Source organism: Arvicola amphibius, chromosome 11, assembly GCF_903992535.2.
Source record: "Arvicola amphibius chromosome 11, mArvAmp1.2, whole genome shotgun sequence".
Classification (NCBI taxonomy): Eukaryota; Metazoa; Chordata; class Mammalia; order Rodentia; family Cricetidae; genus Arvicola; species Arvicola amphibius.
The window spans coordinates 114,492,845-114,564,638 of NC_052057.2; the positions used below are offsets into that span (position 1 = coordinate 114,492,845).

At 41.9% G+C, this 71,794-nt stretch overlaps 2 protein-coding genes across 3 annotated transcripts; one reads left to right on the plus strand and one right to left on the minus strand.

Annotated features, from left to right (window-relative positions):
- Positions 1-2,853: 2,853 nt before the first annotated feature.
- Positions 2,854-31,616, plus strand: Ubxn2b (UBX domain protein 2B). The gene is made up of 8 exons (XM_038347397.2): positions 2,854-2,979; positions 5,846-5,949; positions 11,992-12,142; positions 13,634-13,717; positions 14,606-14,715; positions 22,704-22,841; positions 26,489-26,650; positions 27,865-31,616. Exons 1-8 carry the CDS (start codon positions 2,896-2,898, stop codon positions 28,025-28,027), a joined length of 996 nt encoding a protein of 331 aa, XP_038203325.1. The 5' UTR covers positions 2,854-2,895; the 3' UTR covers positions 28,028-31,616.
- Positions 31,617-61,779: 30,163 nt separating this feature from the next.
- Positions 61,780-71,384, minus strand: LOC119826425 (cholesterol 7-alpha-monooxygenase). 2 transcript variants are annotated; one of them, XM_038347743.1, is made up of 6 exons: positions 71,228-71,384; positions 69,443-69,683; positions 68,103-68,689; positions 67,035-67,165; positions 65,090-65,265; positions 61,780-64,177 (listed from the first exon to the last, which is right to left on the minus strand). In XM_038347743.1, exons 1-6 carry the CDS (start codon positions 71,299-71,301, stop codon positions 63,878-63,880), a joined length of 1,509 nt encoding a protein of 502 aa, XP_038203671.1. In that variant the 5' UTR covers positions 71,302-71,384; the 3' UTR covers positions 61,780-63,877. The 2 variants fall into 2 exon arrangements, with proteins under 2 accessions (XP_038203671.1, XP_038203672.1); XM_038347744.1 differs by having other exon boundaries at positions 69,443-69,705; positions 71,228-71,363.
- Positions 71,385-71,794: the final 410 nt, after the last annotated feature.

Consider the following 71,794-nt stretch of genomic DNA (forward strand, 5'->3'; position numbering starts at 1 on the left):
CATAAAATCTATTCGTACCATGATAATAACATAATTCTGACTTTTGCACAAAGTCATAAGAGCTTAGATCCACTTTAAATTTTCTGATTTGTAACCTGCCTTTCCTGGTTTATTCGCATCAGTATAGAATGCAGGGGCTCCAATTATTGGTGTTTCCTTTACAATGTGAGAAAGGATTCAGTTAGTTCTCTTTATAAGTTAAATTCTCTTATTTTTAGGATATTTATTGCTAATCTCTCCCCAAAATTACTGTAAGCTCTTTGCTAGATTTCACTTTCTGCCCATAATTTGTCAATTTCATCACTATTAAAAGATACTATAATTTCTGCCAGGTCTATTTCTGTTAACTGATGAAATTTTTCCTTTTAGAATTAACTCTTTCCCACGTAAGTTTTTAATTTTTACTCAGTTTATGTGGTAAAAGGGTCCGTTTTAAGATAATATCTTCCCTTTGCATTAAAATTCCTGTAGGGGAATGCTTAGAGAGTGTTATGGTAAAAATAAAACGGTGCTTTTCCCCAAGTGGCCCAGGGGCCACAAGAGGCAACAGGTCCCAGGCAGGGAGCCCCGTGGCAGGTGAAAGACCAGGATGGATAGGCACGCCATGCAGAGTGAGGTTGGATATTTAGTGGGTTATGGACAGGAAGGGGATAGGGGAGAAGGGGAGAAAAGGGAAGAGCAGAGAGGGAGAAAGGGGGAGGAAGGGGGGGGCGGAGAGGAGAGGAGCCACTGCAGCAGCTACCTCTTTGGGACAGAGACAGACAGCAGGGAGGTCAGCCTGGAAGAGGAAGGAAGATCTGCCTGCCTTGGCAGTGGGGAGGAGTGTGGGGGGGTTGTCTCTTAAAGAGACAGGATAGACTATTACAGGTACAGGGAGAAATATGACCAGAAAGCAGTTAAGCTTTGGATCCACAGGATACACATGTGCAATCTGTAATTTCTCTTCTACCAAAGCCAATTCTCTGTCAGCTGCAGCTGATAATTTCCTGGGCCTATTTAAGTTCTTGTCATCATCTAAAGTTTTAATTTTAAATTAATCGGTTCATCATGCTTTATTCCAATAGTGAGTTGTAGGTAGGAAATGTCTCCTAGCAATCTTTTAAAGCCATTAAGGGTCTGCAATCGATCTCTCCTAATTTGTAACTTTTGGGATCTAATTTTTGTATACCTATTTTATAGCCTAAATAATTAATAGAATCTCCTTTTTTTCAGGAACAATTTGCAATTCCCAACAAGACAAAATTTTCCTTACTTCTTCAAACATTCTTTCTAAAGTATCTACATTTGAATCATATAGGAAAATGTCAAAGGCTTGGGGGAAAAAAAAAGAAAAGAAAGTCTATCCGGGAGGTGCAGGAGCCCCCTCTTGCAGCTCCTGCTTATACCTTTGCTTGTGGCGTTTTTTGTGAATTCCAGCCTTTGAGTTGGGCACCAATATGTAGCAGGAATTCTAATAGGCCTTAACAATAAAAGTCCAGAGTCAGATACAGGGTAAAATGCTGAGAGACAGAGAGACAAAGAAGTGAAACCGCTGTCGCCTACTCAATTTCCTCCTGCTTCATCACTTCCTCTCTCTGCCCAGCCATATCACTTTCTGCCTGTCTGTACAGACCTCCAGACCTCTATGGTTAGCTAGTAGCTAGCTCCACCCTCTGATCGTCAGGTAAGCTTTATTGGTACAAACAAGATACCACCATACTTTGGTCCCCCATTCAAGCTACACGTAGTCACACTTCTCTACACAAGTACTATACATTCTTAAGATCTCATCTTCTGACTGATGCCTGTTGGTCTCCTTCATGCTGCCTGGATACTTTGCATGGAAAGCTGTCAACTCTACACCTTCTCCTTGTTCAGCACACTGCTGAGAACACCGCCTGGAGCTCCAGTTCAGGTGGGAAAAACACTGAAACATCTGCTGTTAACCACAACGACTACTTCAAGACCCCTTCTTCTAGGCTTAACTGCTGCAGCCTACACCAGCACTGGGAAATTCAACCTCACCCATGAATAGCCTCAGTGACCTCCAGATGACTAATATCCAATATAAGTTAAAGGATACCGTAAGGAACAGAACAAAAAAGCAGCAGCTGGAGGAGAAAGAAGTGGGTTTGGGGTTGAGGCAGCACACTGTATAGACCTCTCAGTTTCACCTTTTTTAGCTGGTCAAATTTGCTGTTTTTTAAAGACCACATCAAGGCAGCGTACTGTAGGCTGGCACCCAGCCTGGTGCACACAGTAGGTACCAATGGAGTAGTCTCAATTCACATACAGGCCTCGCTTAATACTCTTTGCAACGCTTATTACAAATTTATTCTGTTATCTGTTTTCGTCTTTCTTTCCCTCATTAGCTTTCGGGTTACATAAAGGTCTGGACTTCTTTTTCTACCTTGGCAATCCTTGGGAGGTGTAAGCGCCTTGGATAAGACAGGAAAGGGTTAAATCAATACTGGCAGGGGTGGTTTAAGAATATCCATTTTCACTGCCAAAAGCTTTACTGCCTTTCTCTTCCTCAAAACGGATGCGGAGGGACGGATGTACCATACGATCCTTGACAAGGGAAAACGAACGATTGGACCAAGACTTAAAAGGTGAAGTTGCAACGTTCATCTGTTGAGTTGCGTGGACCTGCAAGTCAAGGCTGCGCTCTGGGACAACCTGCAGTATCTCCCAGCGAGTGGCCCAGTGATTGCACACAGAGGTGCAGAAGGTAAAAGCCTGGAGAGTCTTGAGGACCGGTGGGGAAAAGGAGCGAGGACCAACCTACCGCGACTGAGCTCCGCCCACTCCCGAGGGGGTGGTCGCCGAGTGGCTCCGCCCCCTCCCGCGGTCGCTAAGCAACCAGCCCCGGAAGTCGCGAGTCAGGAGCAGGCGGGCGCCGGGAGCTGGTGGAAGATGGCGGAGGGAGGACGCGCGGAGCCGGAGGAGCCGGAGAGGGGGTCCTCGAGGCCCCGGCCCCCGAGTGCGCGGGACCTACAGGTGCGGAGGCCCGGGGCGCGGCGGCGGGCGGGAGGCACGGGGCAGAGCCACTGGGTACCGCGCCTGAGCCTTGCCCGGACCCTGTCGGAGGAGGAGAATGATGGCTGGGGTCTCCAGGAGGCGCGCGGCGGGGTGGTGGGCGTGGAACCCAGGGCGCGCGGCGCACCGGGCAGCTGTGGGAAATGTCATTTTGCGGGGCGGTCTGGGTGGCTCCCGACTGATGTTGTCTGCCTGCTGGAGAGTTCCTATGGCCATCGCTTAAAAAGTAATTTAAAAATAACGCGTGCTGATCTTGGATGCTGTTTCGGATTTAAAGACTTACACATTAAAGGCAGTTTTTCTTCTTTTTCTTTCCTTATCAATAAGCTTGGCGTTTTTACAGGAGAGAGCTTAAAACAGTTCAGGCTGTGTTTGCAGCCCACTTGTAACAGTGTAACAGTAATAAAACTCGATAATGTTACAACGTCGACATTAGTCAACTGAACACTTGTCCATTAAATGCTACCTTATCAGATGCTAACACTAGCTCATTTTAGGCATTTTTCTGTGTTCTCATGAGATCATCGATAAAACTCGGCAATTAAACATGTGTAAGGGGTTATGGTTAAGAATAAATGAACCTGAATTTTCCAACCTTGGCAGAGCATTTTTAGTAGCCGGTCTTCATCTTTAACCAAACATACTGACTACTTGCTGTTACAACTTTGGGGAATTTGGAGATAAATAGGCTATCAAATCCATAAGTAGTACAGGATACTGTTGTATTATGGTATTAAGTATTTTGAAAGACCACGGACTTGAAACAGGCTTGTAAACTAGCCTTAATAGACCAAACCGATGTAAAGTTACATCGGTTAAAGTATTGATTGAGCATTGGTTCGCTACAGGTGACCCTGAAGCCACTTAACTAATTGTCTTAGTCAGGATCGCTACCACAGAGATGAAACACCACAACGTGGGGGGGAAACGGTTAACTTAGGTTCCCACATCACTGTTCATCCTCAAAAGGCAGTCAGGCTAGGAACTCAAGCAGGGCAGGGACTTGGAGACAAGCCTTAGAGTGTGCTGCTTACCTGCTTGCTCACTGTGGCTTGCCCAGCCTGCTTTCTTAGAGAACCCAGCCCAGGGATGGCACTACCCACAATGCACTGGGCCCTCCCCCATCAATCATTAAGGCCCCCCTCCTCCCTAATGACTCTAATTTTGTTAAGTAGGGGTAGTAACGGTGACAGAGAGATGCAGAGGAGTCTGCTGGGGGAGAGTGAAGACAGGGACAGTTTAAAACTTAAGACCTTGCCCTGATAGGCATCCGTGCCTGTGTTTTGCATGCACTAATCTTTCAACTGATCTTGACAGAAATTTCGTTAGGCATTTAAAGACATAAAAACTAAACTCAACGATGTTCAGTGATCCATCAGACATACACAGTAAGTGCCTAAGTTAAGGTTTGGATCCAGCTGAGAGAGAAAGAGGGGGTGTGTGAACATGGGAAGTAGAAGGAAGGGACAGATGATGGAATTATATTTTAATGTCAAAAGAATTATGATCTATGTAAGAACTTTTAATTCAGTTCTTAAGAGGTCAGAGCCATTCATTAGCATTTCTAGGGAAATTGCCTTTTCAGAAATCCACAAGTTGCTGCATCATCTGTGAGAGACTGGAAGAAGGAGGGATAAAAACAGTTAGGAAATGGGGTGAAAGCCTCTAGGTGCCCTGAGTGTGTATTTTAAATGTGTTTAGCCAAAGGTGTATGGAACCTATAGGCCCGGGGATGTACTATAGTGTTAGGGTGCTTGTTTTGTATGGATGAGGCTCAGCCTGGCTTCAGTTCCCAGCCTGAAAAAAAAAAATCAGGACTGGATGATTTGGCCTCAGTTATTTATTCTTCTTTTCCTTCTGAGGAAAAAATACACAGAGATAGTTACCTGGTGGGGGAAAAGGCTTGTTTGATTGTAGAGTGAGTGGGGGCCCAAAGATTATAATCACACCGATTGAATACCCACTAGGAGCATTAAGGAAATTTCTTTTGTTTTGCCTGTTTTTTTGAGACAGGGACTCTCTCCACAGCCCTGACTATCCTGAAACTCACAGTGGACACCAGGCTGGCCTCGAACTCACGGACATGTTCCTGCTTCTGCCTTCCAAGTGCTAGGATTAGAGGGGTTTGACACGATGCCTGAATGAAAAAAAAAATTGTTACTCAAAACAGCAGAAGTAGAGGGAGGAGAAAACTGTAATAATTACATTAACATTTTAAATTCTATTTCAAAGACAAATATATTTTTACTTTATTTCGAAAGTAAGCAGCTATGTATCTGCAGTGTGTGATTTTGCAGTATTGCTTTATAAGTGGTCGAAACCTATATTTAATTCATTGTCTTATTTTTCAGCTCTTTCCCCTGAACTTGATGATATTTATGTCTGATAGACTTTTAGGCAATACTTTTGAACTTGTTTCATGTTCCTGGATTTTGAAAACTACTAAGCAAAATTATATTGTGAGATTGATTTAGAGAAATTGACTATAGCATGAACTGTCTTCAGAAAGCCTTGGGAGCCTGGAGGAGAGTTACACAGGCCCAGAGGGGAAAACAGTGTCTTGCCAAACTCAGTTTTTAAAACTGTTGAATAGTTAATTAAAAGAATTATTGTAACAAATTTTCTCTGGCATAGGCAGTTTAATTAATTGAATACTATGAAACCTCACAAGTTAGTTTCTTTTGGAAAGGCAACATCTTTTGAGGCAACAGCCTTCATTTTTTAGTAGGAAATTGTTAATGCCCACTTCCAAACTAATGCATGTTCCTCAGCTGTCTACAAGTGTATTTCCGTCGCTAGCGGGTAACAAGCCTGTTGCTGTGTGTAGTTGGCCTTGGCAGGACTGTACGAAGAGGAAGTGAAATGCAAGTCTTCCAGGCCTGCCAGATCTGCAGCTCCCGTCTTTAAGAGCCCACGGACGCTGCCGCAACGGTGAGTGTTGCTTCCCGACAGCTACCTGCAGTAGCTTAGCGCACTGAGCCAATTTTAAGTCACTTTGAGGATTTCCTAAGTTAATTTTTTAAAAATAAATATGGAGGTACTATTCTAAAATTTTTATAGTCAATGAAAAAAAAACTTTTGAAGAAATCCCGTGGTGCCTGCTATTATCCTAAGCACCACATGAATTCTGTCTTGAATCCTGGAGCTTTAATATTTTTGTCCTTGCGCTCATTGAGCTCGATGGCATGTCCAGGCTCTCCTCTCAGCAGCACTCGGGTGCAGTCTTGTCCGCTGAGGGCCAGCAGGGTTCTCACCATCACCACGGGGGCTCTGCAAGTCCCTGGTCCCCACTGAAGAATCTGTCAGTTCTGAAGTCTCTGTGTGTGCTTTTGTACTGCCATGCCTGGTCTGACATGATTTCCTGGGATCTGTTTGTTGTCATTAAAATCTCTGGATGACAAAAAGAACAGACTAGAGGTTTAGAAGATAAGAATCACATTTATTATAGTATGAATATTTTTATTGTTTTTTTTTAGTATTACATTAGAGAGCAAGCTTGAATTTTATTACCTCTCATTCTCAAAAAGTATAATTTCATCAGAAGTAGAAAAATTCACTGGACACTATTTTTTTCACTTCACATATTTTTTTTGAAGGGGAGACAAAAATGATACATCTTCCTGTGCTTGAATGATAAAAAAAGTCCTTATAGTTTCTCCCCTGTGTTTTCCTTTACAAATGTCAAAGCCCGTAGGAAGTGTGACGGTTAGTCAGGTAAATACAGACTGAGCCTCTCCCTTCCTTCACCTGGGGTTAATGTGTCCTCATGGAGTCCTGCCTCACTCACGCATGCGCTCACTTCCTTCCACTCAGCTATCTGAAAGCAAATGACACCCGCTTCTAGACGTCATTGTGTACCCCTAAGAAGAATGTATAGAACCCAAATAACAAAGTATAGCTTACAAATTAACAGTGGCACCATGATGTCTTCTAGCCACTTTGGGGATTTGGGGACCCAGCTAGAGACTACTCATTTGACTTTTCCTGTGTTGAGTTTTGAATGTAGAAACTCTCTCTCTCTCTCTCTCTCTCTCTCTCTCTCTCTCTCTCTCTCTCTCTTTCTCTCTCTCTCTCTCGCTCTCCCTGTATTTAGCTCACCTCCATATTCTAAAATTTATTACATTCATTGTTTTAAAAAGTATACACCAGATGTCTCAAAATATCCTACATTCTAAATCACTGTTTCCTCATAATTAGATTCTTGTTAAACATTTTTGTCAAGATTACTAGATAAGTGATACTGTCTGCTTTTTATTATATCACATCAGGAGCCATATAATTCCAAGTTTTCCCACTCTTGGTGATATGCTCACTTGGTTAAGGTGCTGACCACCACATCACTCCATTGTCAGGTACAGTCTGTCCTTGTAATCAGCAGGTTGGTATCTCAGCATGATTTGAATATACTATCCTTTGACTTAGCGCTTACTTCTTAGATATATGAGTATATGTAGCTGTGTGTAATGTTTTAATTACCTCCTTAATGTATCCCCCCATTTTTAAAGTACTTAATGTGATTGTACCTGGGTTTTCCGCACTCAGTAGTTCATTGTTCAGCCTTTGACTCCCTAGCCTGAGCGCAGGAGAAGAACTTAACTTTGCTCTTAGTGCAGTAAACCTGATTTGGATTTTTGCAAGATTGACAAGTAGATATTTTCCTTGCGTTTCATGGGTTAATTCTGTGATCATGAGTTAAGGTTGTCCTAGGCTGCCAAGAGGTGCAAGCCATTTTGAGCACCCTGAAAATACTAAGATCTGTGGATGTGACTCAGTGGTGGAGTTTTGCCTAGCATGTGCAAGACCTTGGGTTCAATCCCTAGAACTCTTTCTTCCCCCCATTGGATGCATTTACTTATGCAATCCGAAAAGAATTTGTTGTTAGTAGTTTGATTTGGTAGTGCTCTTTTGTTTGTTCATTTGGGGGTGTCATGGACTAAACTCAGTATTGCACACACATTAACCATGTAGTCCTACCGCTGAGCTGTACCCCTCCAACCAGTAATGCTGACCTCAAGAATCATTTACCACTCAAAAGGATAAATTTCTGTAAAAGATTCGGAGGCTGTTTAATCACTTCAGGTACAGTGCGCACAGAGATCATCAGCAGTCTTTTCTGCACGTGACACCCATAGTTTTCACGTCATGCAGCTCCCTGCTTCACCTTCAGTGAGAACGTTTGCCCTGCTCACTGTCCCCATGTTTTGTTTCTGTAGGCCGCTGCTCTCTGTCTGTCCTCCTAGGGCAGTGTTAGAAATCAAAGTGGTTGTACTCTCCCTGTCACTTCTTGTGGTTTTCAGGGTGTCATATGCAGCCTAGTCAGGCCTGGAACTCACTGTTAGTCAGGCTACCCGCAGTCCTCCTGCCTCAGCCTCCCAAGGCTGAGATTTCCAGAGACTGCTAACACCACCACACCTGGCCCCTTGGCTTTTTAAGCCAGCTGCACTGGTTAGTTTCTGTCAGCTTGACACAAGCTAGAGTCTCCTGGGAAGAGCACTCCCCGGTGAGAGATTGCCTCTGGCTGACTGGTCTGCAGGCCTGTCTGTGGGGGCCCATGGGAAGGGCCCATGTGGGAGGTGCCATCCCTGGGCAGGTGGTCCTAGGTATAAGAACGTATGTTGAGCAAACCATGGAGAGCAATCTAGTGAGTAGCATTTCCCCACGTCTCTGCTTCAGTTTCCACCTCCAGGCTCCTGCCATCGCTCCCCTCAGTAATGATAACCTGTATGGTGTAATAAACCCTTCCATCAGCCAGTTTGCTCTTGGTCAGTAGAAACTAAATAAAACGCTAATATAGTTTCATTATCAAAAATATTAGACATAATGTGGTCTATGCCTTTAGCCTACAGAAAGTGTGTAATCTTTAGACCAACTTTCAGGCCAGGTTGACAGCTTTAACAAATTAATGCATGCGAGGCTGTGTGCCAGCAGCAGAACTTAGGACATGTCCTCTCCAGGTCATGATTTACGTAGCATTGTTTTGAGAATTAAATGAGATGGACGGTGTGCTATGCCTAGCATGGGCTTTAACCAGTCACTAAAATCGAAGTAAGCCCCGGGGGTCAGAGGCAGAGAGGCGTAGAAGGAAACATGAAGAAAGGACAGGAGAGTACAGGAGAGGCTGCGGAACGTTACAGCTTAGTGGAAGTGCAGCCAGGGTGAACCTCATGGGTATGTGACCCTGCTGTCACACAAGTCTACACTTAGGAGGGTTCCATTCCGAGTTAAGCGCTTGACTCCCTAGTGTGTTTTGAGTGAAGAGACTTAGATGTCCATTTGCAGTTGGCTCCATTATTATGCTGCATTCATTCAAGTCACTGAAATGCTTGTGTGCAGAAAGTTCATTCAGTGAAAAGGAGCCGGAGTGCAAGAGCTCAGCCCCATGTGTATGTGTGTGTGGGTGTCTCTTCATTAACCACCCCTAGTCTGTTTTCTCATCTGGAAAATGGGGATCGCTTAGTTATAAGAATGGTATGAAAATATATTTGCCCTTTGATAATATTAACTATTAATCTTTTGGGGGAAGTAGGAAAAAGCATATCCTTTTAGAAAAATCAATGTCAAGTTACAACAATGGGAGAAGAAGAGGCAGCCCAGTTTGGGTACCCTAAGGGACAAGACAACAGTAGGAGGTTACACTGGTACCCTAAGGGACAAGACAACAGGCGGTTACACTGGTACCCTAAGGGGCAAGACAACAGTAGGTTACACTGGTACCCTAAGGGACAAGACAACAGTAGGCGGTTACACTGGAATGAGGGAGAGAATGGAATTGCACTAGTGCTTTCTAAAACTTGGTTATAGAAACTTCCTGGCACAGAATACAGGGCATGAGTAGGAAAGAGAGTTTGGGGAGCTGCAGTAGATCTGTGCTTGCTGACGAGAGGCCTGCAGCATGCAACTTGGTTGGCCTTAGAACTGGTGGACTTCATTTATGCAGGATTGCTCAGTAGGCGCTTTATTTTTTTAAGGTCTTTACAAAGTTTAAATGTCAATAAGTTAGGGCCAGGCATGGTGGCATATGTCTTTACTCCCTACACTGGGGAGGTCAGGGCTGAAGGTCAACGTTAGCTATGTAGAAGTTCAAAGCCAGCTTCGTGTACAGGGGCTGTCTCACTCCTGCCCCAGGCAACCAGCCAAACAAAGTAGGAGAGAGCTAGGCATGATCATGTGTGCTTGCAATACCAGCACTTGTGTGGCCCAGGCAGGAGGACCATAGCCTGGGCTGCATGGAGAGAGAATGGAAGAAAAGATGTTTTTAAAGGGAGGTGAAATATTACCTTTGAGTCATTTATTGGAAGTTGCAATGGGAGTGGATAAATACTTTTTTGATCAAATGATTTTCAAAGAGGAGAACAGAAGGCAAGGGCATCGACATCTTATTGTGGAAAAGGGAAGAAAGGAAATTTAGTAAAACCAAAGCATGGTTGGAACCCCACTGCACAGTGAGGCTAACGGTGCCTCTCAGGAAAGTCAGGGAAAGATGAAGTTCCCGTGTGAAGTGAGAAAATGGAAGCGGGCAATGTCGTCACTGCTCCAGTTGTAGTGCCCTTGGTCCTCTGTGTCCACAGAGAACGGCTAGAGCTCATGGAGCACCCTCCGAGCTTAGGACACCAAGTACTCGATATGAAGACTTATTCCAAAGCTGCAGAGGCCTAAGAGTCTGACCAGCGAGTCAAAACTGGGACATTGAATCTCCCACCCTTGGAGATGGCTGTTTGGCTCCGGCAAAGATGCCGCTGCAGAGCAACGAGGAGAGGGCATTTCGTGGCATTGCCTAAGGGAAGAAATTAGCATTGGCCTCTCTTTCCCTTATGCAACACACAGTCAGTTCCAGACGGCTTGCAGCTCTGACTATAAATATCAGTGAGGCTGCCTGATCTCAGGGAAGGCCATAACAAACCGCTAAATCTTTTCCTGTGACCAGTTTTCCCAGGCCTTTGTCACAAGGCAAAGAGGCAGGATCATTCACTTTGGCAGATGGTTGAGACAGGGAGGGAAGAAGCTATACTTGGGGACAAAGGTGGCAGGAAGCTGTGCTGGCTTTGTTTGTCACAGTTCCTGAGGCCATGTGCTGTGCAGTCCCTCCTCTCCAACACTGCACTTATTTCAGAGACAGGCAGACTTTCGTCGTGCTTGCTGCACCCACCCCACACCACGGGTGTGCAGTGCGAGCCTGGGAAGACTGGGTTCTAGTGGACTCAGTGGCTCTGATGGGGTGGTGCCCCTCCCCACAGCAGTAGTGGGGTTCTGCTGGTGTGCACACCTGTGTCCAGGTAGCAGGACGTGAGAACTGCTGCTTCCTCTGTAACTTGGTTGCCAGCTTAGGAGAAAACCTTGAAGGGAACCTCTGTTGTAGTTTCTGCCATTGCTCTGTGAGTTAGTGGGAACTGGAATAGAAGGAGTGGGGAAATAAAAAGTGAACTCTGTCACCTTGTAGGAAGTCTCTATGTGTTACTTCATTGTTAAATTTTCTGATCTCCTTGAGAAAGATTAGGATAATCTTAGGTGAATGGAAATGTGTGTTTTGTAGCCTTTCTGAAGTTAGAGTCAGGGCAGATCTTAGTTACTACAAAGGGAATATATGAAGTTATTTACACGGAAATTGTAATGCACTAGGTCTTTCTGCAGAATAAGCCTTTGTGTCGCCATATGGGGCAAGAATAACCTCCACCTGTTGCCAGTGCCCCTCCCCGCAACAGGAGAAGAATCCTTAAGCAGTCACCCAGGGTCAAGGTGGGAAACCAGGACCCCAGTCGCCATGCTGGCGCTGAAATGTCAGGCTCCACAAACCCAGAAGGGATACAGACTCTCCCTGTTTTATATTTGCCTGAGTTCCGTTGTACAGTTAGATATCCTGAAGAGCTCAGTGTACTTCTTTATAAAGAAAAGTTAGTTCCTATGGCTGTGTGGCTTCTTATTCTAGAGTGTTTGTGCCTGTTCTGAGTTTTTATTCATGAGCTGTGCTGTTTAAAGGCTTTATTCAGGTGAACAGGAATGTGGTGGAGTACATATAGCTCAGCCTCCACCTGGGAACATTGTGAATGACCTCTTCAGAGAGGCAAGGGAGCACGGGGCCGTCCCTCTAAGTGAAGCCACAAGGTCTTCAAGTGACGACAAAGCTAAGGTCAGTGCTGTCTGTAACTGCTGTTTCTGGGAAGGCGCGAGCTACTTGGACATGTCTCGTGGTGACGCTTTTCTGATCTTTCTGGCCACATGGTCGAGAATGACTGCTCCATGAAACTTGAGTTTTAGGCTTTATTTGGCAGCAGCTGGGAAACTTCCTCCTGTCAAGCCTTGAGGTCATTTTAACATTTCCACGTTCTCCAATTCTGTAAGCAAAGTATGGAATTGATTTCATATGTGGAACAAAGTAAGGTTGTAACCTAAAGCACATTTGTCATGCAAATGGTAATTAAAAGAATAGCCATCTCTGCCCACAGTATCCTACCTGAGGACTATGTGTTCAGTACAGCAATATCAAAAGTGGGATCATAGCCTACTTGATGTAGGTAAGGTCAAATTGTGACTAGAGCTGACTTCCTGTAGCTAACAAAACAGCGTAAGATGGAGGTCATCCCAGGAAACGACACATGGACACAGTGCAGAAATGAACAGGTCATGGTGAAACTCGGCCACAGCAGATACATCTGCATCACGGCTCCTGCATCTGTGGCTCAGGGAATATCTTGGAAGAGGGAGCAGGAAGGTTGTAAGAGCCAGAATACCAGGAAGTCAGCTGTAAAAGTCCCCTAGAAGTGGCTGCATAACCAAGACTGAAACAATGGCAATTTCAAGGGGGTGTTAACATGGGATGGGGAAATCGCATGTGGTCACACTCCTAAGAACTACGGGCAACCCTTGACTGCTGGGAGAAGGAGGATTACCCTCTCCCAGGGATGACCTCTTGTTGGTTATCCAATGCAGAGTGGTCAGCCTGGTAACTATTTACACACCACCAATGAAAACATGTATTTACAGACATGTATGTATGTAACAATAATATGAGATATGTATTTACATATATGTATGTATGTAACAATAAGAAAAAAGAGGCTCTCAACTTGGAGGAGGGATGTGGGAGGGGCTAGAAGGGAGAAAATGATGTAATTTCTATTTCAGTTAAAACGTAAAAATGGAAGTATGGGTGGAGGGGAGGGGAGGGAAGTGGGAGGAGGGGAGAAGATGGAAATTTTTAATAAGAAAATTAAAACAATAAATATTAATTTACAAAAAATTTAAAGCCTATAAAATACATACAGAATTCTTTAACAATTTGTAACATTTATTTTGTGTGTGTGGTCATGTACACACAAATCCACACCCCACATGTGGAGGTCAGAGGACAGTTTGCAGGAGTCTGTTCTCTCCTTCTACTGTGTGGCTTCTAGTGGTCAAACTAAGTTATTGCACATTTCGAGTTACTAATGTTTACATGAAAAGACATTTAATTTCTCACATACACTTGCTTGTAACTTAATGGCTTTATTCCAGTGTATTTTCCTAGTCACTATGAATCTGGCCAATAATTTCTTGTCTAGTTTTGAAATCAAGTATCCAAATAACATTTTGACTGTAAGCCATAGTGAACTCTTAACCCATTTATCCTGTGTTCCAGTCATTTACAGGTGGAGGATACAGATTGGGCAGTTCCTTCTGTAAGCGGTCAGAGTATATCTATGGAGAAAATCAGCTGCAAGATGTAGGTACAGTCATCAAAATGTTAAGCTTTCACCTCTAGTTGATACTGTTTATTTCTCCTTCCTTAATTAATATTTGACACTATAAATACAGTTGTCTCTTATAGTTTTTGAAGCAGGAGTTAAAGAACCTGTGTGCTTTTATTAGCAATAATAATTTCTACTGCTATATTGGAATGTCTAACTTTTTTGGTTTTTTGTTTGTTTGTTTGTTTGTTTTGTTTTGTTTTGGAGACAAGGTTTCTCTGTGTAGCTCTAGATGTCCTGGAACTCACTCTGTAGACCACACTGACCTCAAACTTGAGATCCACCTGCCTCTGCCTCCTGAATGCTGGGATTAAAGACATGTGCCACCACTGCCAGGCAGAATGTATAATTCTCATAACGTTTTTTAAGAAATTGTATGCTTTCATAATATAGCATGAATTAAACTATAAAACATTTGAAATCACTATTTCTGTTGCCTTTGAAAATATTAAAATTATAAATTTATTTTAGACATTAACAGTTTCTTGGAAGGGTTCCCTTGCCCCTTGGCATGAATTGTTAAGTGGTGGAACTAAAGAGATTTGGGGCTGGAAGAGGGGTCTGAGTCACAGGTGCCAAGTGGAGTCTGTCTTCCTGCTGCTTATGCTCCTTCGTGAACTCTGAGAGATTGCTCAGCAGCCAGGCGCCACCCATGGGACTTTGATATTTGCAGCTATTATCAGAGTTCTAAGCTAAAAATAAACCTACTAAGTAAACACATGGTGGACCCACATGTTTAGCTTTGACTAAAACAAATATCTCTGTATTTTAAGATAAATTAATCAGATAGTAAGTTAGGAGATATAGCATTGAAATCTAATATTGTTTGGAGATAAATTCTTTTTTTTTTCCATCTCCAAAAGGTTCAGATTTTACTGAAGCTGTGGAGCAATGGTTTCAGTTTGGATGATGGAGAACTGAGACCTTACAGTGACCCAACAAATGCTCAGTTTTTGGAATCTGTTAAGAGAGGGTAAGATGAATTATTCTTATTCTCTTTATTATGTGGAATGGAATTGTTTTGAGTATGTGCATGCATGTTCCTGTGACTGCACATGTATGTATACACATAGATGTGGAGGTCGTAGGTCAGTCTCAGTGGTATTCCCTCACTTGCCTAGAACTCCCCAGGTAGGCTAGGCTGGCTGGTCACTGCCCCAGGGACCTGTGGCCCCGGTCCTGGGACACCAGTGCATAGCACCACACACAGCCTTGTCACAGTGCATAGCAGCCTGGCTACAGCGCGTAGCACCGCGTGCAGCCTTGTTACCTAGGTTCTCTGGAGATTGAGCTCAGGTGGCCATGCTTGTGTGGCAGTTATTTGACCAATAACTCCTCTTCCCAGGCCCTGTTTCTTTCTTTCTTTCTTTCTTTCTTTCTTTCTTTCTTTCTTTCTTTCTTTCTTTCTTTCTTTCTTTTCTTTCTTCCTACTGTTCTGTATACACTGCTAGCTTTCAAGAATTAGTAATTGTGATGTATTACATAAGTGACTTTGGGGAGATGGATCTTTGTAGAGAAAGGACATTGGATGATTGTACCTCTTTTAAATATGATGACACTATGGGCTTTGCTCCAAGAAGAAATGCCTTAATGAATTGAATAGCATCTATCTACCTACATATCTACCTATCCGATAAGCCTCTGTCCTGCTTACTGTTGGCAAGGTACCATGACAAAACACCAAGACCAAGGCAGCTAATAAAAGAAAGCATTTAATGGTGGTATACAGTCTCAGAGGGTGAGTCTGTGATCTGAGGACTGAAAGTATGGCTGTAGGCAGGCCTGCGTAGCCCTCAAACAGTAGCTGAGAACTTAACATCCAATCCATAGCCATGCGGCAGAGAGCCAGCTGGGAATGGCGTGAGCTTTAAACCTCTGAGCCCATCTCCTCCAAAGCCACACACTCTGATCCTTCCCAAAAGTCCTACCAACCAGGGACCAAGATTTCAAATTTGAATCCTTCCAGCTTTGTTGACTGCAGCAAACTTCTCTCTCTTGGGCACATTCCTCTCCATCTGCAGTTCTCTTTGGCAAATATCCCACACCATATCCTCAAGAACAAGGGATGAGCAAAGTCTCCTTTCTGAGAATATCTGTTAGAGGTTCTGACTAGCTGAGATCCATTAGCTCTTTCTTGAAAGATTTAGTAACACTGTCTTTGTTGTCCTATAAGAACAACTGTTCGGTAGTATAATCTGCTTATACACATCATTTCTCCAAAAGTTGACATATTTTACCTTACGTATACTAAATACAGGAAAGTAATTTTTATAGTAAAAAATGCCTATCAGTGATATTTACATTATTTCTTTAATATAAGTTTATATTTCAAATTATATATGCTTAATTCATACACTTTCTATGTAAATGTAACATATAAAATCACCATTGATGAAGTGTATGGTGTTGTCAGCCTAATTACTATAAATCACATTTCATTCAAGGATTTAATATGGGAGGTACATTCTTGGAAATGCAAGGGATCTTCAGAAATAAAAATATAAAATCCTCCAAAAATGCTTAGTTGATTTTTGGTTACTTATACGCTAGAAGTGGGCCCAGACATCATGAAGAAGAGAGTTGTTCCCCATGTCAGTCTCTGCACGCTCTGATTCTGTGTTAACTGTGATGTTGTCCTCGGGGTAGACCAGTCTTCTGTGGCCGTGCAGTCCACAGTCTCTCCCCTGACACTGAAGCATCTGCTGCTCACGGTTACCTGATAATCAGAAATACCTTTATCAATATCGGACTGCCTCCAGGATGGAGTTCAAAGCAAATGGTTATAGCCAGGGATGGTGATTCTGAGTATCCGTGACAAGTCCTTGTGTAGATAAGACCTCTCTGCAGTGCAGAGATATGAAGAATAAAGACCCTTTTTCCTCGCTGTTGGTGGAACTGTAAACCTGTACCACCACCAAGGAAATCTGTATGGAGGGTTCTCCAAAGACAGAAATCTGCCTACCATTTGACACATAGGATTCCTGAATAATTTCCTAAAGAACTCTAAAGCAACATACCATGGAGATACTTGTACATCCGTGTGTATAAAACACTGTTCACAATAGCTCAGGGACTGAGCCATCCTAGATATTCACCAACAGTGAATGGATTGAGAAAATGTAAAGATACGTAATACATTTCTATGAATTGGAAATAATGTTAGACAATACTAGCCAGGCTCAAATACTATGTGTTTTCTCTAATATGCATCATCTAGATTTAATATATGCATAGATATATAAATGTATGTATCTGTATATTAGTACATAGATCATGAATAGAAAGGGGATCATGAGAAGGGAAGAAGAGATCATAAGGTAGATAAAAAAGAGATTAATCAGTACATGTAGAAAGGAGACAGCCTATTTCCAGTAAAGAAGTGAAGGGCATAGAACAACAGTAAAAACAAAATACAGTAACTTGTGTATGCAGATGCCATAGTGAAATCTGTTACTTTCTGTACTAACCAAAAGCATTTTTTATTTATTATTCTTCTCTTACATATTACACCCAAACCACAGTTTTTCCTCCCTTTCCTTCCCCCAGTCTCCTCTCCTCATCTCCCCTCTGCCCCACATCCACATCCCCACAATCTCCCTTAGAAAATAGCAGGCCTCCATGGGACATCAACCAAATATGGCATAATATGCTACAATAAGACCAAGTACTTACCATAGCATCAAGGCTGGGCAAGGCAACCCAGTAGGAGGAAAAGGGTCCCAAGAGCAGGTGAAACAGTCAGCTCCCGTCCCTGCTCCCCCTGCTAGGAGTCTCGCAAGGATACCAAACTACTTAGCCATAGCACATATGCAGGGGACCTAAACCAGACCCCTACAGGCTCCCCGATCTCAGTGAGACACCATGAGTACTGGTCATGCTGGTCACTTGATTCTGTGGGCCATGTTCTTTTGGTGTCCCTGACCCTTCTGGTTCCTCCTATCCTTCCTTCACTTCCTCCAAAGGACTCCCCAAACTATGCCTAATTTTGGCTGTGGGTCTTTGCATCTGCCTCCATTTGTTTGTTGGGTGATGCCTCTCTGGTTTGTTTGATGACAGTTGTGCTGGCTCCGGTCCTAGAATACTCTGCAGGCAGGACAAGTTATAGGCTAGAAGTTTGGTGGCTGGGTTGGTGTCCCAATCCCTCCACTTGAAGCCTTATCTGGTTACAGAAGATGGCCAGTTCAAGCTCCAGGTCCCCCATTACTAGGAGTCTTTGCTAGGGTTAGTTACTCTCATAGATTGCATGGAATTCACTAGGTTTCCACCTTATTCCCAAAATGTTTCCTAATTCTAGTCATTTCTCCTAGTATCTCCCCCCACCCCCGATCACTCCTATTCCCAACTCCCATCTGTCCCCCATCTACCAGCAAAATCTATTCTATTTCCCCTTTCCAGGGACACCCTTGTATCCCCCTCTTGAGCCCTCCTTGTTACTTAGACTCTCTGGGTCTCTGGATTGTAGCATCGTTATCTCTTATTTTACAGCCAGTGTACACTTATAAGTGAGTACATACCATGCTTGTCTTTCTGTTCCATCAAGATGGAACTTGGAACAGATGAGTAATACTCCATTGTATATAAATGTACCACAGCCTCTTTCTTCATTCTTTGGATGGAGGTATCTAGGTAGTTTCTAGTTTCTGGCTTTTATAAACAAAGCTGCTGTGAACATGGTTGAACAAGTGTCCTTGAGGTAGAATAGAGCATCCCTTGGGTACATGCCCAGGAGTGGTATGACTGGGTCTTGAGGTAGATCAGTTCCCAATTTTCTGAGAAACCTTTATAGTGATTTCCAAAGTGGCTGTACAAGTTCGCACTCTACCAGCAGTGGGGGAGCATCTTGTTCCAGATCCTCGACAGCATGAGCTATTTCTTGTGTTTTTTTATCTTAGCCATCTGATAGATATAAGATAATCTCAAAATCATTTTGATTTGCATTTTCCTGATGGCTAAGAATGTTGAACATTTCTTTGTTTCTTGGATATTTGAGTTTCCTCTGTTGAAACTTCTCTGTTTAGATCTTTTAATTGGATTATTTAGTTTCTTGAGTGTTTGGATGAGTTCTGCCTCACTAGCCCCCAACTCCAGTCCCCCACCCCACCCCTACTCTGGTTCCAATCTTTGCCCAGTCTCAGAAAGCCCTTGAAACAGCGGCTCCTCTGGAACCATGCATGCAGGGTATTTAAAAGACCTCCTAAGGAGAGACCATGTAGTTTTCCAGTTCCATGTGGTTCCCCTTCTCCTCTCTTGGGGCCAGGAGACCATCCAGGAGCATTTTATTCATTAAATCTGGACTTTTAATTATTAATCCGGCTTGGTTTGATTGGCAGAGAGGTTTAATATGAGGGTACAGAAACCTTTCATTGAGTTCTTTTTATATTTTGGATATTAGCCCTCTGTCAGATATGGGGCTTGAAGATCTTTTCCCATTCTGTGGGCTGCCGTTTTTTCCTATTGACAGTGTCTTTTGCCTTACAGAAATTTTTCAGTTTCAGGAGATCCCATTTATCAATTATTGATCTTAGTGCCTGTCCTATTTCTGTTCTGCTCAGAGAGTCTCTTGCGCCAATGCATTCAAGACTAATCCCCATTTTCTCTTCTAGCAGGTTCAGTGTATCTGGATTTAAATGAAGTCTTTGATTCACTTGGACTAGAGTTTTATGCAGGGTGATAAATGTGGATCTGTTTGCATTTTTTTTACATGCCAATATTCAGTTAGACTAGCACCATTTGTTGACGAGGCCGTCTTTTTTCCATTATATATTTCTGTCTTTATCAAAAATCAGATTGCATAGGTATGTGGATTTATGTCTGGACCTTTCATTCAGTTCCATTGATCAACATGTCTGCTTTATGCCAGGCCATGTTTTTTTTTATTACTGCTGCTCTGTAGTACAGTTTGAAATCAGGGATGGTGATACCTTTAGAAGTTTATTTATTGTATAGGATAGTTTTAGCTATCCTGTTCTCCCCCCCCCCCCATGAAACTGAGTATTGTTCTTTCAAGGTCTGTAAAGAATTGTGTTGGGATTTTAATGGGGATTGCATTGAATCTGTAGATTGCTTTTGGTAAGATGGTCATTTTTACTGTGTTAATCCTACCAATCCATGAGCATGGGAGATCTTTCCATCTTCTGATATCTTCTTCAACTTCTTTCTTTAAAGACTTGAAGTTTTTTGAAAGACAGGTCTTTCACTGGCTTGGTTAGAGTTACCCCAAGATGCTTTATGTTATTTGTGACTATTGTAAAGGGTGTTGTTTCCCTGATTTCCTTCTCAGTCCATTTGACATTTTTATATCAGAGGGCTACTAATTTTATTTTTTTTCGGTTTTTCGAGGCAGGGTTTCTCTGTAGCATTGGAACCTGTCCTGGAACTAGCTCTTGTAGACCAGGCTGGGATGTGTAGCCCGGGCTGGCCTCGAACTCGTGATCCTCCTGCCTCTGCCTCCTTCGGCAAATCCTACCGGCATGCACCACCACAACCGGCCTGATTTTATTTTTTAAGTTAATCTTGTATCCAGTCACTTCACTAAAGGTCTTATCAGCTGTAGGAGTTCCTTGGTAGAAAATTTGGGGTAGAATTGATATGTACTATCATAACATCTGTGAGTAATGATACTCTGATTTCCTCTTTTCCAATTTGCATCCCTGCATCTCCTTTAGTTGTCTTATTGCTCTAGCTAAAACTTCAAGTACTGTATTGAACAGATGTTGAGAAAGTGAACAACCTTGTCTTGTTCCTTATTTTAGTGAATTGCTTGAGTTTCCACTTAATTTAACATTGACTACAGGCTTGCTGGAAATTGCCTTTATTATGTTTAATAATAATTGTGTCCCTTGTATCCTGATCTCTCCAAAACTTTTATCATGAAGTAGTGTTGGATTTTGTCAAAGGCTTTTTCAGCATCTAGTTTGACGAGCATGTGTTTTGTTTTTTTCCTTTGAGCTTGTTTATATTGTGGATTACATTACAGATTTTCATATGTTGAATCATCCCTGCATCTCTGGGATAAAGCCTACTTGATCATGGTGGATGATCTTTTTTATGTGTTCTTGGATTTTGTTTATGTATATTTCATTGAGTATTTTTGCATCACTATTCATGAGGAAAATTTGTCTGTAATTTTCTTTGTTGAATCTTTGTGTGGTTTGGGTATCAGGGTAACTATGCGCCCATAAAATGAATTTGGCAATGTTCCTTTTGTTTCTATCTTATGTAAAAATTTGAGGTATATTGGTATTAGCTCTTCTTTAAAAGTCTGGTAGAATTCTGTGCTGAAACTGTTTGGCCCTAGGTCTTTTTGTTTGGGAAACTTAATGACTGCTTCTATTTTCTTAGGGGCTATAGGTCTAGTTAAATTGTTTATCTGATCTTGATTTAACTTTGGTAAGTGGTATCCATTGAGAAAATTGTTCATTTCTTTTAGATTTTTCAATTTTGTGGAGTACAGGTGTTTGAAATATGACCTAATGATTCTTTGCATTTCTTCAGTGTCTATTGTTATGCCCCCCCTTTTCAGTTCTGATTTTGTTTGGATATTCCCTCTCTGTCTTTTTGTTAGTTTGGATAAGAGTTTATCTTGATTATCTCAAAGAACCAACTGTTTCATTGATTCTTTATATTGTTCTTTTTGTTTCTATCTTATTGATTTCAGCCCTGAGTTTATTTCATCCAGTCTACTCTTGGGTGTTTCTGCTTGTTTTTGTTCTAGAGCTTTCAGGTGTGCTGTTAAGTTGCTAGTATGAGATCTCTGCAGTTTCTTTATGTAGGCGCTTAGTAGTACATGCTGTCCTCTTAGCGCCGTTTTCATTGTGTCCATAAGTTTGGGTTTGTTATGATTCATTTTCATTGAATTCTAGGAAGTCTTTCATTTCTTTCTTTATTTCTGCCTTGACACAGTAGTTGTTCATAAGGAGTTGTTCAGATTCCTTGCGATTGTAGGCTTTCTGTTGTTTCTGTTGCTGTTGATATCCAGCTTTAATCCCTGGTGGTCTGATTGAGTACAGGGTGTTATTTCAATTTTCTTGTATCCTTTGAGACTTGCTTTGTGACCGAGTATGTGGCACATTTTGGAGAATGTTCTGTGAGGTACTGAGAAGGTATATTCTTTTGTGTTTGGGTGAAATGTTTTCTAGATATCTGTTTGGTCCATTTGAGTCATAATGTCTGTTGGATCCATTATTTCTCCGTTTAGTTTTCCACCTGGGATGTCCTATCCATTTGTGAGAGTGGGGTATTGAAGTCTCCCATGATCAGTGTGTGATGTTCAGTGTGTGATTTAAGCTTTAATAACTTTTTTTTTTACAAATATAGGTGCCCTTTTGTTTGGGACATAGATATAAGGAATTGAAGCATCTTCTTGGGGGATTTTTCCTTTGATAAGTATGAAATATCCCTCTCCATCTCTTTTGATTAATTTTGATTTTGCATTTATTTTATTAGATATTAGGATAGCTACATCATCTTGCTTTTTTGGTCCATTTGTTTGGAAAATCTTTTATTCCAACCCCTTGCTCTGAGATAATGTCTGTCTTTGAGTCAAGGTGTGTTTTTTGTATGCAACAGCAGGATGGATCCTGTTTTCATACCCATTCTGTTAGCCTGTGTCTTTTATTGGGATATTGAGTCCATTGATATTGAGAGATATTAATGTCCAATGATTGTTAATTTGTGTTATTTTATTGTTGGTGGTGGTGGTAGTAGTGGTAATAGTAGTAGTAGTAGTTGGTGTGTGTGTGTGTGTGTGTGTGTGTGTGTGTGTTTCCCTGTTTTGGAGGTTTGCTGGTGTAAGATTATTGCCTGTGTTTTTGTGGTTATTAACTTCATTGAGTTGGCCTTCAATCACCATGGAAATTTTTGTTAGCATGTAGCTCATGATTTAATTGCAGTCATCCCAGTGGAGTAGTGAGTGTGTTTTTTTAAACAATCTTAACTAAAACTTTCTCTCATCCTTCTAAGAGAGATTCCCCTGGAGCTTCAGAGACTGGTCCATGGCAGCCAAGTGAATCTGGATATGGAGGATCATCAAGACCAAGAGTACATAAAACCCAGATTGCGATTCAAGGCTTTTAGTGGAGAAGGACAAAAACTTGGAAGGTAAAATTCCTCTAGTGAGAAAAATACTTTTTTGCTCAAAATGACATTTCATTGAAAATAAGAAATCAAAATGACTTGTGAAGTAAAAATTGAAATACAATCTATAAATACCTTCCTGCTGGAATTAGGTGTGCAACTTGGCTAATAATGTTAGTAGCAAGTACCCAGAGATCAGTCCTCCTTATACTCATAAGCTCATCTGATACACACACTGCTCTTGCAGAGGATCCGAGTTTGGTTCCCCACACCCATCCCATGCAGCTTGCAACTACCTGTAAAAGTCCAGCTCTAGGTATTCATTGGCACCTGCACATATGCCCACATTGCCACATAGACAAACATGCGTATAATTAGAAATGAAAATAAATTATTTTTAAAAGCAGCCCTTTAACATATGGATACTTATTACTCTATTTTAAAGTAACAGTAATTTGCCCAAGGTATGCTTGAGCTAGAGAATGACTAGAACCAAGTTCCAACCCAAGCACTCTGGGTGCGCACTTTTCCCTACTGTGCCATGTTCTCCTGTTTGTTTTGGCCGCTTTCATGTAAGTCTATAATGCATGGTGCTTTGAGCATATCCCCTGCACACACTGCCCTCCTCCCTCTCCTATGAGTCCCTCTTGTCCGGATTTGGTTCTAGGCGTTTTTCTGCTCTTTGTGGGTGTGTTCTTTCATTTCTGCTTCCAGTCACACAGCTTCAAAAGAGAACCTGGCTGTGTTGCTGACTGGAGAAAGCAGTGACCATGTCACCCCCCAACTTCAGTGGTGTATCTGCCGTGAATAAACTCTGAGATGCTGCAGCAGGAGAGTGTGCTTCAGTTCCCTGCACTTTGGAAACAGCCCTTCGGTTCTGGCTCCAGCTCCAGCGCCACAAAGCTGCCTGCTGGGCCACACAGCTAATCCTAGCACTAAGGAGATAGAAGGTCACCCTCTGCCTTCTACCCAGTCTGCAGCCAGTCTCGGGTGTACACTCACTCTGTTGCTAGCCTGGGCTACGAGAGGTTGACCTTGCCTCAAAGTGGAAATAGGAAATTGTTCAGTTTTAATATACAGAAAATTAATACCAGTGTGTTAATATGATGTGACTCAGTATACATAAACTCATATTTAATCAAATAATACATTTTCTAAAGTGAAGAATTGCACATAACATTTTACACTGGACATTTATATCAAGAACTATATTAAGGTTTGATCCCTGGCACCAAAACTTAATAAGAAAGGAAAGAAAGAAAATTGAAACTAAAAAACTATGAAGACAGCAGCTTCACAGTTCTCACTTCCTAAGAGCTCCAGCAGCCTCTGAAGTACAAAAAGGAAAATAATCCAGTTTTGTCCTCTGGAAGTAGTCTAATTACAAAGAGCGTACAGGAGAAGTTAGCCAAGTTTTCTTGTGATATACAAGTAAATAGAAATAAGAAAGTCGTGGGTGACAGCTGTATGTTTACAAATGGTAGCATACCGAGTTGAGTAGGCGTTGAGCCCAATAGTCTTCTGCTGTCAGGGAGAACCAGACGTGACCCTGGCCGAGGGTTGTCAGCTGTATGATGATAAATGATGAAGCTGGGATAGATAATCTTTGTGTCCGTCTGTGTCCTGCCGAGTGGAGAAGATTCTGCATGCCACTCGGTCATGCGGCACTGAATCTGAAGTCGGTTCGAGTTGGTCCCCAGTTCTCAGGGATGCTCCTGTCTGATGTGCAGCAGCCCCTCTGACCTGCCTTCTCTTTCCTGCTAGTCCTGCTGCTCATTCAGTGCTCATCTTGCCCCAGACTCTGGAGCAGGCGGTGCTAGGCCCCTTTGATCCCATGGGGCTGATCCCAGGCGCTCCAGCTCCCTTCCCTCGGCCTCTCTTCTATTCCCGCATCACAGGAGCTCCCTGCTCCCTTCCCTCGGCCCTCATCTATTCCCGCATTACAAGCTTAAGCACATTTCCTTGCTTGGCCTCAGAGTTTCTCAGGCCCATGGTGATGGTTTTCATGATACTGTCAGATTCCTGGTTCGTTCCTGTGAGTTTCCAGCTGTCTAAGGAAAACTCAGCTCAGATCCTTTTTTCTTGCTTTCTTAAAAGTCTTTTTATATCTCTTAATTTCTCTCTTTAAAAAGTCTTTTAATTAACCTTAAAAATATAAAGAGTCTATGACAATGTGGCTGCAGAGATGACTCAGTGGTTGAGGGTTCGTGCTGCTCTTACAGAGGACCTAGTTTGGTTCCCAGTACCCATTTGGGGCAGAGTACAGCATCTCTAACTCCAGATTCAAAGGACATGATGCTTTCCCTGGCCTCCACAGGCACAAGGCATGCTCATTATGCATAAATATAAATGTAGGCAAAACACTTGTACACAGGAAAATCTTACTTAAAAACTTACTGTAGTGTGATGGTTGACTAAGGGGGAGCTTTGCTGTGCACTGATGTTGTCCCAGCGATCATGAGACCGTAGCAGCAGGATTAGTTCCAGGCCAATCTGAGCTACAGAGTGAGACACTGCCTTCAAAGAAGGGAGAGTGACTTTGAAAGTGAACACTGAATGTAGCAATAAAACCACAGTGCCTGTTCACCGGTAACAAACTTGACATGGGACAGCATTCTGGTCAACCTCTGACTCAGCTTTTCCATTGATATGGCTGCCGCACCTACTCCCTCCATTCCAGTTTATCAATAGCTCATTTCCGCACACGTGTTTCTTACAAGGAGACACATTCAGGTGCTTTCTACTGAGGTTCCCTTCCGCTGTATACTAACTTTTTATTTCAGAAGAAGCTCGCCTGCCTACTCAGAATTTTTCCTAGAAGATACTAGATGATAGAAACACCATTATGCAGCAACTTTCTCCTTTCTCAGTAGGTCCCTTTTTCAAGTAGTGTAGCAACCTAACTTGAAGAACCCTTGTATCTGACGAGGTTAATCTGTACAACAGAGCAGTATTCTCTCACCAAACAAGGACGCAGGCCAGAAGGGATGGCTGACCCAGGGTCACGAGGCAGGTGGGTGAGGTGAGTGTGCTGTGCTATGTATCATGTCTGTGCATGGCCACTGGTGAGGAGAAAGGACATCTGGGTAATGAATTTATTTCTCACAAATAGCTTGGAGCTATTTCTCTTTTACAAAGCAGTATCTACTTGAGTCAAATGTTTTAAAAATTGCTTTAACAATGTTTTAAAGTATCAGTTCAGTTCTGATTATGTTAGCAAAATTAACTTTTCAGTTCTTTGTCCTAGACATCATCCTGAGGACTTCATGGGATAGTAAATGCATTACAGAATACAGTCTTACAGAATTATACTAGGTTGATGTTCTTCCTCCGGTGTATCTAGTTAGAGCATAGTTGGGATTTTGGGCATGCTGACATTAAGTCTCTGGTTTCTCGTTTCTCCCTGAACTGTGTGCTAAACAGTATAAGGAAAGTTCAGAGATGGAGTTGGAGAAAATGCAGCTAGGCTTCTGAGATATCTGGGATTAATAAGTAGAATTAAAGAGGCCAAAAGAAGTAGAGAAACAGGAAGGAAGCTGTGGTCTTGCTAGGGAAGTCCTCAGAGGAGTCATGGCACAACAGACTGCAGAGCTGAGGCTCGGCAACCTTCGGTGTGTCCTGTGTCCTGTATACTCAGTGTGTGTTCTGATTCTTACATTCTTCCTTCTTAGCCTTACACCTGAAATTGTCAGTACTCCTTCTTCTCCAGAAGAAGAGGACAAATCAATACTTAATGCAGCTGTTCTTATTGATGATTCTGTGCCCACCACAAAAGTTCAGATTAGGTTGGCAGATGGAAGTCGTCTGATCCAGAGATTCAACAGCACCCACCGGTGAGCTGCTCCCCAGCCAGGGGTCTTTTGTTCATCTACTGTTGCTCATTACAGAAAACTGCCGATGTTCTTTACGTTTTCACAGTAAGCTTTTGACAGAAGAATAGTTAAAAGGATAGTAACGACCTATACACTAGGTGAAATTGATGAAATTGATGGTAATATTCGTGGTAAATTATCCTATTAGTCCAAGTTTAGACAACTCCAAATATATTAGCTGTAGTTTTGCATTGTAACTAAAACTACATCAAGTGGACTCAGGCTCAAGATAGTAAGAATCTATTGGAACTTTCTCAGTTAACGTATTAGTCATCATAACCTAGGATGGTGGTACACACCTGTTTCCATTGTTTGGAAGCTCAAAGCAAGTACATGTTTAAAGTAAATCTGAGCTACATAATAAGGTATATCTCAAACAAAAAATAAGTTTATGAAATTCTAATCAGAACTTTCTGTTTAGCAACCTCATCTTGTAAATGCATGGTGTAAGTCATTTGTGTTGTTGGTACAGTATTCTCTAATAGGCTGTCTCATTCTCTTTAATGCTCCCTTGAATATAAATATTTTCCCTGCACATAATAGTGTGTTCATTGTTCACTGGCTATAAGACCCTGATGTGCACTTGTACCGCCTGCGTTACTCTCTGCAGTACAGTTGGCGCTACTGTACCGTGCGAGCCGGGCAAGGGCCTAGAGATTAAAGGAACATACAAGAGACACGGGTCATTCGTGAGAAGAGAATGCCAAATGCCTTTTATTCAAGCTTAGAAAAAGCCATATATACCTAGCTGCTGCACAATGGAAATCCCCCCAAGGCAGGTGGGGACATGCATGTGTGTATGCATGCGTGTGTCTTTCATAGTGTTAGGCTTATCCTGCTCACTGCCCACACAGATGGCTTAGAGGCATAGGCTACCAACAGTTTTTATTTTGAAAACAACCAGACTTGATTTCTTTTAATATAACAATATTGTTAATCCTTATTTTATACATAATTCACTTAAAGATTGTTTTTGTTTTATTACAAATGTATACTCCAAAATTATTATTTTTCTTTCATAACCTGATGAACTTTCCCATCAAAATAATTAAATAAAGTTATAGCACCTTTAAACAAAAGTTGGGATTATATGATTTTTTGTGAGGATGATTTTAGCTAAAAGTTTACGTCGAAATGTGCCCTTGCTACAATGAACGTTTTACTTATTCCTTCAGGGTCCTGGATGTCCGAGACTTCATAATACAGTCACGTCCTGAGTTTGCAACAACAGACTTTATTCTTGTGACTTCGTTTCCGAGTAAAGAGCTAACAGATGAAAGTCAGACACTACAAGAAGCAGATATTCTTAATACTGTGATACTCCAACAGCTAAAATAGTATTGTTCCAACCCATGTAGGAATAGGTAATGTTGTCCATATTGGTAAAATACTTCCAGCATAAAAACAACCAAATTATTTTTATTATTCAGATAAATCCTGTTTTTGCTGTTGACCTGTCTTCCAGTATTTGTCTAGATAAATTTAAACCATGGATAGATCTTTGAATTTTTGAATGTTTGAATTTTTAGTTGCAGGTCAGGCTTATGTTGATTGATAGCTATAAACATCTAGGTCAACAATTTATTATGTGCTCAGTGTTAATGTAATAATGTTTTCAGATGAAGTGGAAAGAACCTCTTTTGGTAAATGCATTTGGTGAAATTTGCACTCAAGTTTTTTAATGCAGCAATGACCAGTAACCAGAAAGGATCCCTTTTCTGTAATATATACCAGTGTCTGCTCTGAGTTTGAAATTGTTTGATCATAAAGTAATTAAGATTTTGCATATTGTTAATTTCTACATGTCGTTTGAACTATGTTAGTATCACAGAGTATATTTTGTCCTTGTATTTTATAAAATTACAATTATCATATTTTAGTAGGTCATCCTACTAAATGTAAAGGTCATCCGCTCTTGAGAAGATGGGATAAACAGAACTTTAAAGACATTGCAGTCCCATCCAGGCCTGTCTTGATCACATTCATTTTCATCCAGCATTTTAACAGGGATCTGCTACACTAGAAACATTATTGTAGGTGTGCAACACAGAATGTGTTCTTCAGCATGTGAACTCAGTCTGAGAGGCTGGAGCAAAAATTGCCAGCAAAATGTTAGTGTTTCCCTTGTCCAGGCACGTCTTGAGCGATGCGGGCAGTATCGAACAACGGGAAAGCTTGCTTTCCCGCAGATACCATTCCGTCCTTAGTCACCATTGCTGAGCACTTTTCGGTTGCTGATGTAAGAAAATACAGAGCTTGTGACTGAAGTAGCAGAGATTTATTATCTTAAAAGTATGTAGATCGGATATTGAAAACGAGTTTCTCTGCACTAGAATTAAGGTGTCAGTGGGACAGCATGGAGACTCTAGAGAATCAGTGGCTGGCTGCTGAGCCTCCAGGGGCCACCTGTGTTCCTTACCCGTGGTGCTCAAGCTCCTCTGACAGCCAGCACTCTCACCTCCCTGAGCCTTCTGTAATTACAGTGTGCTCTGGACAGGGTGCACAGGCGAACCCAAGCTCATTGCCTAGCGTTAACTTTGTGTGACCTTAATCGTCCTTCAGGGTTGCTCTTTTCCACTTCAGTTATACCTTCTTGGGAGTGGGGGAGTTGATATAGTTGCTTACCATGGCCCACATTGTCTCGGAGATTCATCTACCAAATAAACTCACCCCATTCATCCACAGGTGCTCGGAAATCTCAGCATATCACTTCAACTCACTTGCCTGCATTTCATTGGTTTCAAAAGTCCCAAATCTTGTTAAGATGACCTAAATTAAGTGGAGATTCATCTCTGCCTATGGCACTAAAAATGAACTATCTGTTCAGAGATAAATGTCAGGACAGCTATAGAATAAGCTGTAAACACTGATGTGTAAAAGCAGGCGAGCCACTGTTCCGAGAAACCTGCGAATCCAGCCAGGCCTTCCATCAACATCTAAGGCCCAACATTAACATATGGCTCTTGTAACTTAGTCCTTTGAGTTTTGCCTGTCTACATCACCTTCCTTTCTCAGAAGCCACACAGCTTGTTTTTTCTTCTCATATTGTGCTGTGTGCCTTTCGTTTTACAACAGCAGTGATCTGTGAAAAAACTCACGGGTTGCCTGTGTGTCATGGAGATTGGCTCCATTAAACAGGAAGCTCTTCCAAGCATCTTTCTATAATAGAAATAATCCCATCTCTAATTTTTAGTTCTTCAGAGAAAACAGAACTGTGTCATACCCTTGAGAGCCTTTTGCGTGACTGAATATGCAAACCAGTTTGTTACATGTGTGGTGTGCTGCCTGTGTGCACATTTGGATGTGTGTCTGGGAGAAGCCTGAATTGATGTTGGGAGGTCTTCCTCAGTCTTTTTCCGCCTTATTCATTGAGGCAGATCTCAGTTAAACCCAGAGTTCGCCACAGCAGTTGCTGGCTAGGCTGTCTCCACCTTCCGAGTACTGGAATTGCGGGCGCCCATCCTACCCAGACAGCCTGACAAGCACGTTACCTACTGAGCCATTCCAGCCCTTTGTGTTAGCTGAGGGTTGTGCACCCACACCCTCGTTTTTCTGCTTTAGGCTTTCCTGACAGTGATGTCATTTGTAAATTGCCTTTCTAGTGTCTGTCATGAGGTAGGCTGAGAGCTCCGTAGCCCTGGTTTCTTCTATTACCTTTCCACACAGTGTTTCTGTTTCCTATCAAACTTTACTTCGGCCAGGAAGAAGAAAGCAGGTTAAAGTTTAGTCTCAAGCTTCTCATGTCCAGCCCTGCTTTGCACATGACTGTACAACTCAGCTAAGCTTGAGTTTCCAATAGTGCTTCCTCGTGCTCTGAGCCCTCAGCAGCACAGCCTTTAATGTCACCTCTTCTAAAGACTGCTCAGCCGTCTAGACATTCTCTGGGGACGTAGGTTTTCTCTACCAAGTCTGAGCTCCTTCCAAGCCTTCTCCAGCGCTAGCCTGTCTGCTAACAGTCTGAGTAAGGCAGGCTGGGCTCTTCTGTCACCGTCCTCAAAGCTGCCTAGCCTCTGCCCTGAGGCTGTATGTGATCCAAAGCTGGGATTGTTGCCACCTCCTGGTTGGCTACAGTGTGCTGTAGGGGACCTAGAAGTCTCTGGTTATTGCAAGGAAGCGAGCTGGGGAGTTTTGTTTTGTTGTTGTTTTGTTTTGTTTTGTATTTGAGACAGGGTCTCACTGTATATTCCTGGCTGGTCTGGCACTCTAATAAGTATAGACCATGCTGGCCTTAAACTCACAGAAGTCTGCCTGCCGCTGCTTCCTGAGGGCTAGGATTAAAGGTCAGAGTGGCCAAAGAAGACTTCAAGTACTAAGACTGTGGCTACAACATTTCTATGCAGAATTTTTCTCAATCACATAGAGAAAAAAGATTCTCCCTAACAATACAGGCCCAGCCCTGCTCCTTTGGCTTTGTTAAACACAATGTGGGTAACAGCTGTAATTCAAAAGATTACCAAGGCCAGCTGTGGGCACACATACCTGATACCACCACTTCAGAGCTAAGGAGAGACCACTATGACCTAGGGACCAGCCTGGGTTACAAGTGTGAGACTTTGCTAAAACAAACAAAAGCAGATAAACTTTCACATGGAGCAAATCAGGGTGGGCAGGATGGAATCAGCAGATGGAGCAGGAGTGAGGAGACCAAGCCCAGACCCATGGAGACCCTAGCAGGCATGGTGGCCTCCTCCAGTGTCAGGATCTCGCAGGCAGACGTGATCTCTGCACCACAGGGCTGATTAGACTCACTGAATGGGATAGCTCCAGGTTAAGGAAGAGGCCCCCCTTCAGTAAAGAACAGGGTGAACCCTGTCAACTTCAGTCCTCTAAGCATACACATGGGCTTGCGTACTAGAATGTGTGTGTGTGTGTGTCCCAAACACTTACGCACGTGCACACAAGTGGACTAATAATACCTTAGTCATTGTAAATAATAGGGCATTGCCTGTATTAAAACAGGAAAAAAAATGCCCAAACCTTATAAAATAATTTGAATTTTTCTTGTAGTTTTTTTAAAATCAGTTGTGTTAAGTACCTACAAATGCAAAAAAAAAAAAAAAAAAAAAAGACTGCCATTTTTGCGTGTCCAAAAGACAGAAGTGTCTGTTAGGACAGGAGCTGAAGGCCCACGTGATGATGACCAGTCCTCCAGTCCTTTCACAGATAGTACAGGCTTCATGGAGAATCTGTTCATACTGTAGTACTGTAGCATTTTATTTATTTATTTATTTATTTTTATTAGATTTTTTAAAAAAATACCAATCCAAGTTCCCACTCCTTCCCCTCCTCCCATCTCTTCCACACACCCTCTCACCCCACCCTATCTAATCCTCAGAGAGGGGAAGGCACATTGCCCTGTGAAAGGTCCAAGACCCTCCCTACTATATCTAGACTGAGCAAGGTATCCACGCAAACAGAATGGGTTCCCAAAAAGCCAGTACAAGAAGTAGGGATAAATCCTGGTGCCACTGCCAGTGGCCCCTCAGTCTGCCCCAGCCATGCAGCTGTCAACCTCCTTCAGAGGGACTGTGACATTTTAAATGGATCATCAGCATAAAGCAAGGTGGCGCACTGAGCAGTCAGACCACTGTCTGGGGACAGTTGTTTTAGATGATGATGTAATGTAATAAAAAATCGTTTGCAGTATCTGCTTACAAATAATGTTTTCATTCAGACTCATTGAATATGCTTTTTAAAATTTGCCTTTATATGCAGCTTGATTTCAGTGGTTTACTGGGTTGCTTTGAACTTTATATGGCTTAATTGCCCCTTGTTTGGGGGCAGAGAAGGGCCTGAAGTAAGGCATGGTCACCTGAGTTTTCCATGCTTGTTTCTGTTTTTATTCTACTACATGAACAGATTCAGGTACCTCCTGACTGTTTGCCCCTGTGTATTTCTGAAAACATTTGCATAAAGTGTATTATATTAAGATGCATTCAGTTTTCCCTGTAAGAGTTTGTATCCATGTTGATACATACATCTTTGGCCAGTAGTGCCAAAAGCTGAAGAAGTTTTTATAATCTGTAAAATATTTAGTGTTTCCCTGAATTTCAATTAAAGAGTTTATAAAAGAACTGCTGCATATGTAAATGTGTTGTTCACAAGTCTGTGTGCATGTGTGTGTGCATGCATGTGTTTATATAGCCCGGAACAATGACCATGTGACTTACACATGTAGCTTCGCAGTTTTGCCTCATAAAGACCACAGAGCCGCAACCTAGAGGCCATGGGGAGAGTCTTCTTCAGACAGTTCAAACTTAACGGCCTCTTTTCCTTTAGATAAATGCTTTTCCGAGAAAGCAGGAAGACTTGGGGTCACTCTACAGCTACCTAGAGAGTTCCTCGAATGCTGCAGTTGACATCAGAGGGAGCTCCTAACAGGAAGGACACCAGAAAGAAAGCTAGCAGTCACCACCATTGTATGATAGATGACACTCCCATTCATTGCAAGATCAAATAAATGACTAGTAATTCAGTAGGGTGGACTTAAAGACCTTGCACAGAATTAGCAACACAATTCTTTTTTCTGTTGACAAGCTAAGGATTGTATGCTGATAAGCAGCACAAAAAAGGTCAAGAGATTAAAGGCGGGTTAAAGACTAATGCTAAAAAGAAATCTCACACTAGCTCAGAATTGAATATAATAAAGGGTTATTTATTTAGGGGTAGAATCACAGATCACAGTCCTCTGCTCGAACAGGGAACAACAACCAAATCCCAAAGCCAGAAGAGAAGGCGATGGTGCATTTTACATCAGCATATATTAGTGTAAGAGGCCACACCCAAGTGGGCAGGTAACTTAAAGGCTATTGGCTATAGGAATTCCTACAGCACCTCCCCCTTTTGTTTAAATGAGAGTTCTAAGCCTAATACAAAATTATATACAATAAGAACAGATATCAGTTATAAAAATAAGAATTACAACCAGCATAAACAATATCAAGCAAGAAGTGTGATAAATGTTTCAATAATTATCCTATCCTAAGGAGTTTTAAGTCTTGTATTATAAATAACTTGGCCAAGTCATGAGAGGAAAGTAACTACAACTATCTAGTCTTCAACCCCATCAAAGACCTGAGAAGGGAAATATTACTTGAATAAACAGGAAGTGCAATCAAGCAACTTCCAAAATGTGCAACAAATGACAGAGACACCCGGCTGCCTGGGCCATCACTCAGAGTCTCATTTGCAACGTTGGAGCAACCAACTCTGGCTAAGGCCTAGAGTCACTGACAGACCACATTAAGAGGCAGGAAATTTTTCAAAACTGTCTTACCCTGTCTTGGCAAAATGTACAGTCTTTTCTTGTATCCTGCTTGTCCTGTCCAGACACCACGCATTTTGTCAGTGGTCAATGCATGGGCAGTTCCTTGCCCAAAGGCCAGTTTTGCCAAAAAGAAAACAAGCTCCAAGTGGAGTGTCTTCAGTACTCAGCATTCTCTCAGGAATTGATTGATGCTGCCAGGAACAATCCTGTCTCACGTTGACAGAACCCTAAGTTATTTAAATGCCATATTCTAAAGCTCTTTGAAGTGGTTGAAGATTACTTATCTATGTAGAATACAATCTCCATGTATCTGAATAACTTGATTAGTCTAACTATAAGTGTGACAAACATGGATGACTATTGACCTATAATTCTTAATACCTATATAAATTAAAAACTAAGATGTCATATTAGAATATTAAACAATCTTTGAACAGCTGTGCAGCAAATGAGGACAATGACCACAAAATGTAAACAATGTATAAGTGTCTTGATCAGAGGTAGAAATGTATATTACAATATGATAAATATATTCTAAAATTGTATCAATATACAAAATGTCTTAAGCAGAAGTATAAAAATGCATGCATACAATATAATAAAATAACTGCCTAGGTATACAAATATTGCAGATGAAAATAGGAACATACTAAATATAATTTAAGTTTGTATCGATGTACAAGAATCGATACCAATATAAATTGCCTATAAATAATAGCTCAGAAGTATTCACTATTATTATTAGTGTGAGTAAGCTCACACTAATCTATTATCCCATCCACTTTCCCCTCCCTTTTTAAGAGACCCCTGAGCTTAAATAATTTCCCCCAACCCCCAACCCTATAACAATTATAATCAACCCCTAAATGATGTCCCTAACCCTGAGAACAAACTTTGTTGGGAGAGGGGACGTCATCTTCTAGAATTACTTCCAGCTGTCATGGGGTGATGCTCTTTCTATGGGATCCTGTGAAAGTAAAATGATGATTATGTTTCAAGGTTACTGTCTGGTATAATTGCAAATGGTCTCTGAGTATTCGGTAGGGTTTTTCTGAGGTTCCTGTTTGGAGTTCTGGCCAGAATGCTGTGAAAAGGTGCACCATTTCAGCAAACTAAGTTGGAACCATCTTGAGCAGCTGGTACTCAAAATTGGTCTTATAGTCATAATGTCCTATCAACCAGGTGGAGCTGTTATTATGGGGCCTCGCCTTCTTCCTGGAAACTTCAAAGATTACTGCAGGAAAATTCATTGTTCATTGTGGAAGACTTAAACATTATTTATACAGACATATGTTCAATGAAAGGTATGATAGAGACAAACATAGGTTTGAAGAAAAGTAAATTTTTTTTTCTAAATTCTTTCTGTCCCATATGAGATGGCTCCTGACATGAGACAGAAACTCTGAATTTTTCTTTTAACAACATGCTTGGATTTAGAGGACAGAGCCATTGTCTAACTCCAAAGCCAGTTTTGATTTCTAAGTGAGTCTTCACTATTATTCTAATTAATATTCAGAGATTCTTACCCTCAGATGACCTGTCCTCATAGATCATAATTCTCTTTGCTTGGTGATCCTATCTGGATAATTATCTTTTCCTCTTTAGGCATCTAGATGTCCAGGGTCTCTTGACTTTTTGAAGATGAGTATTTTTCCTGCAAAGATGAGAACAGAACCCTGCCCCAACCCTCATGAGGTTTCCTTACCACCTGATTGGTTGTCAGCTCTGTGGATGAATCGTCATTTCTCTTTCTCAAGAGATTTCTCTTTTTCAAACCGAATCTTTATTAATTTTGATGGTATCCATAACTTTTCTTCCCCTGTAGAAACAAGAGCAAAACCCCTTCCCCAACGTAACACATCTCCTGGTTTCCATTGTGAGGTCAACACATCCTTGAAATACACCGGCTGATTTAATTCAGAAGACTTTTCTGTTATCCAATGTCTCTCAGCTGCTGTTGTCCCTTTCTCATTAGCGTTAAGAAAATTCAAGGTTAATAAAGAATTATGCCATCTATTTCTGGGGGTATTTTCCATCCCTTTTTGTTTGTTTAACATATCCTTTACAGTTCGATTTGATCTTTCTATAACTGTCTGACCTGTAGTATTGTGTGGTATTAATATGCTTAATGTTATAATCCAGCACCGCTTTGGTTTTTCACCTTGGTGCTGGTTAAATACTGAGAAATATGCTTTTCTTGACAAATTAAAAGCAATTAAATCAATTCTATACATGGAACAAGAAGCCCAGGTAGCATAAACCGAACCGCGGTGGTGGGATGGAGGGGTTGCATGAGCTTGGGAAATTTCCAAGTTACCACACGCACTTAGCTCCACTATGGTGGGGATTTAAAAAAAAAAAAAAACACGCTTTATAGGTAAAAGCAAGTCAAGCAGGCAGGAGTGGGAGACTTTCTGAGCTGTGGACCGCTTAGGCCTTTAAGCCGGTCCACCTGGCAGGTGTGGAGTTTGGATCCACCAGTGCGCCAGATGAAGACAGACGCTAAAAAGAAATCCCACACTAGCTCAGAATTGAGTGTACTAAAGGGTTATTTATTTAGGGGTAGACTCACAGGTCACAGTCCTCTCCTCGAATGGGGAACAGCAGCAGATGCATGCTTTGCATAGACATTAATACTATAAGAGGCCACGCCCAAGTGGGCGGGTAACTTAAAGGCTACTGGCCCTAGCAGCACCTGCGCCTTGTTAAACCATCTTTGCCATCCTCCCTTTCTCCCTGCGGTTTGCATTGGCTTGCTGGTGTTTCTGGTACTGGGGCGTTCAGAAAGACTACTAAATGCCCTTTTGATTTGTGCCTCTGACTTTGGTTTGTAATCTCCTTCTCCATATAGCGTGTGGTTTTCATATTTAGCATCATCTTCCCCATTTCATTTTTGATTTTTACCTCTATGACAAAGACTTATTTCCTTGCTAACTTTGCCACTTTTATTTTAGGATTTAGAATGACTCATTTTTAGTGTTCTATGACAATCTATGTAGTTTAAAAGTGGCAAGTGTAGACAGATTTTCAGGAAATGGTTGACTTGAACATAATATTGTGAACATAGTTGAGAGCAAATGGACAGCCTGATTTCAGTAGCCTGAAATTTTTACTGAAGTTGACAGTTGTAAGAGAAGTAATTCTTAAATGTTCGTGTTTTCTGTAGATTAATGTTAAACTTAACATTCCATGGCATGAAGTATTTTTATTCATATAATAAATTTGTATACAACTACAGTATTTTCATGTTTATAAAAATGCATAATAATATTGAATCTAGGAATACCCCCTTCACAACATATATAGTGAATTGGTAGTGTCTGAAATAGCGTGCACATAGGTCCTCTATAGCAACTCAAGCTAATCTGATCTTATATCCTTTAAAATTAAGAATGTAGGCCGGGCGGTGGTGGTGCACGCCTTTAATCCCAGCACTCGGGAGGCAGAGGCAGGCGGATCTCTGTGAGTTTGAGACCAGCCTGGTCTACAAGAGCTAGTTCCAGGACAGGCTCCAAAGCCACAGAGAAACCCTGTCTCAAAAAACCAAAAAAAAATAAATAAATAAAAATAAAATAAAATTAAGAATGTATACCATTCATTTTCAATGAGGAGTACACATCTTAGTACTTAGTTTATCAGTTATTGAGGGCTTACTGAGATCAGGGTTCTCTACAGGCATGTTACAGTTAATGTCATTGTACTGTAAGCTTTGTCCTGGCCTCCGCTTACTTAATAAATATTTTCCTCAGAGAAGCCTCCTTTCGTGCCTCAGCCTGCCATCCCTGTCTCCGCAGCCTGCTTACCCTGTTTACAGGAGCTGTTCGCAATAATCTAGTAACTTAACTTCTGTTCTCATCTGCTAACTCTGCTGTCATTCCCCAGCATTTCAGAGAGTGCAGGGACTTCTACCCACTAGATCCCTAGATCCTATGACAGTACCTTACACAAGGGCGGCTCTGAATGGCTAAGTAATAAGTCAGTGAGTCTCTGGACACTGGAAGAATGATGCATTTATGTTTCTAAACAGATTCAGAATCTACCAAGAACTGATACCAGTAATAGCCACTGTTTGTAGTTTTATTAGGTTTCGAAAGGAAAAAAGATGCTGGAAATGCCACCTTGGTTCATTTCCAGGACTGCTGTGTTTATACCATAGTTTAAGTACACTTCCCAATAGTTCCTCCATGGTAATGGGTGGAAACACCTAGTGAATGCCTTCATGGCAGCCTGGTTATTTCTGAGTCCCAGTCAGTGTGTGCTATGATTCCAGAAATGTGGAGATAAGGAAGATCCTGCCAACTCCTCATCTGGAAAAGGCCTTGTGTCTAAGAGTAACTCTGACCTGAGATACACGAGGAACAGAGGGAGATGGTCTGTACAGCTCATTCTCCTTCAAGGGTACAGGAATGTGCTACTCTACTAGTGAGATTCCTTGTCTCTACTTCCTTGTCTTTGTTCTCCCTGGTGATCTGTTAATTAAAGCCTTCTGTTTGTAAACTGAGCTCTGCTCTCAGCTCCCATGAAAATTCCTCAACCTGTTTAAAGGTTTGTATTTGTTTACTCAAAAGCCACCAAAGGGGCACTAGTCACTGTCATGTCATCTGATCCTTGTAAGTTTATATCTCCATACAGACCTCAGTACTAAGGTGATAATACCTATTCACCTTCTTTTCTTAATTTCACGTAACCATTGGCTCCCCTGAAATATGAAAGAGGAGTTAAGAAAATTTAAGCATAGTGGATTGAATGTGCATTAACATATATGTAATAATGTTTTAAATTAAAAAGCTGCAGAAAATCAGACGATAGTAGAAGCTTAATCAGGTGGCACCCAGTCCTCTTGGAAAATCCAGCTTGAGGAGCAATTGACTTTGGCTCCACTCTTAATTGGCTGCACTTACAGAGTCTTCTCACGCTCACTAGGTACTGTTTTTGTTCTCTGAATCCCCTCCATTGCGCAAGCTCCCACGCAAGCAGAGGCAGCAGAAATGACCTGGAGTTAACTCAAATGCCCTTTATAACCAGAGAGCGAACTCTGCAAACAGGCACACACTTCGCTGTTCCTGGAATTATTTGGAGAAAGATGATGCGCAAGTCTGTTCTGATATCCCAATGTAGATTAATAATCTCCATGGATTCCTTTTTATTTATAGGCATGCATTTTAAGTATATTTGATTAAAAAAAAAACTAGCACTAAAGCTCCTCAATGCAAGAAATATTCTCTCTACAGTCCTTGAAATAAATCAATTTTAACACAGCTATAGCTTACAGACACTGGGATCTCTTTTTGTTTCTATTTTTGTTGTAATCTCCTCTGGGTCTAACGAAAATGGCAGTGTGCTAATGCAGAAACAGGTAGGGCCTGTACCTCCTCAGTGAGCACTTGCTCCGAGGTCACTGGGCTTGCACTCAGTTGCAGGAGACAACCAGACAAGCCAGATTATTTTTTGCTTCTCCTAAATTAATGTTTGAATTGAGAGAACCCATCTTAATCTCTCAGTAACAATGATGGGAGATGTTTACATTCCTACAAGTCTATTAGTTTATGAATTTTTATTTCATGTGTGCAAATAAGTCTCAACTTCACTTTTGTGAACAATTCTTCAAAGCTAAGTTTTACTTAGTGACTTTTAAACTTATGGGGTAGTACATTCATTCTTTATACTGCAAATAATATCAGATGCCCACTTTTACTCTGTACATACCTAAACACCCAACCCCCATTGATGTGGAAGTTGGGGTGCTTTATTTTGATCATATAACTCTTTAAATCTTCATCTTAGAAACTTTCACTTCCACTAATCCTTTTCCTGCCTATTATAAGCATTCTTCATACCCTGTTCTTTGTTTTCAGAACTGGGAATTAAACCTAGTATATGTTGAGCATGTGTTGTCACCGAACTGTATCACAAGCCATTTATATACTTCGAAATATGGCTTCCTTAGGCTTTTAGATTCCCAGAAACTCTGCTTGGAACAGTAAGTTCTCTGTCCTTACATGTTTAAGGAACGAAGCCAGGTGTGAGCAAAACTGTGCCTGCAACAGGAACAAGGCAGGGGCATGGCTCTGATGTGCCATTCACTAAGGGTTACAACAGGAACAAGGCAGGAGCACGGCTCTGATATGCCATTCACTAAGGGTTACAAAGCCCTCTGTCATGAACAGTTAGTTTCACATATAAAATTAGACTCACATTGGAGCCAGTCCAACTGACAAATATGTGTTAACTGGGTGAGTCTCTGGAGATTACCAGTAAGTACGTTCTGAATGGCTCAGTCATGCAAATCAGTTGATGCTAAAAGCACAAAGAGCATCTAATTTTTATTTGGAGATGTATCTTCAAATAATAGTAACTTAAAATCTTGTCTCCATACATTTCATATAGCCTTTCTGGGAACCCTGAAAGGTTAGAGGAATAAATTACCCCTAAAGTTGTCATGGGAGGAAAGCTAAATGTCCAGAAGCACTAAGTGGGATGCCAGCCATCGCCCCATCCTGGGTGTGGATTCTCTTCCATTGTTCTACAATATGGAGATGGAAAGATGAGATAGCCCCAACACAAGGCTTATAGCTGACTCCTAAAGCAAAAAACAGACCATGCTTCCTGTAAGTTTTATATAACAGCAGCTTGTAATTGCAAAGACCCAGTCTCTCACAGAAAGCCTGATGCTTCAGTTCCAGGAGGAACGGACAGCTGTGCTAACAGGTCTGGACAAATGGTCATAGCAGAAGCAGGAAGTTCAGCAAGGCCTGAGGGTTCAGGTGCCTCTCCCTGTGTAAGCCAGTGCACCTCAGCAAGGTCTGAGGGTTCAGGTGCCTCTTCCTTTGTAAGCCAGTGCACCTCAGCAAGGTCTGAGGGTTCAGGTGACTCTTCCTGTGTAAGCCAGCGCCCCTCAGCAAGGTCTGAGGGTTCAGGTGCCTCTCCCTATGTAGCCAGTGCCCCTCAGCAAGGTCTGAGGGTTCAGGTGCCTCTCCCTGTGTAAGCCAGTGCACCTCAGCAAGGTCTGAGGGTTCCGGTGACTCTCCCTGTGAAAGCCAGCGCCCCTATGGAACCAGATGGAAGAAGGCAGAGACTATGCTTTCTGACTTGCTTCTGACAAGACTTCAAGTTTTATCACCCACCTTGAGGAAGAGGAATTCCAGTCTTAATGACACATCTGGAGGACAGGTGGGTCAGGAACCAGCTACTCAGCTTGAACATGCTTCTTGGACCTTCCAGCTTCCTTTGAGGTTCTTTGCATACTGAAGTGCCATGCCTTGTGTCCAGAGCCCCCATTTTTTTTTTGTTTTTGAAATGTTAATAGCTCAGACTAGCCTTGAACTCACTGTGTGGCTGAAGCTGACCTTGAATTTGAAGTCCTCCCACCTCTACTTCTGGGATGACGGGTGTGTGCTCCCGTGCTTGGCTTTGATTTCTTAGAACTAGTCTACAGTGTACCTAGTAAAAATGCCAAACTTTTATTTTGTATGTTATAGTACTGTTTGAGCAAATATGCTAACTGCTGATTCGCTGTAATTTGGTTCTGTTCATTTGTGTGTGCTATTCTGGTGCTTTTCAAGTTTTCGTTATATTTTCCTCAGTGTTTATTACTTTTTTTTTTTCTAACTTTGCAATTTTTTTATGTCAAAAAAAAAGTTGTGGTTGAGGAGTTGAAAAGAAGACGTAGGTGGCAAGGACAGCTCAGTTGCTCAAGTGCTTGCCACACAACCGTGAGGAGCTCAGATCTCCAAAACCTACTTATACATGGACAAGGTCTCCTGTGTCTGATCTCGGAACTCCTCCGATGGGAGCAGATAGCCAAGATGGAGAATCCCTGAAGCTCATGGGCCAGCTAGCCTGGACAACATAGCCATGAACCACAAAGAGAACCAGTCGCAAGCAAGATGGGGCCAGCATTGTGTTTGTCCTCCGGTCTCCACGTCAAGCATGCCAGCACACACATATCAAATGCACCACACACTTTTTAAGACAGACTGTTGTTTACTGCGTTTCTTTTCGTTCACATAATGACAACACAGAACATGTGACAAAAACTGCATTTCTACTGCCAATATGTGTAGGAGAGGGCGACATGAGGCGACAGGGAGTGAGGCAATGGTCGCAGTTTTAACATCACCGGGCAGCGACTCCTTAGGACCTAGGTCCTGTATTCTAGGCCCTTGTTCAGGCACTGCTGAGAGAAAAGCATCATGGGTATGTGGTTGCTTACTTTCTCCACCAGGGGGTGTGCAGACACTGGGAGAGAATTTCATCCCTCTCATTGCCTCTGCTGCTGTATTATACAGATGGGATCAAAAGTGCTTGTTAGTTCCTAGGATGAACCCAGCCACAGAATCATTTAGCAATGCTGTCTGTGACCAGTGTTGTCTTTGTTCTCCCTAATGATGTGATGAACATGTCAGTAATGTAAGAATAATTTATAAAAAACATCACTGCTGTCACAGCCGTGTGCCCTGGGCTCTCCTCAGCGCCAACATCACTTGAGTGAATTGTTTGCAGCTCATTCTCCCTGGAAACCATGTAACTGCCTCACTGCCTTCAGTCTCCTCGTTACCCATTTAAATGAACCATCAAAAAATGTCGTATTCTTTTCTTTTTAAGTCCTATTAGATCCCTTCCAGTTTGTCTGTATTCTGTTCCCTGGATTTCAGTTCTTGGTTCTCTTACACCTTTGCAGCCATCAGTGCTCACTGCCTTGATCTGCATCTCTCACAACTAGATAATGATGCAAATTTATAACCATCAAGTCCAGTAGCAGACTTGAGTGGCTGAACTGCAGAACCAGTGGGGATTGGCATAGGAGTCGAACAGCCTCGATTCCTCGTACCACCAACGTATTAGGGTCCTTCAGAAAAACAGGTCTAACACAGTGTGCACAGGCACGTTATGTTTATTAAATTGGCTTGTAAAATCATAAGCTGAATAGTACTACTGGTGTTTTTCTTGGCCTGGAAAGCCCGTGAACCTAGTAGGTAGGCGCTCACTTAGGGCAGCAGGAATTCTCAGAACAAGAGAAGCCAGGGATGCAGCCATACACCAGCCTGAAAGTCTGGAAGCCTCCTGAGGAGTCAGTGTTAGCCTACATTCAAAGGATGACTCTAGACAGACGTCTGTGGGCAGTGGCAGGAGAGAAACTAGGCCCACTTCAGAAGAATTAAGTGCCTATCTATTCCATCCAGCCTTCTAGAAGCTTATTGGCTGGTGCCTTTTAGGGCGGGTCACTTCACTAACCCACACAACAGTTGTCTGTAAGTCCTCTCACAGACACGCTCAGGACTGCGCTTTGCCAGTTTCCTGGACATCTCATCCTGGTGAAGTTAATAACCAAGATTAACTACTGTCATCAACTCTTAGGTTCCACTTTCCTTACCTTCAGAACACTACCGACACTGTCGTTTGTTCAGCTGTTGTAGAAAAGACTGCGGTGGCTCCTCACTTGCTGTTACCCAGCATGTGGCTAAAGGAAATGGGGCAGTACCTTATTGTCATCCCTGAATTTAATACAGTGTTTCTAATGGCCAAGATGGAGGAGGATAAACCTAAGTGTCCTACGAGAGACGACCATAAGCTGATGTGTGTGTGAGACGGACTATTAGCCTTTAGAAAGGAAGAATCCTTGGCATTGGTGATAACATGGTCAAAACTGGGAGATGCTATGCTAAGGGAAATAAGCCAAAGACCAAACACTGCACACATTATATGTGTGGGGGTGAAGAACATGAGCTCAATGTAACAGTAGAACAGTTATTACAGGACGAGATGTGAAAGGGAGATAGGGTCATCTGTACAGACTGTTGGATGAACGAGCTCTGAAGGACAATTTAACACTAAATGTATGCTTGAAAACTTCCGAGTGGATCTCTGTGTCTTCCCCACCAAGTTTGTGTAAGGTGGTATACTAATTTCCTTGACAGCAGCAATCATTGCAACCATGTGTGCCTGTCAAACTGTCACGTGTGCACCTTAAATACAATTTTAGTAAGACTGGAAGGTGAAGACAGAGCCCTTCTGTTCTGCTTCACAAACTTGAGCACCCATACTGTGCCTACAAATGCTGGGATGGATTTAAAGACAGACAAATGATACACTCCACGAGAAAAAGTTAATTTAGGGAAATGCAGGTTGGTGAACCAGCAAGTTTTATCGGGATGTCTTACAGAAATTTGGGTGAGGGGTCATTTACAGGAAGAGAAATGACTCAGACAGCTGTATCGCAAAGCCCACCCCAACGTAGGTGACAGCTCACAAGTGCTGGAATCCTAAAAGCACCCTGCATGGGCTGCAGGCAGCTCGAGGGGTTGGAGTTTATCCGTTCCAGGTGCCTCGATTTGTCTAAACCATTTCCAGGCAGCTGGTCTGGTGTCAGAATCTCCTCTGTATGCTGGCTTATGTCAGAGTGACTCTCGGTCACCTTTACTGTTTACCCTTGGGGAGAGGGGGCTAGTGAATCTGGTCAGTTTCAGGGGCTTCCTGGAGCTATTTGAGCTGTTTACCTTTCCTGGTTTAAGAAGCTTCTCTGTGATTTGAATATGGACAAAGTATGTTGAAAGCCACAAATAATTTTTGAGGTGATATTTTGCCTATGCAGAAAGTTTTTTAAAGATACTTTTTAAGTTTTGTGTGTGTGCGTTCAGAGCCCACGGGGGCCAGAGAAAAGTGTTAGATTCCCCGGGAGTGGCAGTTCCAGGCAGTTCTGAGCCATTTTCTGTGGATGCTAGGGTAAAGCACCATCCTCTTAACTGCTGAAAGAGCTCCCCAACACCCCCAAAATTTGTTTCTTTGAACTGTACAGTAAAAATTTCAGATCAGTGAGGTGGTTCAGTGGGTAAAAGCACCCGCCACCAGGCCGGACAAGCTGAGTTTGATCCCTGGGCCCCACGTGGTGGAAGGAGAGAGCCAGCGCCGCGAATTGTCCTCTGACTGCACATGTGCTCAGTACCAAGAGCACATCCCATCTCAACATACACAAACAAATACATAAATGTAAACAAATTAAAGTAACAAAAATGTTCTTTTAAATGTTAACTGTTGCTGGGCTGTGGTGACACACAGCACCTGGGAGGCAGAGGCAGGCAGATCTCTGTGTTCAAGGCCAGCCTGGTCTACAAAACGAGTTCCAGGACAGCCAGGGCTACATAGAGAAACCCTGTCTCAAAAAGAAAAGAAAAAAAAGCAAAAAGTTAACTTTTATTAATGCAAAATAACAATAGTAGAGTCTAAGCTTTGGACACAGGCATGGCCCTGATACCGTAGCTCATTTACTTGCTGGGGACCTCTGCAGGACATGCAGACTCTGGCACCTAGTCTTACTGTCCCACCTTGCAGAAAGGTAAGCCTTCTAAGAAGTAAGAACTAACGACTGCTGGCCTGTCCCATTGACACCCTGCCCATCAACTCATCTACGTTCTCCTGTTATTGCTTCTGCTAATGTGTTCCTTGATATTCTAAAGTTTCCATTTGTTCTGTTTTTATTTTCACTTTTGGTTCCTGTGTTCCTTTTCTCTCTCCCTCTCTGCAAACTGGCAAAATTATCCTTTATCTGTTTGTGATATTAATTATCCCTATGACATAATTCCTCTTGTATAAGTATACATTTCTCACATGCATGAAAAATTCAATGATCTCTAACACTTTCCCACTTTGTAACTCTTTAAGACAGTATATTTTTTTCTAACAGCCAAAGTAATTCCTTCTTCTTTCTTTAGCAAATCAAAAGCAGAGATTAACATTTACAGTCACTAATACATGTCTATCCGCTTTTTACTTAATAAATAACCAGTGGTACCCCTCGCTCCCAGTGCAAGCGTTCATCTCAGTTCTGTGTGATCTGGTGGAATAAATATTGCCCAGATTGAGAAAGATCTATAATTCCTATTTCTGCTACTTATTCTTGTGTGTCTCTGGAAAACCAACTCAGAACTCTGTCTTTGCTTTCGAAATGAACAGCAGCTAATTCTATGCTCTGAGAGTGAGAAAATAATAAATGATACAGGGAGAGGTATGTATCTGCTAACCACAGTCGGTTCCCAGAGTGCAGTGGTGGTAGGTGATAGAAGAGAAGGAGGAGAGGGAAGTGGGCCTGGTAGCCCGGATGTGGTTCCAGCTTCCTTCCTTTTAATTCCTGCATGAGACTGATCCTCAGCTCCACTCCATGTCTTAAGGAGTCCTAAGCCTTTCTCAGCATTTTCCAACATTTCCAGCTGACTTCACTTTCATGAACATTATTGACCAATTTGATGTACCACTGTCTTGCTGTCCTTTACATATGGTTCATACGCATACTTGAATAACACAGATACTGGACTTGGAAATTTCTGTGATTTTCACGTGCTTTCTATCTTAAAGAAAACAAAGCCTTGGAAGTGAACTACATGTGCCTTCTTTTTCTTGGTACCTTTGCTAAAGGCGGACTGTAAGGAAAGGTGAAACTCTGTATCAATAGAAACAACTTCAGTAGCGTTCCAGGCATCTCTACTTCTAAAGTCCTTGTGGGCCATCCCTAGAGATATCCCTTTGTCTGCCTTCCTCCATACCATACTCCCAGACCTCTGCCATCAGGTCTGAGTTCAATAATCCCAGTTTAGAAGTTACATAATTCTTAGAGCTCCAAAATCAATATTAGCTCAGTTTAATTCTTTTCTAGCCCTACTCATAAGCTGAGCCTCTAACCAAATACATTGATATCCCTAACAGAAACGGTGGCACAGGAGCAATTCTGTAAAAAGCAACTTGCCTTTCTTAGAAGTTGTCGTAAATAGCATTTGCCCCCAGCAGTTCATAATGGTTTTGTTTCTTATTCTTAAGCTGTAGCTATAGTATTACTGGGTCCTTTGGTTTGGCATATCAGATTAGAACTGTAAGCCTAAAACTAAAAAAGTCACAGTAATATAAACATTGAGTACCCAAAGGATCAAAGCTACATGTAATTTTAGTCTGGTGCCAATGTTCTCCCTTGGAAAGACCTTGTTAAGCCCAGTTCAAGGTCTGCTCTTATCAGTAAACAGCCTTGATCTTGGATCTGGGTCTGTGTGTAACACAGGACTGTGTTGACTTTGGAAACCACACAGCTAGCTCTTTAGTTACCAAACTCTTGGCATCAATAAGCTATCTAGCACACACATGCACACCTTACTCCTGATATGTCTTTGTTCTAATAGATATCACTCATGAATCCGCCCACTTGTGAGTCTAATGTATGAAATTTGAATTTCTAAGAAGTGATTGGAACAAATCAAAAAATAATATTGCCAGTTCAGGCAACAACCTGGCTGTGTAAAACCAATAATTTCTTTGGGATTTATGTTTCAAAACTTTTGTAGAACTTAGCCTGTCACCAGAAAAGCATATGCCAGTGTGAAATGGAGACCAGAGTATGAGAACATTCATGCTGTCCTTCCTTGAACTGCCTTGTGGCTAGAATCAGTTGAAAGACCAAGGAGAACAGCATGTGCCTTGGCCAGATGCTTAAACCAGTTTTTGGGTTAAATTTCACTAGATCAGCATGCTAAGCTGAGCTCATCAAATTACATATTTGAATTTCCTTACTTCTTAAGGTCTGTGTTTCAGGCAAGCTTCGGTAGAAACAATACAGTATACATAAAAGGCATGAGTTAGGGAAAGAGTGTGAGTATAACCGAGTCCTGGGGTTTAGTCTATGATTAGCTATCAGTGAGATCTCAGACAAACCTTTTCCTGTGTGAAATCTTGAACATCATGGTAAATGTTTGTGTCTGTAATCTACTGCATTTGGTCCTTTGATTTGCCCATTACAATTTACAAAATAAGAGAGATTTTATTTGTAGTTTATTTTCTTTTTTTTTTTGTTTTTTTTTTTTTTGTTTTTTTGTTTTTTTGTTTTTCGAGACAGGGTTTCTCTGTGGCTTTGGAGCCTGTCCTGGAACTAGCTCTTGTAGACCAGGCTGGTCTCGAACTCACATAGATCCGCCTGCCTCTGCCTCCCGAGTGCTGGGATTAAAGGCGTGCGCCACCACCGCCCGGCTGTAGTTTATTTTCTTATTCTTTAGCAATTTCATACATATATAAGGTACTATGATCTCATTCCTCTCCCATTATCCCTCATCCTCCCTTCACCCCAACTGAACAAACCCCTTCTTCCCAAGTCCTCCTATTTTCACCTCCTTTTCTCTTTTCAAATCATTTACTTCTTAATGGATCAGCCTTTTACAATAATTTTGAATGTTGCTTTAAAAATATAATAAAGTCACCTACTAGCAATTACCATGATCCCAGAGGCATCTCCCAACGCTCTTCTCAATAGTTAACCATTTATAGAGTATGAATTAGAAAGCCTACATACATTTCTGAAAACAGAAGGGATGTTGATCTGTCCTCTTAAAGCTGCTTTCAACATTGTGATGTTTGAGATTTTTGTGAGAATTGTCAACAGCTATAGACAATATATTTTGCTTATTCAGCTATGTCGTTAATTGAATGGCATGTGGGGCCTTCTCTTTGATAAGAGTACTTGCCTGTGGTTACCTTAAGTTAATTCGATGCCCAGTGTTTCCATCCTAGAAATGTCTAAACTCTGTCCTTTTGTCTTCAGTTTTGAACCATAAACAAATGTCTTGGTGTTTAGAAGTACCGTTTGGAGACAGGGTGAGTGTATGAGTGAGCTTGACTCTGGACTTGGAAGATGGGATCTTTATGATCCTGAGGTTTCTTTCATAACCTAAAATTTTACACAGTTGCCCCACTTCTGCCTCACAGCCCTGCCCATGCAAGAGGAGAGAGGAAACCTAACTACACAGCTCCATGAAGATACCACCTCTTGTCTGCTACAGTGTTGTTTCCTCTTAACTTTATATCACTCCTTAACATTTAGACCTCAGTGAGCATTTCTAAAAGCCAGGGTGCATTCTGAGAGTGAGTCACGGAACTGGGTTCTGGGTGCAGACATTGTGGTAGCTAGTACAGCAGGGAATTGCCTCGTTTCTTACTTGAATTGAGTGTACCCAAATATCAGTACAATCATATTTCCCTTGTTGTGGATCCATTCCCCCTTGCTATAAGGCTTTAATAACACCAACCTGGGGATGAGGAGATCACTTGGTAGGTGAAGTACTTGCACGTGTGCATAAGGACTAGAGTTGAGATTCCCAGAATCTGCATAAGATCTGCATGGTCATGGCCACCTGACTGTGATCTCAGCACTCAGAAGTTACAAACAGATGGCAGAGCAAGCTGGTGAGCAAAGCAAAGAAAGTACCCAGAGCTAGCATGAGCTATTTCATGGTGAATTGTAGGCATTTGAATGGGAAGAAATAATAACTCTGAAATAATATTTACATGGGCATCCAAGAGAAATATTAATATTAAATTAGTCTCACAGCCTCTGGCAGCTGTTCTTATCTACTTTAATGTACAGCGACCGTTTATTCTCATCTTCAGTCTGGCAACTCACGGTTGGTCAGTTGATTTTAGATTCATCTTTCCTTGTGATGGTCAAAGTTTTGCAGATGACAGCAACAACACGAGCAAGCTTCTGGGTCTTTCTTCGTGGAGCTACAGCTTACACAAGCTCACTTTGTCAGCATTGGATTCAAGCCACCAGCCGGGGTAACTTAAGTATGAGGCGAACAGACCCTGTGGCTGGGAGCTCTGGGGTACTATGTCCAGAACAGGTAACTACAGGGCAGAGGGAGTCATCAGTTGGCAAGCATGCTGGTACTAGAATAGCTAGGGCCTCCATCAGGTACCAGTGTAAAGTCAGCTCATGCCATGTTAATCCTTTGATTCCTGGCTTAGTCAATGAGCAGACAGTTCTTTTGGGGGGCTTCCATTGTGTCTACATGCCACACTGCCTTTGCCTAGCCATCCATTGATGTGCATTTACATTGTCTCCTTGTCTTTGATGGTGTGAACAATGCTAACATGAAGGGAGGAGTGTGCAGCCATCTCCTTGACATGCTGATCTCATTTTCTTTGGATACATATCCAGAAGGGAGATTGCTGGACCAATAGACTGTCTTCTATACCGTTCTCTGTCACAGCTCTACTCGGTCACCTCATCTTCCCAAGAATGTGCAAGAGTCCCCTTTCTCAACACACGCACCAGAATTATTGTTCTCTTTTTGAGAGGGCCCTTCCTATATGTAGTTTTGTGGTGTTTCCTTAATGAAAGTTACTACTGAGCCCTTGTCTGTATAGTTGGCTCTTTGTAGGTCTTCTTTGAGAACTCTGCATTTCAGGAAAATTGTCCATTTTCTACTTGGGTTCCTTATTGTCATATTTATTTATGTGTTTGTCTGCTTGTTTAGATAGGCTCTCATGTAGGTCATGCTGCCTGACACTATTGTAGCCCAAGTTAGCCTCAAATTTAACTTTCTATGCTGCCTGAACACTAGACTTACAGCATGTTCTACCATGTCTATAGAGTTATAGCATGTTCCACCATGTCTATAATGTTATAACATGTTCCACCATGTCTATAGAGTTATAGCATGTTCTACCATGTCTATAAGTTATAGCATGCTCCACCACATCTATAGAGTTATAGCATGCTCCATCACATCTATGGAGTTATAACATGTTCCACCACGTCTATAGAGTTATAACATGCTCCACCATGTCTATAGAGTCATAGCATGCTCCACAATGTCTATAGAGTTATAGTATGTTCCACTGTGTCTATAAAGTTATAGCATGTCTATAAAGTTAGAGCATGTTCCATCATGTCTGTAGAGTTATAACATGCTCTACCATATCTAGCAAAATTCTCTATTTTTTTCCTTCTGTGTTGTTTGCATTCCTGATATATTTAGAGCATTACTCCTTTTTCAGAAGTAGGATTTCCAAATATTTCCTCTCGTTCTTTAGATTGCCTTTTTAATCTTTGACTCTTGTTTGCTTTGTTGTATAGAGCTTTATAATTCGGTGCAGCATCCACCACCCCTGACTCTTTTGTTATGAGTTTCTAAGGATGTGTGTGTGTGTGTGTGTGTGTGTGTGTGTGTTTTACCAAAGCCACTACCAAAAGCTTCTTCTCTACCCTTTTTTCTAGTGGTTTTTCAGTTTTAGACCTTAAAATTCTTTATCCATTTTGAGTTGATGTTTCCGTGTGAGGCCAGATTAGAGTTCACTTCCACTCTCCTACATGAAGGTCTCCAAGTCTTAAAACACTGGTTGTGGTGCCTCACCGTGTTCTCAGCTGGAAGACAGCAGACAGGGGCACCTAGTGGCCCCCTCACAGTCCAGTCTCCAAAGCTCTTCAGATTTGTCACCTCTACCCCATTTCTGCTCAAGGAAGGCTCGCAATAAGAAGAAAAGCACCACTCCCCCTTCCCTTAACCTCTGCGTGCCATGAATTTCACAGACTGTTCCTCAGATCAGGTCTTTGCAGCCTTTCACCAGGAATGCTGGTGGAAAATTAGATGGAGCTTTTCCTTTCCCAGTATCTTCAGCATTTTAGTACTGGACCTTGGCAATCGGACCCTACAGTGTTTCTAGACAATCAGAAGTAAACATTACAGTTTCAAGAGAGATAGACTGCTTCTAGGAGGGCCCTTGGTCCAAAGTCTAGGATTAATTATCTTCTGCCTTCACCTTCTTGTCTGTGAGGCTGTGCCCTGGGATACATTAGGGAAAGAGAGGACCCAGGGCAGTGACGGTCTCCTCGTGGAATAGTCTCTCCTCACCTCATTGTTACTAAGAATATAGTCAAGAGTTTGAAAAGAAACATCACATGCATATACTTGCAAACACCTTCCTAATAATTTCAGAACTCTGGTTTCTTCTCAGCTCTTTAACATGGTTGTAAAGACCATGAGATTTGAAGTCAGACTCTCTGGACTCAGAGCATTACTTGGTCACATATGATGTAACTTTAAACTACGTCTCCTTGGCTGTAACATTACATCATCTATAGGGTGCATAGGACAGTGGACATCACAAAGGTCTGGGCCGCAGTAATCATCAGGAGGTGCTCTTTCGTGAGTCATGAGTTTTCTTTACTGGCAGTTGCATGGGTGTTTTGGCTCTAGTGAAGAGGCAGAGCTGTCCCCTAAGATCAATAATGACTTGAGGGGGCATATTTACTTTGACTTTAGTCCTATTGGAATTCTGTAACCTTGTACTAAAGTGGACAGTTCTCAAATATAATCTTTCTAAAGGGCAAGGTTAAGAGGTCCCCCGTACCCTATTTTGTTCTCAGGAGTAGGGTGGGTTCCTGAAGAGTAGATCAAGGCTGCTGCTCGGGGTTGTAAGTCTCCTCATGGAGGGGTAATGGCCCACCTCATCCTGCATCTCCTTTCCACTCGGGCCTGGGCTTTGAGGGGACAGTGCCACTATCCCTGAATCCACATTTTATGACTGTGTCATTACTGATATTGAAGCATTTATTTCATCTTTTGGTGCCACCTCACACAGATAACATGTTTAACATGAATTTCCCAGTGTACGAGCCAGCACAGAAAGTTCCTATGTCATCTCCACAATGCTCAGAAATGTGCTGTGTTAGACAAGCCCTGTCAATAACCACTCTGACTTCTGCGAGGCTTACCCAGTCTTCGGAGGGATTTCAAGTGCGTCTTTCTATTATTAACCCCTGTGGTCAATGACCTGTTGTTACTTTCTAAAGGTAAAGAAACAGACACAGAGAGATGGGAATCATAAGAATATCAAAGTGGAGGAATGGAAAAGTGAATGCTGGCTACCCGTTCCATCACCCAGCGTGCAGTCGGCCTTCTGGCTCCTTCATTTTTAGGAGACGCTTTCTGGAAGAAGGCTGAAACTTCTGACCTCTTTCTGTTGTTGCTATTTTGTTTTTGATTGCAGGGTCTCATACTATAACCCAGTGTGACCTGGAACACATGCTGTAGCCCAGTTTGGCCTTATACTCCCAACAGTGATTCTTCCTTAGCCTCTGAAGTGCTGGGATTATGAGTGTAAGCCACCAGGCCTATATCTAAAGGACAGAATATAGCAGAAGTGATAGGTGTCACTCTGAGGTTAGGATCTCGCCAGATGTCACAGTACATTTGTATCTTTCTGTCTCTCTCTGTGTGTCTCTCTGTCTCTGTTTCTATCTTTCTGCCTCTGTCTGTCTCTCTGTCTCTCTGTCTCTGTCTCTGTCTCTCTCTCACACACACACATCATCATCATCAAGGCTGGGGTAATGCTTTTTCTCTGCTCTTCTATCAATACAGAATGCTTGTGTGTGTATGTGTGTGTATGTGTGTGTATGTGTGTGTATGTGTGTGTGCGCATGCACGCATGTGTTTCAATCATGGCCCATTTGGACTAAGCTTTGGTTTTAGTTCTGTACATTCTCACCAGTCGGTCATCTTTCCCAATGTCCTTACGTGGCATTAGATTTAAAAACTTTTGATTTACCAATGATATAGCAGTGGTTACATCATTTCACAAAGATCACAAATGTGAACACCGTGTAAGCTGCTATGGGCTCTAGATCTTGTGCCAAATTTTCAAACACCATGAGCCAGCACTGGAAGACATCCAGTGAGAGGTTTTGGTTGGGATGACCAAGCCCTCGCGTTGTTTTTCAGGAGTACTCCAGCAAGCAGAGGTTTGACAAAGGCTAACGGGAGCAGATGAGTATAACAAACATCTTTAAAACAAAGCAACCCGTTGCTGTTTTGCGAGTGCGTAGTCCTATAAATGGCAATTAGCTGTCCCCGAAAGGAGCTGGCCTTCGAGAACAGGTCACTCCAGGTCTGGCTGCAGAATGGAAGGAGTCATCTTTATTCACCTCTCAACGAGGAGTTTCCACCACCAATCTGCCCATTGAAACATCCATTGCACCCTCAAAGGAACAGCATCTCTTACACGTGAGCTAGAATGAGATACCTCTGCATTTGTTAATTCATCAGACTAGACTGAGTACTGCAACAGGGACCCAGTCTTTCTGCTGTTTTGAATTGCTTCTGCCGATACTGAGGCAGTGTGTCCTATCCACTCTCTGGTCCTTAACTCTTTCCTGAACAAACAGTGAACTGCTTGAAATGAGACTAGAACATCAAAGCGACATACTGCATGCTCATGTCCTGACCTCATTTCTGAAGGTCGGCTTAACTCAGCTGCCCAGTGTGAGCTCCTCTGGTTGCATAAGTACCATAGGTGCTGAGTACCATATAAGGCAGAGTCCCTAGGAGAGATCCCTGCTTACCCAGAAGAACATGGGAGTAAGAGGAGCCCTAGATATGTATAAATATCTAGCTTGCCTTTTGTAATCCGAAAATCATTGCCCACGTTGTCTATCAGTTTCCCAAAATCTTACTTTGTGCCCTTTGGTCCACATCTCTCTATTCCCCCTCTCCTTGGCCTCCAGTTATCCCTTTTCTACTCATGGCTTCTATGAGTCAGACATTTTAGTTTTCAAATATATACCATGTGTGTTGCCTTCCTTAAGCTACCTAGCTGCACACAGCATAATGTCTTTCAGTTTTGTCGATATTGTTCTAAACAGAAAAATGCCCCTAAAGTGACTGAACAATATTCCATTTCCTCCCTTAATTAGCCATCGGTGGAAACTTAGACTTTTCTCTACTTTGGCTATGGTGAGCAATGCGGTAGAGAAGGTGAGAGAATACAGATATCTCTTAGAGATTAGTTCTTCATTCCTCTAGGAGACATGCCCAGAAGTGGCATTGCTATGCCATACAGTAGTTATATTTTCAGCTTCTGAAGAAGTCCTGTGCTGTTACTCATATAGATATACATATCATGATTACTCATATTATGTTACTCATATAAACATACTTATTATGAAGGCATTGTTTCCATGTTTCCCCACAGGGTCTCCAATGTTTGTGATCTCTTACCTTTAAAAAAAATAGGAATGATTCTCATGGGTATAGTGTAATATCTCACCACAATTTGAAACTCGTCTTGGCTCCTCTGTGTCTGGGTGATGACTGCAGACTGAGCCTTTCCTCTTTACAGAATTCTTCTGTTCTGGTCACTCCACCTATACTTCCTGCCTGGCTATTAATCAATCAACATTAAAACATTATAAGTGACAAATCTTTATAGGGTACAAGACCATTGTCCCACAGCAGCTGGTGACGTTATCTAGGGAAGTAATAGGAACTTTAGGGCTTAGGGATTAGCTGGAGTAAGTAGATAACAGGAACATGTCTTTAAGTGGCTTCCTGTGGTCTCCATCCCTTCCTCTTCGTATCTATCACACAGTGAGAAGATTCTAGCATGGACTCCTGCTGCCATACCTTTGTGCCTCTACACTGGCCAGGGAACAATGGAGCCACAGATTGTGAACAGAAGCCTCTGATACTCTGAAACAAAATAAACCCTTCTTCCCTTGCTTGTATCAGGCATTTTGTCACAGTTAACAAAAAGTCCAATAGAGTTAGTTGGTCATTTGTGTTCTTGGTGATTTTAGAACACTCGCCCGCCCTGTCTTCTTGGCTACTTCTTGAGAAGCTCCTAGCATTTGTGAGGGAAATAAAGCTGGGCTTTTCTTCAGTATTTTAAGAGATAACATACTGAAGGGATTGTACATGATAGAACCCTCGTCAGCTTTATACCTAGAATTTAATAATTCAAGGACAGTGAATGACCAAAAGTGGGAGGTTTTATTCCCACATATTTGAATGTCTCTGATCATAATGAGTCCTATAACGTATACCACTGGTGTTATCTCCAGTTCCAACAAGTTTAGCTTCCCCCACCAACTGCTGTGAGTGTAGACGATCCATTTTGAAAGAAGAACAATGGGAGTCGGTCTAAGTCAATCTGTTACATGGGTACCTACGGTGGGACAGGCTAAGTCAACCTGTTAAAAGTATGCCCATGGCAGGATCAAGCACTGATTGGTGAAGATTCCTCTCCTATTCGTCCCGGAGCTCTTCAACCCAAGTCTTGTGGTAGCTTACTTCTTTCTTTAGAAAGCAATGGAGCGTACCACACCAATTATTGGATTGTTCTTCTTGGAAGTCTCATTCCTACTCCAATACAAAAGAACAACTCCAATATTCCTAAGGATTTTGGGGGGAGTATGATTATTCTCCACTGAAAAGTGACTTGGTAATTTGGGGGCAATGGAAGGAAGGAATGCTGGCATTACGCTGGTGTCTGAACACTCAGTCCCTAGCAGCCAGCACTATTTTGGGTGATTGTGGAACCTTTGGGAGGTGGGGCCTAACTGGAAAGATTAGGTTGCTGGTGAGTAGGCTTTGAGGTTATAGGGTGGCTTTACTTCCAACCCAAGCTACTGCTTCCTGACTGGCACCATGTCACATGTAGGTACTGCAAGCACCCGCTCCCAGAGACCCCACACTGTAGCTGTCCCAGCTACCTTGCTTTACCTTCGGTATGGACTTTATCCCTCTGAACTTGGAGCCAAAATGAAGCTCTCTCTGCAGGGTGGAATCCATCAGTATCCTGTCACTGCGATGAGACACGGGACTAATTCAGCTGATCATCTGCAGCTAGTTCCTGTGAGAAAGGTTGGAAAAGAGCGAGCCTGGCCCTGAAGCTCCTTGGCTTCTGATCTGACTTTGTGATCTTCCCTTGAGCAGTGCTCCTGCCAGGCTGAGCTTCCCACTCTCGATGTAAAGGCCTAAATTAGCTTCTGCCTGTTGTTCTGGGAATGTAGGTCCCGTTCATAACAAAGTTTATTTAATACAGTATGTTCTTGGCCTCAAACGCTGTGCTTCCTACTGTCTCCTCAGAACACACTGTGGGCTGTGTAAAGAGCTGAGCTGAAGAGGGTTCTGTTGTTATTCCTTGGTGATAATCTTTACTGTAAGTAACTGACTTGGCCTATTTCTGATAACAGGAGATTTGTATGACAGGCGATAGTCCAAACATATCTCTCAGCCCTAGAAACCTGTACAGTGACTAGGTTTTATCAGCATGCCCCTAACTAAGCATAAGCTTCATTATAAGTAGAAAATCGGCTTGGCTCCCCCAGAACATTGAACATTTCCTTAATACAAAGTAGAGACCAAATGGGCTGGCTGTGTGGAGAAAGGACTGTCAAACTCCTGCTGGCCTTGGATCCACCTCTCATCTTCTAACAATGCTGTTCTAGCCTTCTCTTTCTTCCAAAGCCTCCAGCAGTCTCCTTACAGTACAGAGCCCTCTGTGTGCCTACCAGCTTTGGGTAGTAATAAACCCATCTAGGCAGGCACTGTGGGCACCTGCCAGCTGTGTGCTCAGTTCTGTGTGTAACTCTTTCCCAATATTTTACTAGGATGGGAGATCAAATAGAAAGAAGCGAACGGTTTCCTAGTAACGCCACCAAACAATGCTGTACTTGATGGAGCTTGGACGACAGTGAAAAACAGGACAGAACGCCTCCATACAAATCATTTGTTCATTCTGCCTGGTCTTCAGGGCTTAAACTCCTCACGTGTGTCTGATATGAATAGGAGCCTTTTTCGGCTGGGCAATGGACTATGATTAATATTCTGTTGGAAACTAGCATTCTTAGCAATGCAGCCAAAAACCTGAAGAAGGAAAGGCACTTAGAGCCAGAGAGACAGTTGACTCTGCCTGGTGGTCATAGAGTTGTTAGATACACTTGCCCTCTATCTTAGAAACACCCAAATGGCGTTTGTCATACACCATGATAGCCTGAGGGCACATGGTCTGGGTGCTGTCACTGTGATCCTGATCGTTCCCCTAACCATCTTCCCACTGACTCATTGCAATGAAGAAGATGAACAGCAGAGCTAGTGAAAATGCTGTGTGGTAGAGTGTGTGCCCAGCATGGTTAAGGCCTTAGGTTTGACTCCAGCATAGTAATGAATTAGTAATTAATTAATTAACTAATTAAGATATAATTTAAAATTTCTAGTGAATATTTCTCTACTTTTTTGTTAATTTTTAAGAAAATAACTAGGATTAATTTTATTGCTTTGATACCTAGGGTTCTAAACAATAGCAGACAGGAGGATGGTCTAGGAACACCGCCATCTGTGTGTTATAAAGACATGCTTGGAGTCCATATCATAAAGAAGCCAGCGCCAGCTACCTGACTAGTTGAACATGCACACGCCGTTAGTGGTCCATTTGTTCTATGTTAACGCCCCTCTCTGCCTCAATGCTCCTGATGAATACAAGTTTGATACCAGCAGAAACTAATATGATTTAGTGATTCAGAAAGTGCCTGCGCTCAAACATCTCCAAATGAGATACAAGTACAAGGAATGATACTGAGAAATGATAGTAGACATGTCATAGTCCTGAAAATATGGCTGAACACGTGACCAGTGGTCAACCACAGGACTGAACTCCAGAATGAATGACAGTCTTCCTCATATAATTCATTAGCTGCATAAGACATAAGGCAAATTTCTAGGATACCAGTCTTTTGTCTTCCCAGTTTGTTTTCAGTTTTAAGATGTACTTGCTGTCTCTGCTTTTTGACTTCTGTGACAGATAACATGGCTTGAATTCCCATGTCTGAAGCCCCATCCAAACACTGTCTCACAGATCTTGTAAATTTAGAGATAGAAATTTATTTCTCTGTAGAAAGTCCCATAGCTGTTCGTCCCAAATAAACAAACAGAGGCTTATATTAATTATAAACTGTTTGACCTATTACTCAGACTTATTACTAACTAGCTCTTACAACTTAAATTAACCCATAATTCTTATCTATGTTTATGCTTGGTACCTTTTCTCAGTGAGGCATTCTCATCTTGCTTCATCCGTGCCTGGCTGGTGACTGCATCTCTGTCCTTCCTCTTCTCAGAATTCTCCTAGTTTGGTAGCCTCACCTATACTTCCTGGCTACTAGCCAATCAGTGTTTTATTAAACCAATATGAGTGACAAATTTTTACAGTGTACAAGAGCATTATCCCACAGCATTTCTCAAATTGTTCAGCAGAATATTGCCCATTCTTTCTCTGTTATATAAGCATACAAAACATATACATGTACATACACACACACACACACACAAACACTCCCCATCCACTATTTGTTTCAAGCTAATAATACAATGTTCCAACCCATCTGAATTTAAATGAATTTCACTGCTTCTCTTGGCAGAAGAGCAGAAGGCTGTGCTTCAACATCATGTTGATGCAGGTAGGAAATAATCAAACCCACCATCCTTGAGAGCTCCACACCCCTGATTGCTCCAAATGACCCAAGAAGCTAGACTCAAAATGATAAATTGGAAACCTGAAATCACAAAAATCATTAAAGAAAACCTTACCCACATCACTTTTCCAACCATCTGAACAAAAGCAAGCATGACCAAAAGAAGAAAGAAAAGGAAAGCAAACAATTAGTCAGTCTAGATCAAAGTGGAAGCTCATTGTGTTTTCTTAACTTTTTTTCCGAAGTTAATTTTCTGTATCAAATTCACACAAGTGTTCATGAGTTTAAAGGCCACTTGCTTGATCTGCAATAACTGTTGTCAAAGCCACGTTTTAATCAATTTACTACTGCTTACCAGATAGCACTGAATGAGAAAAGGCTCTTTGAAATGAAGTTAACACCATAGACTATGTGTTCTTCCTTATTACAGCAAAAATGAGCATTTGGGACCGGTAGTGGACCCCAGCGATAAAGCACTTGCCTACTGTAAGTGGGGCCCTGAATCTGATGCCCTACATCATAGGCAAAAGCTTTTATGTAAGTGCAATAATGGAAAAATTCTAGGCGCTATTTGTTTCTAATTATTTGATTTTTCACAGATGCCTTTATAGGCAAGCAGATCAACCAAAGCATGAAGGCTGTGATTTTCAGGGCAGGCACATAATGGGCACTGCACAGTTAGATCAGTGCAAACAGCATGTCATGGCTAATAAGTGGTTTTGAGAGCCCCATGTGCCCTATTTTTGCACTATGAAAATTTTTAAGCAAAATCACTTTTCTGCTCACAGAACAGCAGCTTCTAACTAGGGTGAGATCTGGACTACATGACTGCAAATGGCTGAGAAGGTCTCAAGGGTTGCACCGCTGCGTCTCACGATAGAGTGGGATAGAATTGCTAACAATTCGTATGGATGGAGAAAGCTCTGGAGGGAAGCTCCATTACAAATGCCATCCATTGCTGAGACCAAAACCAAAGCTTCAATTTTCCTGCCTTAAAGACACATAACCACAACCCCAAGAGCATCACAAGACGGCACAAGAAGCCATTCATGCTGTTCTGTGAGTGGTTGACGAGACGCCTTATTGTCTGAGGCGAGGTGAGGAGAAGACAAAGCTGATTCGTGGAAGCCTGTCTTGTTCTCAGAGCCCTCACAGTCTCCCTGGCCCCCTTGACCAGCTAAGCCTAGGCTGAAGGGCCCATACTCTCTGACTGAGTGCTGTTCCCTGTCAGTGGAGACCTGGGGACAAGAAAGGCCTCACAGATTGGGCTTATTGTGACTTATCTTTTCACTGATAGGAATTTAAACAGTCTGCCATCTGGGCCTGCTGTAGATCTTGACTCTGAAGCAGAGCAAGCTGGGTTCTAATTCCCACAGCTCTGCCATTTGTACATTACATTGGGACAGAGAACCAATGACTTCCCTTCCCAAAGTCTCCTTTTCTTGTTGAAACACAGAGGTGACAGGAACCTGAGCCTCAGTATGGAGACTGAGATGTCACGTGTCATGTACACAGGTGGAGTCTACACTGGATCCCAGGAGTCAGTGCGGAGACTGTGAGATGTCACATGTCATGTACACAGGTGGAGTCTACACTGGATCCCAGGAGTGTGGAAACTGTGATATGTCACGTGCCACGTACACAGGCAGAGTCTACACTGGATCCCAGGAGTCAGTGTGGAGACTGTGATATGTCACATGTCATGTACACAGGTGGAGTCTACACTGGATCCCAAGAGTCAGTGCGGAGACTGTGATATGTCACGTGCCACGTACACAGGCAGAGTCTACACTGGATCCCAGGAGTCAGTGCGGAGACTGTGAGATGTCACGTGCCACGTACACAGGCAGAGTCTACACCGGACCCCAGGAGACCTCGGAAAGCTTCACGTGGCTTTGTCTCTTCCCCACTTTGCCTTACATTAGGCTATCTGAATATTGTTATTAATTATATTTAGTTGGTATAAAACAGGATTTATTATGATACATACCTATTCAATGTATAGAATTGTTTTTAATGTAGATACCTTTGTCAAATAAAAATTTTTCACTAAACTGAATAATGTAGTCTTTAATTTCTAAATTAGGATATTTTGGGTAAAATTGTATCCACAGCTTTTTAAATGAATTCCCCTCATGTATTTTAAATTTTTCCAGACTGGTATATTTTTAAGTTAATAAATTAAAAGCAGCATATAGGGGTTTGTTATACAGTTAGAATTGGCAAATACTTGGAAGTTTTTGTCTTTGTTCTTTTTTGTGTTTATCTTATTTTGTTGTTGTTTTTGTTTGTTTTTTTCTATGAAGAAACTGATTTTTGAACTGCCAAGTTCTCTGCCCTTCTTGTCTCTGCTGCAGCTTCCTGGCTTTTCAGTTTCACAGCAAGAAGCCATTGGACCAGCAGGCAAAACACTAATGCACAAACCGGCACCCATGTAAATGCCAAGAGGGCGTGGTTACCACCGGCAAATCAGGTGCTCAGTGCTCAGGAGGCAGAGATGGGCTCTGGGGTAGTTGGCTAGCTATGCTAGCCTACACACTGAACTCTGGTTCAAGGGAGGAACTCTGCCTCATATAAGGTGGGGAGCAACAAGAAAAACACTCAACATCCATCTCTGGCTGTCACACACTTGCACACATATGTGTACATGCCTTCACCACACACATCACTCTACACAAATGCTTACCACACACACACACACACACACACACACACACGCATGCATGCCCAAAGAAAGGAATCATACATAATGCAAAGAAGTAGGCATATGATATCCCAATAAAACTTTACTCATTGGTGTGTCATTCTGCATTTTACATACTTCATATATGACACAAAATGGTCTTTTGCTTTTCTTCTAAGCATTTACAATGTAAAAACATTCTTAACACTTAGGCAGCACAAAAGCAGGAAAGGTAACTTTGGTTCATCGGCTACCAATTGTCAGCCATCACTGCACAGGACTAAAGACATGGAATCACTGTGACACCCATCATTTTGTGTATGAAAAACACTCTCTTAAAAAGCCATGGAATGGCATAAAGGTGCATTCAATTCAAGGACTCATCAAAGTTACTTGAAAAACACATTAGAAATTCAATTTAATGCAGATTGGTACATAACACAATTTCATTACTCCTATGCCTCATCTAAAGAATTTCATTTTCTTGATATGGAAAATAACTTCCTAGAAAGGGAAAGGCAAGAATTCAGTGAGATCAACGCCTGCTCAAGCTATGCAGAGAGCTCCAGCCAGCTGCTTTGCTGTCGGACTCTGTTAAATGTAAAAGGAAAGGAAAATATCCTGCTTAGGTAATAGCTCCAAGCTAATGTTTAGTGATAAGATTTTGAAAGTTCTAGGAATCTTACGGATACAGCTCACTTGGAGCACCTGCTGAGCATCCACTGGACCACGGCTCAGTCCCCCACACAAAAACATTTCATTGGATTTTCTGTAATCTTAGGGAGACTTTTAAGTGAATGATTACTTTGAAAATTTTGGGTTTCTTGACATTATGAATATTTTAAATAAATCAGCTACAATTATTTTAACTTATTTGTAGATGAATAATTTAGACTTTCTCTTGAAAAGTTTAAAACAAAAACATATGTTCAATTCTGAAAGGTGGGTAGCTTTTAAATTACTAGATGATACAATATTTTCTTACAGTTATAGTACAAGAAAAAAGATAAATATAATTTGCATATAAATATATGTAGGTATTTCAGTAAAAATGGCACAGCTAATAACACTCTTAAAGAACATTACAATGTGTTATTGCACTCAGTATTTAAACACTGTTATTTTTCTTCATCTGCAAGGCATTTAGAGATAAAACATGACATTTTAAAAGAAAATATAATGTCAACTTGCACATTTTCGTTAAATAGCTACAATAGACCATTTTGAGTGTTTACTTCTTTAGAGCTGAGTTTAAATTTCTCGTTTACATTAATTCTTAATCCATTATAACATAAAATTGACTTTATTAATTAATTAATTTATTTATTTATTTTTCACTGAGACAAGGTCTCTCTCATTCTGTAGCCCTGGCTTGCCTGGAACTCACTCTGTGAACCAGGCTGACCTCAAACTTCCAGAAATCTGTCTGCCTCTGCCTCTCCAGTGCTGGGACTAAAGGCTTCAAGGTGACAGAGGTGAGGTATAAAGGAATCAGAGGTGGGTTCTGGGGAAGTGCTTTTTTTAATCTCTGAGAATCGCTCTTCTCATTGGTGTGAAAAATGAAAAAGGAAGAGAGGTAGGTAGCTGAGAAACCGGAATGGGAATTTCCAGCAACAACCACTTGAAACGTAACAGGAAAGTGTTACACTGCCCACAGTGTTTCCAGAACAGTACCATCTCTGTCAAAGCTCTCACCATTAGGCATAGAAAAAGCTGGATAATCTTTTTCTTTTTTTCCTTTAAGCAAAGTATTCTGTGATCCCTTAAAACCTTTTTATAATATGTGCTCACACCTGAAGAACCGACTCGTGAAAAATAACAATTTCACTAAAACGTGAATTTGAAGCCTTTTCATAATTAATCAATAGTTTTCATAAAAATATATTTTATGAAATTATTAAATAGGCAATTTCCTTAGGAAAAATCCTGCCAATTGTAATATCTTCATTTTGAAAATAAAAACAAAAGACATTGCTTCTGAGAGTAATGAAACTCAGGCCTCAGCTATCTGAGCACCAAGAACCCAGGCAGCGAGAACAGAAAGTGGTACCCTGGGTACCAGTTCTTTTCACGGATACAGTCAGTCGCTGGGAAGCATCGGTGAGCATTTGTCCCAAGTGTTTAGTGAGACTCTCTGCAGTCAAGTAACATCATCCAGGGTCCTCTTCTTCCAACCACAGGTCACAAATGTTTCAGTTTGTATTTAAAATCAATATCATGTAATGGTGGCAGAATTCCCAAGCCTGCCCTGGACTGATCTAGAGGGGGACACTGGACATGGCTCTCTACAAGTTCTAGTTCAAAGCATGAAAGCATCAGAAGCAAAAATTGCTTGATTTCTTGGACAGCAAATAATCTTCCAGGGCATATTGTAGCTCCTGATCCAAAGGGCATGTAGAAACACTTCAGTTTTTTCCCATTGCTGTAGAAGGAGGTCTTTGCCTTCCCGTTCTCGTCAAGGTATCGGTCGTATTTAAAAGTCTGCAATAAGGACACAAGAAGCCAATGAGCTATTTTTATAGAAATTTGTCTCATTCTTGACCAAAGAGTAATTTTCTGCTAATAACTCCATCCTCTGTGAGGTAACACACACCCAGTGCTGATCAGGTAATCCTGGAAAGACCTTATCAAGAGCTGGTGGGCCCTGAAGCTCTAGATCCCTTCTGTTCTGCCTGGGCACTCGTTCTTTAGTTAGGCAAAAGAAGCAAAGGATTAGAAAAAGATACCAAAAGACTCAGTCAACTGCATTACCCTCCATCAGTGTGGATTTGGGAGAGGGTTCTTTTTGAGGAAAAAACCAAGTCCAGTTGGAATGGGACTGATGGAACAGGGGACCAAACCAGACTCTCTGAATGTGGCTGACGGTGGAGGAGGACTGAGAAACCAAGGACAACGGCAATGAACATGAACTCTACAGCATGGACGGGCTCACTGTGAGCCTTGTCAGTTTGGTTGCTCACCTTCCTGAACTTAGGGGGAGCTGGGAGGACCTTGGACTTAACATAGTGAAGGGAATCCTGATGGCTCTTTGTCTTGGAGAGGGGTGGAGAGGGGGTATGGGTGGAAGGGAGGGGAGGGAAGGGGGAGGAGGAGGGAAGGAGATGGAAATCTTTAATAAAAAAAAATGAGGAAGAAAAAAAAAGAAAGTTGGTAGCTTTGCTATGGCTGAAAACATAATCTAGCAGAAAGCATGAAATGAAAATTATTCAGACTAAAAGTTCAAAACTCTTTCCTCTACCCAAAGTTTCCAAAACATTTGAGTCTTTGCTATAATAAAGGGGACAGTCCCTATGGCTTCAATGAGCAAATCAAAGCTGTAATTGCAAATCCATTCCTCATTCAGAGCTGGGTGGCTGTCACCTCAATACTGAACTTGGATGAGCAGAAACTTACCAGAGGATCTGGGTAGATTTCCGGATCCAAATGCATTAGCTGCGGGTAAAGAGCTATGATGTCATCTTTTCGGATGTTATAGGAACCGTCTTCAAGGTGTAGAGTGAAATCCTCCTTAGCAGTCCGGATATTCAAGGATGCACTAGACAGCCTCAGTGCCTCTTTGATGATGCTATCTAAACATTTTCAAATAAAAGAGCAAGAGAGGAGGGAAGGAAAGAGGGTGGAGCAAGGAAAATGACAGGGAGGGAGAGAAGAATTTACATATTAAAAATATTTCCGAGTTAATTTATTTTTACATTGATGGGTGTTTTGCCGCATGTACGTGTGTGCAATGTGTAGATGTCTGATGTCTACCGAAGTCAGAAGAAGGCATCAGGTCCTTTGGAACTGGAGTTAGGATGGTTGTGAGCCACCACGTGGGTGCTGTGAGTCAAACCTGGGTCTTCTGAAAAAGCAGCAAGTGCTCTTAACCACTGGACCATCTCTTCAGCCCTGGATTTATGCATTTAAAGGCTATCTAACATGAAGTCTGAAATACTTCTGACAACCAATATGCAAAATGAACAAATGCAGGCTAACAAATGAAAGCTCCCTAAGCTACTTCTGTTGCCACTGCGCTGTTCTTTGTGACTCAGCTGTTCTAAAATTTATTTTCAATCTAAGCATCGAAGTCATTGGTTCTCACCCTGTGGGTCATGAGCCATTTGGAGGGTTATTGAATGACCCTTTCACAGGGGTCGCCTACGACCATCAGAAAACACAGATATTTACATTATTATTCATAACAGTAGCAAAATTACAGTTATGAAGTAGCAATGAAAATAATTTTATGATTGGGGAATCACCACAACATGAGGAACTGTATTAAAGAGTTGCAACATTAAAAAGGTTGAGAACCGTTGATCCAAGTTAATAATCTTTTGATATGCTACAATGTTCTTCACCATCAATGGGAACTAGATAAACATCTCTCATTTTATAGAACACTAATCTTATTTCTGCAGGACCCTAAGCAGCTAATAAAGTTAAAAAAAAAACTAGTAATCAATTTTGTGTGAATTATTGTTGACCCTATTGGGAATGAAACATCTTGATAGAGAAATGCCTTTCCAAGCATTTCATGAGTCTACCACTCTGTGCTAAGGAGATCCCATACATTATCTGGTGGTGTGCAATGGCAACCTGCTTCTAGATAAAGGAATGCAGGAACGAAATAGACCTCAGAGCTGCTAAAGTCTCCGAGAGGTTCCCTGTGCCATCCAGCCTCTAGCTGTCGGCTGCCTTGCTCCTAGACATCACGCCACAATTGTGTCTGCAACCACACATGCTTAGCCCTTTCTTTACGAATGAGAGAAGAGAGAGGTCCAAAGCAAAGTGACAAGCCCACCCCCCAAAACCAGGCAGTACTGGATCTAAGCTCTTTCGCTTCAGAGAAGCTAAATTGTCCTCGAAGTACACACGGGCTTCTGTCCTTTACAGAAGAGGACTTAAAAGAAGGTTGTTTTATTATAAACACGTGGCACTTCTGTATTCTAGAAAATACAGAGACAGGGAAAGAAAAGCCTTGGCCCCATCCCACAAGCCAATCATGCTTTCTTGATGGTAACTTGTTCACACTTAGTTCCAAGCTTTCTAAAAAAAAAAAAAAAAAAAAACCCGACTTTATGGTTTTGGGGGACTAACAAGGAGGCAAAGGATGTGGAGCAGCTGAGTATCACAAGTCCCATGCCCGTGTTGCCTCTGTTCCGCCCTGTCTGTGATCCAGTCGTCATCCCACCCTGCGGGTCTCAGTTCCTCACTTGTTAGATAAAATGGAAATTCCCTAGTTATCAGACGGTTGTGGGGTTGTAAGATAGTTGGTGTAATACTGAGAACATAATACAGTATGTGGTGAGCACTGTTACCGGTGACACGTGAATGAGGGGTAGGGTAGAAAACACACCTAGGACCGGCAGGTCGTTCAGCTGCATTTGATCCAAATAAATATTGTTCCCTTCAGAGCTGGGCTTTTGGCCAGCGCTCTGCAATGCTCCGTTCACTTCTTCAGAGGCTGCTTTCAATGCTTCAGGACTTCTGTGAAAAGAGACGTATGGAAAATATTCCCTTATTCTGAGATCTGCAAGTAGATAAGAACTCCTTTTCTTTTAAAGAGTAAGCAAAGGGGCATTGCCCTCTACTTGAACTGGATTCTGAACAGATTCATGCCCTGGGACTCAGAAAGGAGCATTAAAGGGGCTTTGCTATGTAAAAGCAAAGCTTTGGTCAGCTCTCTATAAATCAGTGATTCTAGTAAGAGCTAGATATTCATGCGAGGAATATAGTAATCCAGAAGAAATATTGCATCTAACATACAATTACAATTAGTTCCCAAGAAGAATTTCAAATTGCTCTTAAAATGGCTTCAGAACATTAATGTTTTGCCATTTATGTTGTTATCTTTGAGCTGTGAGCTGATAAAGGATACTTCCATTCAATACTCGGAAATTTGCTCGAGGCCGTTTGCAATCTCCTTCACCTGATTACAGTAAACTGAGCCTGGGGAATGTTGGACCAACAAGTAGTCGTTTAACTTAAATTACAGCTGCAGTTCATAGATGATATGAAATTGATGTGAAAATAGGGATATTCAAATTAGTAAGGCATGATCTCTGCCCTTATCACGTCGGCAAGCCTGTCATCATTTAAAATGTTTTTATCACGATGAAGATTGCAGTCATGGATTTAATTTGACATTATGAGGAACACTATGAGATTAAGAAGAGCAAGACTGGACCAGGGGGCCTGTATTGACAAGTGCCAGCCATCCAAGTTTTGTGGCTTCTGGGACATCCCTTTTCATGGGACTGTATTCCTACAAAATGCTGCTTCTCTTACGCACATGTTAACAGGGGCACTGAATATCACACTCTTGACTGATAGCGAAGAAAGCTCCGCTACTCTTTTGGGGCTTTTCGTTAAAACTGTAATTTATGTCCCTTTGAGTAATGAAAACACTTAAATTGCTAGTCACCTGATCATCTGAAACAAGCTCCAGAAGGTTGCAGGAATGGTGTTTGCTTGAGATGCCCAGAGGATAGCGAGGTGTGTCTTAGCCTTCTCTGTGTCGTCAAAGGTGGAGAGAGTGTCATTGAGAAACATGCGCAGACTGATCAGTTCAGAGACCTGCTCCCTCTTAGAGAGGTTCTTATGCTTCAAGCCCTCAGCCAGTTTTTCCCTGGCCTTATGTGCCATCCTGAACAAGCGAATAGGGAGACCTGCCACCAGCGCGGGGAAGACTTGGTCAAATTGCTTGAAGTTGTCAAGGTTGTTGAGAATAAGAGCTCTTTGTGCATCTGGCTTTGAAGTATCTCTGCCAAACAGAGTTAGATATCCAGCTTCAAACATCACTCGGTAGCAGAAGGCGTACATCCCTTCGGTGACCCAGACAGCACTCTCTGATTTAGGAAGGCCAGGAGGCCTCAAGATCAGTTGGAGGTTTTGCATCATGACTTCAGAGAGTGAGTGCAAAGCGTCTCCCTGGAGGGTTTTGGCAAAAGTGTTGTTTATGTTTTCCGTGGTATTTCCATCACTTGGGTCAATGCTTCTGTGTCCAAATGCCTGGCAGAAAAGAAAAGCCGTGAAAAGCAGAGGGGCTAAACCTGAGCTTGCCAGGGATAGGAAATGGCTGAAAGACAGACTGAAGGTGTTCATGCCCCTCCCCCTGGCTTTCCCATAGATGATTTCACAGCACATCGGAAGGCAGACCAGGACATACTCTTCCTTTAAGGGCAAGTTTAGACCCCAGCTTTTCAGGGAAGTTTCTCTAGACTGCCCCACCAACTTTGATGTCAAACTAACGTGATACTGATTTTATCTTTACCTTTTTAGTCTCTGTAAATGCATTTTAACCAGACTTTAATTCACGCAATGACAGAGACTGTGTCTAATATTTTCTTTCAAAAAATTCAGTGTTGTTTTCTCTAGAACAGAGATTCTTGATAATATCTAAATGATGCTTAAATACACAGCCTTCTTCTTAATGATCGAAGCATTTGTGGGCATGGATGTGGTAATAGGCATGTTGAATGTTAAGTTTGCCAGCACTCTCTCGTCTGCATGTTGTATAGACAACATTGTACATTCCTTATTCATATACAGTGTCATCTGGCTCACAAAGTGCTTACAAAGTGATTAATTTGTATATGTCATAATCAATGACAAATTTACATCTATCTTGAATTTTTAATACTTAGTATCAAGACTTCCTGATTGTAGGTTCCCTCTATTCTACAATCTATAACATCAGAATAACTAAATAAACGAATACATTAACAGGTTAGGAAACAAACAGAATCTGTATAAACTAGTTACCTGTGCAGAAGTAGTGTAATGGAATTTTTTCCAATCAAAATATTTTCCATGACTTAACACCTTCGGGTATGACAAGGAGTTGGTGACGAAGTGGACGTATCTCCCCATTAGTTTGCAGGTAAAAACATGGCCGTGTTTCCTTTGATTTGCTCTCAGGAACTCGAGAGGATTGGACCCAAATTTCAGAGCACAGCCCAGGTACGGGATCAACCCGTTCTCCAGAGGAGGTTCACCTGCTTTCCTGTAAGACAGATTTGAGAGGTCTGGAAAATGACATAGTTAGCGCTTTTATGAAAGCCAGGTTTCTACTGGTTTCTACCAATAATTTCAAGCTTCATAACTACAGTTCGCAGATACCTCTTTTACTAAAACAGTGGGCTTTTTAGCCTACTAAGATATTGGTGAAAGTGATTAGCAAATCTGCCTACCCACCAATTCATCTGCCAGCCCATCTCTCGGTCTGTCTACCACCACATATACACACATATGTCCGCTTATCAAGCCCTCCTTAGATTGTTTACTATGTCTATGTCTGACTGCTTTTCCCAACACAGGACCAAAAGTCAACAGAGCCAACAAGAGTCTTGATCTCACTGTAGAAACGAAGCTACCGTCTAGTGCTTAGACCTGCTCAATGAATCATTTGCCCAAATGCCTAAAATGTTTCATTTTTTTTCCTGTTTGTTAAAGATGTGAAACCCCAAATAACAGAAAAGGCTACAGAGCTGAAGTTTTTAAAATCTTCATAATTTAAAAATGCTGGCATTCTGGTGTCTGGAGGTGCGGCTCAGTGGTAGAGCTCTTGCCTAGTACACATGGAACCTTCATTTGATTCCCAACTCTGAAAAGAAGGAGATTATCATTCTGTGATGATATTTGAAGAGAATAGAAATCCCATTTGAAAAATTAAATTATTATAAAAATCAAGTTGGGAGGGGTAAGCATTGGTAGATCGTCAATTATGATTCACTGATCTTTAGCTCTCTTAAATGGTTTATTTTGGTTTATTTTGGTTTGGTTTTTCGAGACAGGGTTTCTCTGAAGCTTTGGAGCCTGTCTTGGAACTAGCTATTGTAGACCAGGCTGGCCTCGAACTCATAGAGATCCTCCTGCCTCTGCCTCCCAAGTGCTGGGATTAAAGGCGTGCGCCACCACCACCCGGCTCTCTTAAAAGTGTTTTATTAGATACTAAAAACTTAATTATTTTTCAACAAAAGCTAGTTGGTTTTTGTTAGGATAACTAAATTGATTTTTCCTCTCTTAGCATTAAGATAAGCTGCTCAATTAAAACTAGAAACTATCAGGCATGAATTAAAATAACTCAAAGTACAAAGAAATTTTTAAAAGTAAAAGAGCAACAGCAGTCTACCTCGCTGAAGATGTGCCAGGGGTATTCCTGTATTTTAATGCTGACATAACAGAAAGCCCAATGCACATGCTCAGCAAGTGCAACTATTCAGTTCGTGTGATAGAAAGAACCTTCCAGATTTCACCCTTGCCAAATGCACCCTTCCCGGCTCAGGTTTGCTCTGCACATGCACATACAAACATGCATTTATACGTTTCTTTAGTTACGTTTAACAAGATCTGCATCACCATCAGTGTATACGAATATTCAAAAGGAAATTGTCTACATCTTTTCAGGGTTAGCCAAAGAAGTCAGGCCTTAATTTTTAAATAAAAGATACTAATGAACTAGTATTATTTTTAAAACTGTGTAATAGTGAAAGTAAAGAATGCTAGAAATAAGCTAAAAGGAAAATTAAAGAAAAATCCTTTCCATACCTTCTCCTTATGCCAAAGATAACCCATAGGCAGCATACCACAGCAAGACCCCAAATCAAAGAGATGGTCATCATTTTGCAAAACAGGAAAAAGTCCCAAGGGGAGAGTCTGTGCTTAGCCAGGTAAGACTGCCCCTGAGCAGAGGCTCAACCTAGACTTTTTATATGCATAGGACTATGATTCAATAACTTGAACTTCGGTGACCAAAGCAAATAACTGACTATTTGTCCTCCTATTAGAAAACAGAAAAAAATAGTATCACCGGGCCTTGAACTAAGTCCACAGTATCAGAAGAGGCTCCAAAACAAGCAGAGAGCTGCAATACTCGATAAGCTGCAGCTCTGTTCCTCGTGTGCTGACATAACATTCAGGCCCAGAGACACAGCTAACATCGTGCTTCTGTGTGTGGAAAAAAGGCAGAAATAAACACCCTACAGATGTGCACATCTGTTAAAGACATCGAGTATGATGTAAACTGAAACAAGCAGAAGCTTTTCGTCATGACAGTATGTTGTTACCTTTGGGGGAAATTAATTTAGATAATTTTCTAGGAGTATACCAATCCAA

Excerpts from the sequence above, each read along its gene's own strand:
- Ubxn2b (XM_038347397.2), top strand. The coding sequence starts at position 2,896 with ATGGCGGAGGGAGGACGCGCGGAGCCGGAGGAGCCGGAGAGGGGGTCC. Across the intron at positions 5,950-11,991 it reads CCACGGACGCTGCCGCAACG|GCTTTATTCAGGTGAACAGG; the intron begins GTGAGTGTTGCT and ends TGCTGTTTAAAG. Across the intron at positions 14,716-22,703 it reads TTGGAATCTGTTAAGAGAGG|AGAGATTCCCCTGGAGCTTC; the intron begins GTAAGATGAATT and ends CATCCTTCTAAG.
- LOC119826425 (XM_038347743.1), bottom strand. The coding sequence starts at position 71,301 with ATGATGACCATCTCTTTGATTTGGGGTCTTGCTGTGGTATGCTGCCTA. Across the intron at positions 67,166-68,102 it reads AGCTTGTTTCAGATGATCAG|AAGTCCTGAAGCATTGAAAG; the intron begins GTGACTAGCAAT and ends CTCTTTTCACAG. Across the intron at positions 64,178-65,089 it reads AAATCTACCCAGATCCTCTG|ACTTTTAAATACGACCGATA; the intron begins GTAAGTTTCTGC and ends TCCTTATTGCAG.